The 72,089-nt window shown below is 33.1% G+C and overlaps 2 long non-coding RNA genes across 4 annotated transcripts; one reads left to right on the plus strand and one right to left on the minus strand.

Annotated features, from left to right (window-relative positions):
* Positions 1–8,206: 8,206 nt before the first annotated feature.
* Positions 8,207–27,345, plus strand: LOC128239476 (uncharacterized). Its single transcript, XR_008261892.1, has 3 exons — positions 8,207–8,222; positions 9,201–9,365; positions 27,191–27,345. It is a non-coding gene; the product is annotated as an uncharacterized LOC128239476 (long non-coding RNA).
* A 3,829-nt stretch (positions 27,346–31,174) lies between these two features.
* Positions 31,175–47,615, minus strand: LOC128239475 (uncharacterized). 3 transcript variants are annotated; one of them, XR_008261890.1, is made up of 7 exons: positions 47,085–47,615; positions 42,292–42,378; positions 41,386–41,529; positions 39,134–39,244; positions 35,163–35,240; positions 34,059–34,161; positions 31,175–33,260 (listed from the first exon to the last, which is right to left on the minus strand). It is a non-coding gene; the product is annotated as an uncharacterized LOC128239475 (long non-coding RNA). The 3 variants fall into 3 exon arrangements; XR_008261889.1 differs by having other exon boundaries at positions 46,851–47,615; XR_008261891.1 differs by lacking the exon at positions 47,085–47,615 and adding an exon at positions 42,580–42,617.
* Positions 47,616–72,089: the final 24,474 nt, after the last annotated feature.

The raw sequence follows: 72,089 nt of genomic DNA on the forward strand, positions 1-72,089 counted from the left end.
AAAACAAAAAGTATTTTTAACGTAAATCATACAGAAAAAAACGTTCCTTTAATTATAAATAGTGGTTGCTAATACAAAATGTTTTTTTTTTATATTTCAAAAGTCTAAATAATAATTCACACTTACAAAAACATTTTGTTTTGGAAAAATTGGAAAAAAACGGCTTTAATATAACGTTTTATTTATTGTAGTTTATTACAAGATTTATTTACAAGTTGCATTCGCCGTATGTTTGTTTCATGCCAATGTTTCCCTGCATTACAGCGCATTGATTGCTCATGAATAATAGGTTTTAAAGCCAAACACTGCCAGTTTATGCATCCGCGTCCGCTAAATCGGATAGGATGCGCATCCGGATGCGGTAACATTGGCCAAACCATAGCTAACTGGTTCAGTTATAACTTACGCGACCAGACATTTAATTTTAAATTCCTTTTTTAATTAGTATCAGTAATTGAGTTAATGTTGTTTAATTACAAATAAAAAGCACTGAATTTAAGGATTGGATTTTAAACCTTAAAAATAACTTAAAATATATTAAAATTGTTAAAAATTCATTTTCGGGGTAAGATTTTGACAGAAATCTGAATAAATGTGTGACAGGAATGGACACTTTTTGCCTACCAATGTATGACCTGGAATTTTCTATGTCAATTGAAATTCAAAAAAAAAATGACCTTGTTCACACATGTTTATAATATGAGTATTATAATTGAAATAAAGATATAACCGTTCAATTAACATGTTTTACATAGTTTATATATCTTTGAAGACATTTTACCATTTATATTATTTACATCAATTGCAAGTGGCGTCCCGTTTGGTATATATCTGGTACTTTATATTTAGACCACTATCTGTTGCACTTGATACCATTTTAATATAGTAAACGCAAATAAGGAGTTCGGAAGCGGTCGTTGACAAAAGTTTCAAACAGTACATTGGGCGGTACAATACGCTTTGGCAATACAAAGCAGTTGTTGATTATACAAAAGTGCGTAAGTTATTGTGTGCGTATAATGAAAATAATATTACACATTTTCGTGTCCTAGTGCAAACAATTAACATTGTTTTTACATGGTGGATTAGGCATAAATAAAAGCATTGTCTTTAGAATAGAATAATAAATCATGTCTCAATTATCAAACGAGTCTCAAAGGTCTCTTTAAAAACAGCAAAAATATATATTTCAATCAATTTATATCAACCAATTCAATACTTATAGGAAGTGCATTTCCTTGTTAGTCAATAGTCGCAATATACGCATTATAAATGAGAAGGAAAGATATACAGATATAAATGTTGATTTTTATAAATAATATGATGCACAGCGCAATAAATTTTGAGGGGCTAATCTACATTTTCCATATCTGGTGATTTGTACAATCTTCTGTAGCATTTCTACTTTCGTACTACCGTTAAGAGGAGAAATCATTAATTAATTCACTATTATTGAATGCGATGCTTAGAAAACCACATTTCTAATTATTTGTTATTATTGTTTTCTCAATCTATTTCTTCTTCTAATCGTTCTCGCTTTTGTGCCCAAGAACAGCAAGTTACCTTAGTAATAGTGATGAAATGACGTGAAATAGAAATAATGTTAAGAAGTACATAATTTATTTTAAAAAATCAGAATTGCTCATACCACAAAGTAAATTTTGTACCGATTTACAGTTTAATTTAAAGGCAAACGTTTAGAAGAATATACATTATAAGGAGAGGTACACGCTTAATAAAAAAAAAGTTTTATAACATGGTCGCGTTTTCACCATCGTAGCTTCGTGATTTCGCGTTTCATCATCGTACTATCGAGTATCGCGTTTCATAGGCGATGGCCCTAATGGCATTCCGTAGAAGCTGCGGGCTTCTTTCCGTTCAAATTATTTGGTAGTCCTTTGGGCGTCTCTTTGATCTTTCAATCTCCTCTTTTTCTTTTTGTTCTGTGAAATAGTTCAGTTGTGCCTCTTGGGCTCTTCAAAAATAGATCCGCAAAATATATTACATATCTTTATACCACATTGTTTAATCACTTTTATATCGCCTGAGCAAAATGTGCTCAGCGTTAGCTATTGTTGTTGGGTGAATGTTCTTCGTAGACGTAGGTCCGTCCGTCAACATTTCCAGGCAAACAACTTATCCTTCCTAACCACTTGGTCAGATTTGCCATGATCAACATCATCCGATGAACCAGAGCTGATGATATTCACATTTTTCACTACCTCTGCATTATCCAGGGTATTCGACCTATAGATGTTTCAACCCATCAATCATAAGTATTTCAAACAAGACATTATTTTCTATCAGTGAATGCATTTAACTCCTCCTTTGCAGGGACGCCATTTTCACTAGCGGATTCATGGTAGTTGTGGGGAGGATGTCCACCTGGCGCCCAGGTGAAGCTCCTTAAAATCGTCAAAGCTCACTTTCAATTTCAATAAAGAAGTTGTTTAAATTTTCTTGGAGGAGTACCACGGCCTTAGCCCATCTGTCAACATTTTTGGTAAATATTAATGCAGTTCTCAATGAGGGGCGAAATTCAGATACCTCTAAGTTACCCCCCCCCCACACACACACACCCTCTAATGTGAAATCCTAGATCACACTGATTTCAATACCTATCCGTTTTAAATTAATAAAAATATAATATATCATACTCATGGGCACAGTAGGAGAACAATATTTGATAAGCATGCAGCATATAGAGTGTACAGGTGTAGTTGTTAAAAACACGGAAATGTTAAGATTTGTGCCGACGGGAATATAACTTAAGTGTGCAAATATATGAAGCAATCTCTTGTCACAGTTGTTTTTTTAGCTATGCATTCTTTTTTCAGAAATAATGAATGTTAGTGATTCCACAATTCAGTGAGTAAACACACCTGATATTCCTTAATTGCCTTTTAATTGTTTCATTTCCTGACCTAATATTTATTTCAATTCTGACAAAAAGGGAATAGAATGAATGACTCAGATGTAATGGGGCTGAATGACTTACGTTTATAAGGGGTTTAAATGACAGAGTATTGAAATAATTTGTCACATCTGGGTTGGTGTTTCGAGGTTTGCATCGTCATCGGGTTAAAAGGACCCAACATTGTAATTAACTCCTCAAGATAAAATGGCGCATTTGAAATTGAATGATAGTTTCAATTGGTTCCAGTTGCAAATGTTTAGCATTTTAAACTATTATATATCATTGTAATGGCACAAATAAGCTTGAATGACCGTAATATGCATCTATGTCTATTTAAAGTAACAATAATTTAGTTCAGAATTCCAGTTCTACAGCAATTTTTGCAGACGATCTATCTAATACTGTTCATTTGTACACACGAAAATACTTATAACTGCTTAACTCAAGATATAAAGTTCATCATACACTACTTGGCTAACTCAAGCATATCTTAAGTCTCGTATCCGCCTGTTGTCCCAGATAAGGACAGATCATCTGAACACTATTGCACCACCCTATGTTGCAGAGCTTCTTCATTCATTTCTTTCAAAGGCAGTCCTTCTCCTCCATCTTTCCCTGCCTTTGTGGGTTGTCCCATTTGTTTTTAAATTTAATTCCAGTTCCTCCACATACACGTAACCCAGACAGCTGCTCGGCCATTCTGTCACATAGCATGCCTTTCTTTCCGGGCTTGTTTTGCCTGACCGCAGCTTCTCTTTGTTCTCTTCTTACTAAGTCAACAACAAATCAATCTCCCCAGGTGTAAAATTCACGCTTTTTACATTCTTTTTACTTTCATTTTTCAGATTTACATCTGTAGATGACATCTTTGATGAACATGAAGCAACCAGTAAAACCTCGACCCAATAGTATCAAGAAGTAGTTTCAGCGAGTTTGCTATATATTTGACGATTTTGTTATGTAGCGATGATCGCTTAATTAATACCAACAACTGAAAATTTAGTGATTCGTCAAGTAACGGTTAGTATGATATTAAGCGACAGTTGAAATAGCAATTCGTCAAATTTTAGTGAATGTACCAACAACTGGGCCAATGGTTGTTACGAAGGATGCCGGGTTTAATTTGAAAGAAATGTGCAGAAACATGGCATTTCAACTAAATGAGACGACAGTAGATCACAAACAATATTTCACCAATCATTTCATATTTTTGCATTTTCAGCTATTAAATACACGGTTACAATCTTGTTATCAGCAATTAATAGTTTTCATAAATGCATAATTTAGTAACTAGCTAAATGTTTATTACTCAAAATCTATATTTGTTATACATGTGTATGTATTGAGTTTGAATAAGAGTATCACTTTGAATTTAGATGAATCAGATCTAAAAACTATTAAAAGCTTGTCGTTTGTTTTAGGTGTTATGCTATTGATGTTTTCAATCATAAATGACATCCATGTCATAACGTGGACCACTAGACTGATTCTTCCCTGATACCCACTCCACCAGTTTGTGTATTGTAATGCATTTTTATTCAAATTCTGATAAGAATGATGTCTTGTGATATCCATTATTGATCCTTTTAAGCTCAGTTGACTGTGAGAAATATATTAATGTTATAATAAATGGATGTAATAGTTTACATAAACTCGGATTTTTCGAGGAGTTTTATCCCTAAAAGTAATAAATTACAATGGTTATATTTATTCAATTATAGCCCATGTATCGTACTTGTCATTTTACAATGTAAAATAAATCCAAAAATATCGCTCAGCGTGCAATTACCGAACTATTCCCTCCATGTGTCTGTCAAAAGGTTATCAATCTAGGTATTTAGCTTAGTAGACCCCCCCCCCTCAAATAATCCAACTGATTTTAACAAAGCAATCATCTGGACATACAGACGACTTCATCTCTAATATTTAAGGCCTTTGACATATGGCAAAATGACTACTTTGTGCCTGATGCTTTCTATTAGAACCACGCACAAAATGGGGATCTATTTTAAACTAGTGCTTCTATTTCTTCTTTGCCAAGCAAAGTATTTATCTGGTAAGTTTCTGTTTTGTTTTCATTTTTTAAGTTTAAATCTTACTAATTTGCACGAATATGACATGATTAATATAATGGAGTATCTAGTATTTATTGTTGTAACATTATGTATGTCGCAAGTAACAATATGAATAACGTAATATTTATTACCTGTACTGTAATAATTAATTTCTTTACATTGGGCACACATTTTATGTTGTTTTATGTCCATTAACATATTTAAATCTACAGGAAATATTTTGTTTCCAAAATCAATATTTCAAGATTTTAACCTTTTACTTGTTCATTACTTTATAACTTAATAGATAATATAATATTTTATTCTTACTGCTTTTAGGATTTATACTTGGAACCAACAATACTCAAGGTAATACTGTGGTCGATTTGTTCCGAATTGATTTCTAAGTCTTTAATATAGTTTAGATGACAATTGAATGCATACTTTAACTTAAGAACAAGTAATAAAAGTAAATAAATTAATATTTTTAAACATGCATATAAATACAGGTATTCTTCAATATAGACATATTGAAATATATTGACGTGATAACCAATTGGCAGTTACTAAACCGTCATCGTGGACTAAGATGGTTTCACTTTCACATCAGCTGCTATTTCCAAACCGCTGATGACAGCTTTGGTTAAACCTCGCTGTGTATTGCTGTATTCATCGGTTACAACAAATTTACTAACATAAACGTGTTTTACAGCTGTGTGTACCAATAAACAATTCTACTGATAAAACCTGTCGTGTCGCTGCTATGTTTACCGAAAATATCAAATTAACTAGCATTAACCTGTCGTTTAACAGCTGTGTTTACCGATACCATCATATTTACTGGCATAAACCTGTCTTTTTACAGCTGTATTTACCAATAATATCAAATTGACTGACATTAACTTGTCGTTTAAAGTGACACTCTTAGTCAAAATCAATACATACACATGTATAACAAATATGAATCTTGAGTGATAAACTACTTACTTACTAAATAAAATATCAATTACTGATAACAAGACTGTAACTGTGTATTTACAAGCTGAAAACGCAAAAATATTAAATAATTGGTGAATGCTAAAAGATTGACTCTGGTCTACTATCGTTTAATAAGGTAGAAATACCGTGTTTTCTGCACCTTATTAACAAATTTACTCGGTATCCTTCTTAAGTATCATTATTTTCGACATTTATTCATCATTTTTGGTATATTAAACAATTGTACTACTTGTGGTAAATTTTGTTTGGGAGTAAGAGTGCTTCTTTAAAAGCTGTGATCACCGATGCTACAAATGTGCCTACATAAACCTATCGTTTCACTGCTGTGTTTACCGGTAATAACGAATCAACTGACATAAACCTATCGTTTCACTGCTGTGTTTACCGGTAATACCGATTCTTCTGACATAAACATATCGTTTAACAAGCTGTGTTTACCGGTTGAAACGAATCTACTGACATAAACCTATTGTTTTGCTGCTGTTGTTTACCGGTAATAACAGATCTACTGACATATACCTATCTTTTTGCTGCTGTATTTACCGGTAATAACGAATCTACTGACATAAACCTATCGTTTTGCTGCTGTATTTACCGATAATAACAAATCTACTGACATAAACCTATCGTTTTGCTGCTGTATTTACCGATAATAACAAATCTACTGACATAAACCTATCGTTTTGCTGCTGTATTTACCGATATTAACAAATTTACGGACCCGTTACAAACGGATTATGCAAGGAAAGACATTAATTACACACTAAATTCGAAATGTTTTATACTAATAAACCGTTTCCTTATTTGTCTAACGTATTCTGAAGTATAAAACCAGGTATCATAATATGAAGATATTATTGTAAGCGAAGAATGCATGAGAAAATCCATCAACGCGGGTGTATGATTTTTACGTTTTCGGTTTAATGTTAAAAAGGAATAAAAATGTTTATTAAATGTTTATCAGGAAATTAACATAGTATTCATCATACGTTATGAAGGAAAACTCCTATGAGTAAAAATAGTAGTTTTTTAACGCAAATGTTTTACAGTATTACAAGAAGACTTATAGCCTGACAGACAGGCCCATACGATTTATCGGAGTTGTGCCGGTTTCTTGCCGTAATACCAACAGTCAAGACTTTGCTATGAAAATATCAACAGTTAAAGTGTGATACTTGATAAAAATATATTGTCTAACGTGAATTGGATTGAAACATGTCTGAGAATTTATAAAATGATGATGAGTATTATACTGAAGAAAAGTAAGTACTTTTAAACAACTCATCGATTGCACACGACATATTATCACAGGGACGTGCGAAGATGCTACTCCGAATTGTGACTTGTTTGACATATGCCAACAGAGTATAGAAAAAGCAAAAGAACTTTGCAAGAAGTACTGCAATCTTTGCGACGTCAGTAAGTGTTTGAGTTTTGTTTCTAGAAATTGGAGAATAACATCTCAGAATTACGTATTTTGATTACATATCACACAATTTATTCTTATTTCGAAGAATAACAATTTCAAAAAAATCGACTACAAGTTTAGAACATAAAATTTATATAAAGAAAAAAGCAGAAAACTGGAATAAACCGATGAATATTCGATGCCACTTTTTGTCCTTGTGGTAAGGCCAATGTTACGTAACGGATGGTAACGTCACATGAAAACGTGCTAATATAACCCTGCATATGGAGTAGAAGAACCTTAGATCACACTCAAACTTATTTCCAGTCGATGGTTTATGGTCAGCGTGGGGGTCCTGGGGTCAGTGTGACGTCACGTGTGATAACGGAACGGTGTCTCGTGTCAGGGCGTGTGACAACCCTGCCCCAGCACATGGCGGGGACGACTGCCCGGGCGACAAAGAGCAAACGACTACTTGTGTGATGAATCATTGTCCAGGTAGTAAGAGGTTACGAAACATGTTGCTATTTTATGACCAGTACCTTTAAATCATACTTGCCTATCTATATACACGTTTTGTTGCCATGAATTAATTTCAATTTAAGTCTAGATTAGACAAAGATATACTGATGTTGCAGTGATTAACATAAATTTACATCCGTATGATTTCAAGTCAACGGAGGATGGAGCGGATGGTCATTATGGGGCTCCTGTAGCTCTTCCTGTGGTCTGGGCATGCAACGACGAGATCGCACCTGTGACAACCCATGGCCATCCAAGGACGGCAATCCTTGCTTTGGAGACAGTGTTGACAACCGATTGTGTACGGACATTCAGTGTCCAGGTCAGGGATTATACCTGTGTAGAACTGAATAATTGGTAATATGCGCAACACATAACATAACTTATTTACAAGTTTGGTGTATGTCTCTGACAAATCAACGCTGTCGAACATCAGAATTGAACAAATGCTTTTATTTAAGCTTTTAGCTTTAAGTACTGTATGCCTTTGTCATTTCGCTAGACCTTAATTGTGACGAGGTTCATTCCCTGAACACCAGATTGGCACTTCCCGTGAAGTGCTGGAAAATTCAATCTAACACACCCATGCCAGATAAGTTACGTGCAATAGCGCGCCATTTCAAATTTGATTTAATGTATGGTTAATGAGTATAACAGTATGCCATTTAAATATAAACGCAATATAATATATGAGTATGCAACACTTTTAATTAAAAAATGAAAAATCGCGACGTCAACATTTGACGTCAACATTGACTTAACGCTACTACGCGTCATAAGTTCAGTAAACAACGTCGTACGCTTTTTTAAAAAAAATCAAAAATGCGATGTCTACGTCAAATTTTCCACACATTTATAATTTCAGGTATGCAAAATAAATTATTATATGCCTATAAACGAATATTCACTTTCATTGTTTCACGCATAGTAAAGAACTCGTCAGGTTCGAATCACCGTCGCATACACTTTTGAATATGTCCTTAAGTGAGTTTGTTTATATTAAAAAATGAAATGCAATATGGACTAATTTATTAGAAAGTCTAATTGACCGCTAAGATGAATTTTGCAATCAATTTTACAAACAAACACCAATATTTTCGCATGTTAAGTTATTGAGTCTAAAGCTAGACAAGATTCATCATAACCAAAAGGTAGCATAATTATGACCACTTCCTTGTTCGGTTGTGGACTGGAGTGTTTGATCAGTTGCAGGAATGTTTTGATCTAAATTTTATCTATGAATCACGAAAGAGCGTTAATTGCACAGTAAAACTATTTTTAAACTGTTTGATTATTTCAGTGGGCTGGACCACGTGGTCAGATTATAGTACTTGTAGCGTTACGTGTGGAACAGGACTAAGACAGAGGTCAAGGTCGTGTCAGAACCCGTTAGCCTCTCTTATGAACAACAGCTGCTCTGGAAACGCCGAAGAAACACAGATGTGTTCGTCGTCATCATGCACTGGTAAGGTATTTTGGAACTTATCATTACAGTAAATCAATACATAATCATACACTTTAATATTATAAGATTCTGATTATACATGAGTTTGTATTAATGCCATGCTTAACTATCATTGTGCCAATATTTGTTATGGTGTTAACCAGTTAAGTCTGTATCATTCTTAACCGTGTTCATTGCTAATAAAGAGTAAACGGAGCTACATCCCAATTACATATTAAATTGCAGCTGTATTTCCAGATATTAATCTACGCAAGATGCCTTTGATATAGAAAAACTGTTCAATTTTAAAATAAAAATATTTCGTTCATCAAAGCACTATATCAAAACATAAAGCAATCAAAATGAAAACAACACTTATGAAAGCATATATACTTATCAACAATATGTAGTGATAATGCTGATTTGAAATTAGATGGGTATAAATGAAATGTTATTTAAATATATGATAAATTCATGTTTTGGCAATCTATTGTAAACGCTATATACAGGTTGCTTAGGTGAATTCAAGAAATTACTGAATTATGTCAATAAGTTAAAAACAACTCTTAATTGTTAAAAATATCAAAATATTATATCAATGTTTGAAACAGTGAAATATATTTTATATCTCATTGATACATATCTTTAAACCACATAAAGCACATGATAGATGAATGGTTATACATATATATTATTTAGTTACGACAACCAAACTCAAATAGTTATTTTAAATAAATTATGTGTATTAAAAAAAACATGGAATAAACAAAAAAGAATAATGCACATTAATTATTGAATGCACTAAGTCAGTCCTAAATAACAAAACAACACTTTCAGAATTGTTCCCACGTATCTACCCTTTATCAAACATGTTTGCTCGGAGTCAAAAGAAAAAGTTGAGTGTATCGTATAAGCGCATGTGGATTTTCAAATCCTATCACAAAGTTACTTTCTGATATAAACCGGTAGTGAAGATTCCATTTAGATTGAATGGCAGGGAAATAGCTCAGACAAGATGCTAAAGTTCACTATGTAAGACACTGACACAAAATAGAAGATCATATGTAAATGTATGTGTAGCTACATGTACAATTGAAATGTGCAGTTGGGTTGGTTAAATATTTGGCGATACGGTTTGCGACAGGTTTCTTTTTTCTTTGCTGTGTGGATTTTTCGAATTACGATATTTGAACGATAATTGAACATCCTATATATGTTCTAGTAGTTGTTTTCGTCTGTAATTGGCTTTGCATGAAAGCAAATATTCAAACAGTCATTTTTGATGTTCAAGAAAACGTTTGAAAAACACGGTTACTTATTTTTAAATCAACTGAAATCGCGCAATCGGTATACAAACCTGGTAAATTAAAGCAGGCAATGGTCACAAGGGTCTAATTTCTAAAAAATAAATTAGATATAGGCAATTTAGCGAAACAATTCATTCAAACCCATTTTACCGAACGGAATCAAGTTGACTTCGAGTATCGTACCGGTAATATTTTAGCTTAAAGGCGTGATACTCTTTAGAAAAAAAACGACAACAAGTAGTAAAGGTCAGAACCAAAAAAATGTATGGAAATCTTCCTATTCTTTGGATAAGCCATTTCAATTAGTTAAAGTTTATCTAAAAAATCCGGCCAAGGTGAATTTTTAAAAGAAGAAATTTTAAAATTTAAACCATTGACACACTTATTGAGCTAGTAAACAATTCAGATTTACCGTTATTCACGTGAAAACAATATATACAAATGTGTGTTCGTTCTGCTGAGTTTGACATTAGTACCAGAGTAAAATAAAAAAAACAGAATTGCGAGGTGATGTTCTTGTCAACAACAGGGGCCATTTTCTTGTCAGAGCACTCTGCAACGCAACTTACTGTTTTATAAATTTAGTTGGTTGGACCTCGTGGTCGGGTTGGGCTTCATGTAGCGTTACCTGTGTAACAGGTCTAAAGAAGAGGTCAATGTCACATCAAAATCCGATTAAATTAATGACAGCTGTTTCGGCGAACTAACACAGTAGTTTCAAACATGCACAGACAAAGCATTTGTGTATAATAATTTCCGTTTCATTACATACATCTAGTAAAAACCATAAAACTTTGAATGTTACTTTTTTGAGATTATAATTCTTTGTTTAAGCATAGTTTTAAATAAAAATGGAGTTTAAAGGATATCGAATTTATTCAAATATATTTCAGATTCATAACATACATCTAGTAAACACCAATTTTAAATTTAATGCTAGTAACATTCGACTACAAATCATTTTTTTGGCATGAATGTAAATACAATTCGGATTTTGAGTGTTAGAATTTTGTTAAATACATCGTTTCCTTCTTATAGGCTCATCGGCATTTACGGCGACGGGATATGCGCCATCTCCAGTATCATCAGCTATCCGATTCCCACATGTGATCCTGAATGAAGGCAACGACTACAACAGCGCTACAGGCGTGTTCACATGTCGTGTACCGGGACTTTACCTTGCCACTGCCACAATTGGGAAATTATATGGACATAAAGTGAATTATGTATCGTGCTACATACAACTAAACGGGAGCAATAAGTTATTCCTATACCATGATCCGTACGGTAGTGACGAAGATGGTTATACATCATCCGCCACGGGAACATTTCGCCTGCATGTCAACGATCGGATCAACGCTGGTGGTTGTACACACAGAGAGTCTATTAATAATTCAACTATGACTTCTTTTTCCGCAGTACTTATTCGTCCTGACCAGTTGTAATAACATATGGTCAGTGACATGTGTGTATATTCAGTGGTTGAGGATAAAGATGTATTTATATACTGCTACCTATTTATTATCTAATATATAATACCCAAGTGGAGTATAGACAGAATATTGACCAAATTGTATTACGCCGTGTGTCACGTGCAAAACGTCGTTTTCGTGCAAATGAATTACACATAAGTGGTTGAGTAAAAAATGTCGTACTAAATAATAGATTTTGAGGATGATTTTGATAAAAATATTTAAGTTGTACAATTGGCGGTTTAGAACTTTCTATTGGTATATGTATGTATGTGAATTATCAAGTCAACGTTCTTCTTCTAATGTTAAATGAGGGATCATAGAAAGAACACTAAATCTATCCTGAGTGTTTGAAATTTTACAAATTTTGTCACATAAATCAGTCTTTTTGAATGTAATCTAATACAATTTCGACATGTGTTTTGCATGAGATTCGTACATGAAGCTTAAACATGAACAGTTGAATGAATGTGACTATGTGTTCTTCATTTGTATGACCAAAATGATAATTAAACAGAAAAGGAATGTACTGTCTTCTTAAAATAACCGCCTTTAACCGTCTCCGTGGCCTAGTGGTTAAGAATCCGCCTACGGAGCGGGAGGTCGTGGGTTCGATCCCTGGCCGCGTCATACCAAAAGACGTTAAAAGTTGGTACAAGTAGCTCCCTTGCCTGGCGCTTGGCATTTAAAGGGTAGTGCTTGGAAAAGTGGTATACTCAGTACTGGTTTAACACAAGAAAGTTGTACCCCGTGTATTGGTACACCGAGCACGTAAAAGAACCAAGGGGTCTCTTCGAAAAAGAGCTAGGGTATTGCACCCGGACTTCCTTGTATCCCACCACTGTCTCTTCAGTGTGCTGTCCCTTCAACAAAAACAAAGTAACCCGTTGGAAAAAAAGTGCTTGCACTTTCACGGGTTATCCTTGACCACAAGGTCTTAAGAAATACATACATACATACAAAATATTTCACTGTATATCGCTGCCATTTCAAATTGTAGACTTGCCGGTGATTAAGATGATAAAAAACGACTGTTTCATGTTAAACAGATAAGTTTAGTAAATATTTAAATGGTCTATCATTAAAGTATCAGATTTTTTTCGTAAATGTTTCATTTTCTAGCGATTTTGAACTGTGTTTAATTAGTGACAAATACTAGTTGTTTATGCATATAGTTGTGTACTAGTTTACGTAATTGTGATTAAAAAACGAACTTGTTCGCAATGAAGGGAAATATACAAATTTATACAAACGTTTCACATTTTCAGATAAGGATTCATAAGCATTTTGAGTAGGTGCGAGTAAATGCTTAAATCCTATTGGATAAAACAACCCATGTGACATTCATTTTTTTCTCCATGAAGCATTCGTGTATGCAAATCAGCTTATTAATATTCATAACCGGACTATTTTCTTTTTACAACCTATGACCTTACGTCATAGTAGAAACTTGTTTACATTAGTTAACGCATTTAATATGTGTATTTTCATTCTTAAAAACACTTTGGGATTAAAATAAAACAATAACTAAACAATAACCCTTTAAAAAACATTGATGTCGTTTTATTTTTTTATTATTAATGGTAATAATTTGATTGCGAAGAACTGGAAGCTGAAATTTCATCTGCAGAACAGGGTAAACATGACGGATAAACTGTCAGATTTCGACTTTTTTTAAGTTCTCATTGGTAGTTTTGAGTTGTTTGAGCCAGAATTGAGTGAGGAAACTACTGTTGCTGCTGCTGATATTTCTTCATAAATTGCAGAACTAATGAACATTTCTTTCGATGATTTGTCTGAAGTTACAAATAAAAATGAAAGTGAAAATGAAAGTGTATATCTAGGTCAACAGCTTTATGAAAGTAATGACATTACAACCATTCATGAATATAAACAACAAGGCATTAGGTTTAAAACCTTAAATGAAGGAGACCTGGAATCTATCAGAGAAAACAAGTACTCAAACAAAATCAAAATGAATACTAAATAGGGAGTCAAACTATTCTCATTTTTTGAAACCTTTATTGAAACACATAAATACTGGTAAAATATTGTCTTAGGCAAAGAATAATGGAAAATACATTTCAGAGTTTAAACAAGTCTCCTTTACGTAAACATCTTACCTGAAAAGACTGTTAATCCGTTTTGAAATGTGGGAAAAAATGAGGAGTCGGCCGCCATTACTGGAAACTAGATTTAGCTCCACGTGTCTCCAAGACGACGATGTATTCATACGCGTGGGAAGTTTACATAATACTTGGAATTATCAAGTGATGAATTGCGGTCCTTGGATAATAGCAAAATAAAAATGATTTTTTATTTTTTGTAGTTGTTCTAATAAGTATTGAACATTATTTGTCTCTGATTCATTTATGTATGAGGTGTCGGAAAAATTACACCTAATTTATACATGATCAATTCGTTGTCGTCTGAAAAAGTTTGCTATGGACCTCGGTCATTATTTGCAATACCAATTAAATACTCATGTAGTTAATATCTTTGAAAAAAGTCTTCATTTCAAAGGGAGCATTAAACTTGACTCTATACGTTTAACCCATTTAAGAATCATCATAATGCAAATGTCGGTAAGCATAAAGCTTTTAAAATGTCAAGTTTAATATATTGTACTGGCTCGTTATATTTAGAAAGCATAATTCATAAGTCATTTCGTTTATTATTAGGTGTGATTCGGAACCGTGAAAAATCTACAAAGAAAAATCTTATTAGAATAAAGTTCAAACAGCAATTACATGTAAACGATTAACTAGAAAATTGTTTGGGTGTCTAATTGCCTGAAAAGAACTTATCAGAGACGTTTGATGTGTTATGTACCCAAACGTTAACTGTTGCCAGGATTTTTTTTTCAATTAAGCCACTACAAATTGATCAGATATTCATCGGATTTACCGCACTTCTATTTTCTGAATTGAACAAAACTTTTATTTTGTTCTTTACGCCCGAACCTAGCAAATTGCCGCTATTATCTTTCGTAGTATAAATGATTTCATTTTGTGAGCAATTTTTATTTATGCATATTTGTGAAAAACATTTAAGCTTTGTTTTCGATAACTCGAGAATATCAACAATAACGATTTGAAAATATCAAAACCAAATTGATACAACGTATTTGTCAAACTAGGTATATTGTGAGTTTAAAAATGCTGAAATGATGGTACATTCTATCCTGAAACATAGTTGATTAAGACCATATAGTAAAGCAGTTAATGTCGTGGTAAATTACTGTTATTCATTTCGGACATGTTGAGTTTTCGGATATTATTTTGCGGTTCGACTATTCACGACTAACAGAAAATTATTTTTCACTTTATTTCTTTAGGCAAACCTAGTAAATGAGTAATAGGCACCCTGAATAGCAGAAAGTGTGATGGTGCTAAGACGTTTATAATATTTTCCGCTTCTTTGGACATCAACAAGACAAAAAATTTGATGTGTAAAATTTACAAATCATGGCACTAAACTGATTTTACTTGAGGATTTTGAGTAAAAATAGTACATGAGGATTTGACCATGATTCAAACTCTGGAACAATACTAAGATTGTCTGGCCCGTGAACCTGTCTGGTGATTGACAGTTGACCGATGGTTACGGGTGGTATGGAGCCTCTTTTTCACTTGATATATATGCATCGATAGGATTCAAATACTGATTTTCTACTTGGTTATAAAGGCGTGGTTGTAAGTAACCTCCGTCGTTCGACGTTTCCCTTTGTTTCGGTATTGCCGATACAATTAATAAACAGAGCTTTTTAAAATAACTTGAGGGTTATAAGATGTTTTCTTTAGTTCATTTGGTTAAAGTAGATAACGGAAATATGTATAGCAGCCTTAACACAGCAATGATACGTCGTTTCAGTTAGATCAAAAGTCCAATGGATTGATTTTGTCAATATTCCAGACGCTTATTCAGTTGTCATCTTATTGAATATTTTTTATAATAAGAAATGCGCTTTGTTTAAAATCATATTTATGACAATAAGTCAGGGAGTTAAAACGTGTTGTTATTCTATTGAATTAAGTTTTGTCATTCGAGATATTTTAGAGTATAATGATTATTTTGAATCAGAAATAAAAACGTTAGTCAATTTGTTATCGGAAGTTAATAGGTGATATCCCTAGAGAGGTGTTCAAATGAGGTCGTGGTGAGATTTTACTGTGAAAAGTAAGTCTGAAAGGGGATTCCGATTAAACAAGATCAAGTCAGTTTGTTGCGTGAGGAATGCTAGTGGGTATCTGATGGTCAACATGGTCTCATTCATTGCTATAATACAGGGATTCTGTAATGAAACTAGTTATTGAACGAATACTTGGAACTTTAGGGCGGGTAACAAGAAACCGGTTAACATCTACATGCATTGCGATAGTGGTTTACTAGGCTTTGGTAGCCCGGGTCTCACTGATGAGTCCTGTTGTTTTACTTTCGTATAATGTTTTTGGTGAAGAAATGATAAAGGTCATATGGAAAAGTGAGTTTATAAAGCAGACATTGAGAATTAAAGGGTAGTAGCTTGAAATAACTTCAGAAGGACCTTTACAATTTAACAAGTTATAAATTGGTAGTATACTTCTGTTGACAGGAGGAAATGTTAAAAAAAACTCACTTTCCTAGTGTAAAAGGTTGATAAAATTATTAAAAGCTTATTATTGTTTTCAAATGCAATCATTGGATTCTTCGTTTCAATTATCTGTGAACAAAAAAGTCGTGATGAAAATGTATATATATGTATAATTATATATGACACGAGCGGTCATTAATTTCGAACTATCTATTAATTTCAAACCGGTCTTACATATAATATATATATTAGGCATTTGTTCTATAGAAAACAGGTCGGAAAATATTTAAAACAATAGATGGTTGGAAGGAGTTGTAGTTTATAAGTGCAGTTTATTTCAAACTATCAAATCTAAAATAAATATTCGATATATATTTTGTGACACCGGTAGGAGTGTTTTATAAATCATAAGTTTGAAGTTACGAATTAAAACAAAGCTAGTAAGCTTGAATATGTTGCCTCGAGTTTTAACAGTTTCTTTAACCTGATTATGTACATTAAGTCATGATATTGCCCAAAACTTGACACACACCTTATTCAGCTACACATTCTTAACACCCGATATCTATGATTCAGCCATAATTTCATATTCCAATTCGAAAACTTTGCAGAGGATCACTTGTTAATGATATAAACTAAATAGTTAAGCTCAACGCATAACATCACTAGAAAGGAACTATTTAAAATTAATTGTTGTTTCTTTGCGACAGAGGTGATCCCTGGAACGGGCGTAACGTTGGTAGAGGACATAGTGCTACATGCCATATAAGGAAACTCACGGCCAAATCGTTAAGCAAAATTTTAAAGCCCTTTCTTTTCTTTAACATGATTACAGAAAACTATTCATGGAATTCAATCCCCTCATCAATGAACAATAAAGACCATCCTATGACCATTCCAATGAAGTTTGAAACACAAAGCATGTAAGGTGTACAAGAAGTGTTTGAACGTGGAAAATGAAAGTGGTGTTTTTTCATTGCTATATGACAGGTCAGTTGTTCGGTGGGGGTCAACAGTTCCGAATTGTCTTCAGGTTTGTTGCATATTCTTTGTTTCTGTGTAACAAATGTTTAAGAGAAAAACACGTTCCTACATTAGTTATAGAGAGTATGTTTCATTATTTTTCAATAAATATAATTGATGATTGGTAATAAAAAAACATATTTCATAACACAAAGTGTTTGTTTTTTTAATTAAAAACGAGTTTAAAATTGAGCTGTGCTTTATTTAATGCAATAAATCTCATATGGAAATATGTATCACTCGGTTCACTTGTAACCGCACTGTGACACTTTTATAATCAAATAAGCTTGTGAATACGATATGTCCGCATGTTGGCACCGGGCAATAGTTTATTAGTACTACCCCAAATTGCAACAAAAATGAAAAATGACCGACACGTCCTTCAATAAGTGTATTTTCTTCCATTTGTCTATAAATAATAAATTAGCATTTATTTACAAGTTATTTATTTAATATTGACGCAACGTGTATATTTACAAATCGCATTTACAATTTTGGTCATATGACTCGTATATAATAAAACATTTCACGCAATCTTTACACATGCAAAAAACCTGATCATGCCATCGAACCAAATTATATACGTCTTCTTTAAGTTCATTGGCTGTTTCATCGTATGGATCCACAAACGATTTTTAAAACGATACTCCTGAGGCAAAACACCAAAACAGTTTACAGTGATATATTTTATTTAAACCGTAGTCGTTTACCCGTCGTTTTGATATCAATATTAATGTTTTGCTACATTTCTATCTTTTCATCTAAGTTACCAAGTTCGAAAGGTATTCTGATGATGATAAATAGACGAAATTGTTTACAATCTCTAGCTATTTAATGGTCTGATGTAATTAGAAATAATAAATGTCCGTCTTTGAATATTAAGAGTTAAAGATAGAAGTGCTTTTATCTTGTTACTCTTTCATGAAGGGTAATTTTCCATTAACCAAGTGTTCAATCATTTAAAGGTATTCACTCTGAGATATCAACGCTGGTGATATTCTTTTTTTAACAAGTTCAACTTCATTTTGTTTAAGTTAATACTGAATTACGCCAGACAGTATTTGACAAATAATTATTCTAATATATTGTTTGTAAGTTTAAGCTTGAAACCTTTCTATTACGATTGCGACCCGTAACAAGTTGTAAGGTTTTTTAAGGTTGATTATTAACATCTAAACATCCGATCTGAAGTTTTGTTTTTCCATTAAAAACACAAACGTATTTTCATTTCTGAAACTGTCAAGCATTAGAGACATACCCTTTAATGTATTTTAAAATTTCATTAACCAGAGAATTACTTTTTATAATTGTTTTAGAACGGTAACGAAACTATTTTATGACATTAGTCATACTGATTACCAGGTGGCATTTACTCGCCCAACCACGAAACATTTTGCAACGTCATGATGGATATTGAAAAGTCTTAGCTTGTTTAAACCACTTTGCATTTGGTTCCAGTTACCCGAACAATGCGTATGGTCATTGCGTCTGTGTTTCTATTGATTTGTTTCCAAGCGAGGGATTCATTCGGTAATTCTTACCTAGTAACAGATTGTATTTTGCAATGCAATAATAAATAGGTTACGACAAAAATATATAAAAACATATTAAATTCATATGAGTTTGTACGTGGTAAGTTGAACTTATTTTGAAATTGTAAATTTATTAAAATAAATCAACGTTATGCATCATATTTGTATTAAGTGAACTTTGTTCTGTAAAGCGAAATATGTTACCTACAATGTTTCATTTAATATTTGGTTATTTCATCATGTATCTTTTAGATCATTTCGCAACAAGGCTAGGTTTACTTTCGACAGTTTTATAAAGCACAAACTCTACAAGAAACGTTTTTACCAACATTTTGTTGTTGTTTCATATAAAATATTCCTTGATAAAAATGTGAGAGTAACTATGTTCTATAAAATGATTGTAGGATTTATCCTTGGAACCAACGATACTCAAGGTAAGGTTTTTTGCTTTTGAAATGAATACAGTTATGAAAAGTTGATAAATTAAATTCAACGTGTTTTGTCTATCACCAAGACGTTGTGCGATAAACACTGACTGTCAGCTATTCTTTATAGAATGTGTACGTTTAAAACTGGTTTGTCCAATACTCTCTCTCTAATATATATATATATATATATATATATATATATATATATATATATATATATATATATATATATATATATATATATATATATATATATATATATATATATATATATACTGGGTACCTTTAGCACTAGTTAGTACACTATTCTTTATAGACTGTGTGCGTTTAAAACTGGTTTGTCCAATATTATGTTTAGACTGTGAACGTTTGACACTGATATGTCCAGTATTCTATATAGAATCGGTACTTTTAACACTGTTTATCAAATATGTTAAATAGGCTGAATACGTTTAACACTGATCTGTTCTGATATGTTCTAATTATAAGATAGAATGTAAATATAAAATAAATAAATATGTATCTATCTATTATTAACTAGTGTTGAACAAATTAATAGATGATGTTTACAACCAGTTTACACCTTACTGTCAAACATGCAATTCTAGTAAAACATGTTCTCCTTTGTGGAAACTTTATTTTGAGGTGAAATGACCTGCATCATCCTTAGGACACAAACTTCTCCAAAATTATCTTTGCATTTGCATAGGAACATGCGAGGATGCACAGCCTAATTGTGACTTGTTCGACATATGTCAAGATAATGTGGACAAAGCAAAAGAACTTTGTAGGAAACATTGCAATCTGTGCGACGTGGGTAAGTGTCATTCTTGTTCACAACAATCATGAGTTATCGATACAAAATTAAGATAACGAAATATTTCTATGTAACTGAGTTTAAAATAATTCAAGCAGATATAAGTGTAATCGCCGTTCTCAAAATATTTTGGAAATAATCCTTTAAACATTCCGATTAAATAAATCCATTTTTGTTGAACAAATGTGACGTTATGTGTTTATAGTCATACACATTTGCACCGTCTGTGATGTAAGACTCTTCTGGTTAACATGTAGACGAATAAAATACCATTCCACAATCTGTCATTTTCAGTCGACGGCGGCTGGTCACTCTGGGGTTCCTGGGGGCAATGTGATGTCACCTGTGGAAACGGAACAAGGTCACGTATCAGGACATGTGACAACCCTGCCCCTGCACATGGTGGTGACGACTGTCAAGGCGACAAAGATCAAACAGCTACGTGTGTGATGAAACAGTGTCCAGGTAGTACATTTTAGAAATGTGTTGCTATTTTACTACAAGAAACCTTAAATAAAATTTTCCTAAAAACACGTTTGCTTTACTGCATTTTTTTATTGAAATGTTAATAGAAACAAGAGTATCGCTAAAAGCGACGAAACAGCATTATCGCTTAAAGCTCGCCAGACGCCATATTGTATGAAAAGGCAGAAATTTTAATACTATGTGCAGGTAGATAATTTATGGTTGTAGCATTTAAATGCACTAATTGGTAAAAACAACGTAGCATGCAAAAATATGGGCAGGTTTGGGAGTTGAATTTACTTTTAAAATAATGATATAAAAATGCATTTGAAATTTTCAAATATACAAGTTTATAATAATTTCACTCGCATAGTCCATTGTATAGATCAAAACTTGACTTTCTTATTGTATTACACACAAGGAGTTATGGCGTCATTATTATTTTTTTAAATGTTTCACTAAGATTTGATAACCTCAACGTTATTTAACCAATCATTCACGACGTTACAACTATAAGTTATTCATTTAAACCAACGTATGATGTCGGTTATATTTTTTAAAGCTGCACTCTCACAGATTGAACGTTTTGACAGCTCTTTTTAAAAATATTTCTTAGAACGAGCCATTTTTTGCGAAAATCCATGGAAACCAGTTATAGACTGCTGACAAAAAATGAGATCGCAGATGCTTATATTTAAGTTCAAATATCGATGTTTTATGCATTTTTCTTAAACCGTTAGTAACGGTAAGCCATAAAACATATATTTTCAAACGGAATTATAAAATTCTACTATCTGATTTTTTGTCAGCAATCTTATATCATTTGTTTGTAGATATGTTCGCAAAAATTTGCTCTTTCCAAGACAAAAAATTAAAAAAGTTAAAAATTATATATCTGTGAGAGTGCAGCTTTAAGAACAAATACTTAATGCAAAGATACTGCAACTATTTAATTTGTAATGAATAATTATATGAGATGTAAATTTAAGTATTGATCGCTTTTTTCTGCGTTGTTGATGTATGAACGCAGTAGGAAAGCGAGTAAATTACAAAATAAACACAGCCTATAAAATATTTAAAGATACGGCTCAAACAAACACTCACTATAAAGCAATAACAGGCTTATTTTAGAAAAACAAATTATAGATGGAAGGTATGATTATTCTTCTTGAATACTGCACATTTTATAGTTATTCCATCAATTTTTCAAGATGAATACCTTTCCAAGATATGGACCGAACAATCTTCTGTTTAAAACAAATCAGGTTAAGAGGAGATAGCTAAACAATATCCAGGGCAAGATAATGGTTCTTGTTTACTGATTTTATTTCACTTTCCATCCATCAATATTTCAAGTTTTATTTCATTCCCCTTAATACTCAAGATATTGCCCGGACAAACTCCGATTTTCGGGGAAAATATCAGGTTAAAAAGTTTGAAGAATGAAAACTAAACGAAATTGCAGGGCCTGATTATGTTTTTTTGTACTTCCTTTCATTGTTATACATCTCTATACCATCTTTATTTCAATCCCATCAGCAGATTTGAAGTTTTTCCAGGATGTAACAGACGTTCGGAGGGACGAACTGACGAACAAATGGGCGTTTGAATTAATAAAATGGAGAATAAAAAGCTGAAAAGAGCACTGATGTTGTTATCAAATCACATACATATGATTTTAAGTTAACGGAGGTTGGAGCGGATGGTCATTATGGGGCTCCTGTAGCTCCACCTGTGGAATAGGAATGCAACGGCGAGGCCGCACCTGTGACAACCCTTGGCCATCCAAGGATGGCAACCACTGCTTCGGAGATAGTGGTGACAACCAGTTGTGTACCAATATCCAGTGTCAAGGTCAGGGCCTATACCTTTGTAGAATTGAATAACTGCAAACGTACGTAACAAATATATTATTTACATGTACGATTTATTTTGAACAAATGCTTAGAGTATTCACTATTTAATGTATTTACTGTTTCTATCATTGGGTGGATTTAATTTGGTGTCAGTCACGAAGAACATATCAACTAATAAGGGATTGTCAAGTTTGCTAGTTTAACCAAAATGTTAGGCAACACATATCTCGTCTATTACATTAAACAATATTGCAAAAGGAAGATATATACAAAAACAAATAATTACAATATTAATAATGCAAAAATGATATTCGTTTCGCATTTTGGGAGGATTTTTTAGTCTTAAAAAATGTGTATAATCGCAACATACACGTAATGAGTCCATCATTATGTAAAACTTGATGTAAAAACAAGAGGAATAAATTATAACATTATTGTATTGTAACACGAGCAGCATTTGATCAGTTGCTCGAATGATGTAATCTGATTTGCGTGTTTGTAATGTAATTTGTGAATCAGGAAAGTCATTGCAGAACTAAACAGCTTATTTTAAAATCATGTGTTAAATGGTTTATGACTGCAGTTGGCTGGACCACGTGGTCAAATTGGAGTGCATGTAGTGTTACGTGTGAAAGACAGAGGTCAAGGTCATGTCAAAACCCATTAGCCTCTCTCATGAACAACAGCTGCTCTGGAGACGCAGAAGAAACACAGACGTGTTCGTCGTCATCATGCACTGGTAAGACATTTTGGAAGTTGTCATTACAGTGTACCAATAGATAAATCATTCTATTTTACCTCACTTGACTTTGCCTTTATAATAAAAAAATATTATCTTTGATCATCATTAGTGCGTCCGTTATTTATTATGTGATAATTTTAATACTGCCATTGCGTGATACTTTCTCAAAAGCATGGGCGTATCAGGCGTTTCAAAATATAGTTGAAGATTTGGCTAGTAGAGGATAAGAGTTTCAAAGGCGCTACCGGTGTAACAAACATGTTTTTGGTATTACAAAATAGTGGTGATATCATATTATTGCACTCGAGTAGATTAATGTCAATTATGAGATCTGACATCAATTTACTTAAGATACAGCAGTAATTTCAAGTGTTTTCTTTACAAAATAGCTTTGATGTAGTACAGCTATTCTATATATATAAAATATTATATATATCAAAAGCGTAAACCATCATAAAGTAATTAAAAACAAAGCTTTTGACAGCATATATACAAATCACATAAAAAATCACTTTTGGTTATTAGACACTTATGAAACTAGTTGGGGAGGTAAAAAAACTAGATGCTATTCAAATAGATAATAATAACAATGTATCGTGAAAGCTGAACATATTATACATTATGCTTGGTTGAACTTCGAGAACCTGCTGTTCTTAAAAATGTTAAAAAAATACAAGTTATTATTAATATAATGGGGATGAATTATTCTTATAACTCGAGCCCCTGTCACGTACTTGGTACGACCTGTCTACAACTGAAAAATTTCAATTTCCTAAGACAGTAGTGGTTTCGTCGTTCGAAATTCAGGTGAGGGAGATGCTGTAGTACACCCTTGTCGTAGAGAATTAAACATAATTATATATACAATTATGCCTCGAATGTAATTATGATTTTGTTGGCCCATTTTGTCATGCTGTCTTGTCATTTGGGTCTTTTGAGGCTCTCGAAATCCTTAAGGTTATATCACATGCTGGTCATAGATGAAAAGCAGTTGTTCTTGTGATTAAGAATTATCACCTTTAAATAGCTGTTCAAAATTTATCAGTCAAAATAGTACGGAGACACAGAAGGGACGAGGTGTAGAATTTGTTTTTTTATGGAAATACTTGTTTTCATTCTGTTTTGTAGAAATACACTTTAAATACACTTTTAGTTCGATTTAATTAATTAATAGAATTGTTATCACGGACATTTGTTTTGTTTGAAGTTATAAAACAACATACAATTGAAGAAAACAAAAATCCACAAGCGAAATTGATCGGTAACATCATATTATATGTCCTCGACATGTCGAGTTATGTACATGAAAGGTCGTTTTGAGTTCGATTTTAAATACTGCGTTATATCTTAAGAAACATATTAATGTTTATGATATGAGAGTGTAACAGTTTTAAAGCCATGGATAACGAGTTAAAATGTAATTTCGTTATGGAACACATTCCGTCCATTTTTAATATAATTAAATACCTAAATTAATTTCAATCAAGACCGGTTCGGTCTAAGATGTAATTTAAAAGTAATCGTTGTAACAAAGACAACTTTAAAGTAGTTTTATTGATTTCCACAATAATTTTCAACCATAGATTGACATATTTTACTTGTTTGGAACTCCGAGAAGTGCGCGTGCATGTTATGCCATATTTTACTTGTTTGGAACTCCGGGAAGTGCGCGTGCATGTTATGCCATAGTTTACTTGTTTGGACCTCCGATAGGTGCGCGTGCATGTTATGCCATATTTCGATAGTTATTCAGCGTCTAGAATGCGATTATATTTGTAGATGTTTTACCATTTTACATATTTTACATTACCATAAATTTCGATCGATTTCTTTGTGGCTGATTCGTTCATATAAGGTCTTAATAATTTTCACCTTTTTTATCTTATATATAATAATATGCCTTCCTAAAATTTCTAGTTAGACATTGTTGAGTGTATAGTAAAGTCATAGGTGGTATTTCTAGTGGAACAATAAGAATCCAATGTATAAGCCAGTTTTGCTTTTTCGAAATAAAAAGGATTAATGGAAAATTTTATTGTAAGAACAATACGTTTCTTTTTTTTTAACAGTTTATTATTGTGATTGAACAGGAATTTTTGTTTTGCTACGAAAATGTTTGTTATTTGGACATAGCGAACACTTATGCAATTATAATTCGAATGTTACAGGAAAATGAATCAATGTTTGTGTTCATAAATAAACTAAATGTGGACAGATGTACCAGCAAACATATACAAGAATATCGGGGCAACTCATATTTGCCCCCTATAATTTTGACTAAGGAAGATCATTGCCAATGCGGAGGAAGGCACTAAATGTTTAAAAGTGTGATAAACAGAACAGACAATATATTATAGTATTACATATATGATAGTCAGACCAAGATCCAAGACCATAAGTAAATGACCAAAGAATGAGAATATGCCAAACGTCGATGATAAAAATTCTACATGGATTGCACTGACTCATTATATATGTAAACTGTTGTTTCTATTTATAAACTTTTCCATAATCATTAATCACCCATGCAAACGATAAATATAACGGATTCGAATATGACGAGGCGAGAAACGAGTTAAATCAAAACATGCCATTGTCCACGAGAGTCGAATACGACATTCCGTATAAAACGCAGTACAAATAATCCTTTTATACATTACTGGGTAAATCACTTGAAATACAGATGTTTTCGTGACGCAATATTTTGTTTTATTATTTTTACATTTAACATATTAACAGAACATTTCAAAATGATACAGCAGACTGGAAAACGACTCTATTGCACTTATATTATTATAAGTGGGATACGGACTACCATTTCTGCGATATGCATTGCGTGTGGATTTATGATATATATATTTATATAAATAAAAAATATATGGGGACACTAGGCAACAGAATAAGACAAAATTGTCATAAGCTCGATTTTTTAAAAAATTGCTTATTTGTAGATCGGATACCTTTAATGAAGTTTTGCTGGATAAAGTATATTTTTATTTTGCCTGTAATGATATATTTTAATCGTAGAAAATTGTTCAAATCACGCCAACTGTAAAAAATGACTTAAATCACGCCATGGTATGCATATCAACATAAGGAGCTATGATATATTCCAACCCTAATTTCTAACAAAAATAATAATTAAAGAAAACACGATTAAACTAAACAGTTTTTATTTAAAACTCAGTCTTACCGAACGGAATAAAAATAAATGTGATTATCGTACCGAAAGTTTTCCTAAAAAATCTTGATACTCCTCAAATAAAACAACAGGAACAAGTTATCAAAGAAAACAAAAAGACTGGTTGGATAACGCTTAATCTTTCTATTCATTGGATAAGCCATGTTAACGAATTCAAAATTATCTGATAAATCCGGCCATGGTGAAATCAAAAAAAAATAACACACTTTTATGACATGCTTATTGTGCAAAAAAATACAAAAAATCATACATTTACGTTATTAAAATCAGAAGAGAATATACAAATGTGTGTACCACTTGCTCGGTTTAATATTAGTACAAAATAGATAAAAAGAACTGTGTGGTAAAATGCTTGTCAACAACTCGGGTTAGTTTCTTGTAAGAGCACTCTGCAACTTTATGTGTCAACCTACTGTTTTATAAATTCAGTTGGTTGGACCTCTTGGTCGGGTTGGACTTCATGTAGCGTAACATGTGGAACAGGCCTACAGAAGAGGTCAAGGTCATGTCAGAATCCGATGACTTCCCTGATTAACGACAGCTGTTCTGGAGACCCAACACAGTTTCAAACATGCACGGACAAAGCATGTGAGTATTACTGATATATAACATAAAACCTCTGAACGACATATAACTTTAAATGTTACTTATTTGAAATTATAACTCTTCGTTATGGCATGGTTTTAAATAAGGTTAGAATTTTAGGATATCAAAGTTAAATATATTGATTCCTTCTTATAGGTTCATCGGCATTTACGGCGACGGGATATGCGCCAGCTCCAGTATCATCAGCTATCCGATTCCCAAATGTGATCCTGAATGAAGGCAACGACTACAACAGCGCTACAGGAGAGTTCACATGTCGTGTACCAGGATTGTACATAGTCACTGCCGCCATTGGGAAAAATTATGGAACTAATGTGGTCTATATACTATGCTACATACAAATAAACGGGAGCAATAAGTTATACCTCTACGACGATCCTTTAAGTAATAACGATCAAGATGGTTATGCATCATCCGCCACAGGAACATTTCGTCTGAAGGTCCACGATAGGATCAGCGTTGGTGCTTGTTCATACAGAGAGTCTATTTATAACTCAAGTGCAACTTCTTTTTCCGCTGTGCTTATTCGTCCTGACCAGTTGTAATAATATATAGTACATGACATGTGTATATGCTATAATATAATGCTTGAAATCGTAGATGTGCGTAACCTCCAATATATATATATATATATATATATATATATATATATATATATATATATATATATATATATATCTACTTAGGGCATTAAGGAGACCGTATGTATTTTACGGCATTAAGGAGACAATTTGTATATTTTTTGTTTTATACTTTATTTTGCCTTTTTGTTGATAATTTAGTATTGAAATGATCATTTATTATGTGTACAAGATTTAGGCTTCTTAAATTAATTAACAAAAAATATACGTAATTTGCGGTCTCCTTAATAATTTGTAAGTATGTTGCAGGTTTTAAGGGGACAGGTATATATGTCGAAGGGTTTATGGAGACCAGTGTATATATTATATTATTTTTTAGGCATTAAGGGGACCATCCATATTTTATGGCATTAGGGGGACAAATTATATATATCTTACTTTTGACAGTGAAGGCTCCCGTAACCTTAAGAGACAACTTTGTAATAGTATTTTTATATAATTGTGTGTAATAAATCCACAAACAATGACCGGTCGAAACGGGAGGACTGCAAATTTCATAGGATATTCATCGGAAATCTTTTACAGACCATCTCATTCATTAAATGAAATTCAGCTTCAGTCACTTGGTATGTGTACCGTTTGATAAACAAAAAATATAATGGCCAGGGGCGGATCCAGGAATTGTCGTTAGAAGGGGGCGTTACTAAGGGGCGTTTGCAGGAGGATTGAGGGTTACTCAATCAAGAAATTTTTAACAATTTGTAGTCGGAAATGATGCATTATGTGCGTATTTATTTTCTTCTCATATATTGACACAAAAAGTAAACTTGGACGATTTTAAAGACAATTGCGCCCCCTTCTCAATCCGCTAGTGAATGGTGACTTAATATTTGATATATTATGGTTAAATAGAACTTTCAGTTGAATTATATAGAAACTGTAAATGCTAAATACAAGTTCTGTGCTTGTAAAAACAATAAAAGTTTCGTGTGTCTGTTAACGCTTGAACAGTTAGCTCATGATAAAAGAACATTGTTCATTGGGTCCATTGTGACCCATGGAAGTTTTATTTATTAAATTCCAACTTCCCCTTAAATTTTACTTGCCTAAAACTTTAACCGAAGTCAATCAGGGGCCATAACTTGTATTATGGAGTTATGTAACCTCATTGGCTGATGGTCCTGAACAATTGTGTGAAGTGTTTTAAGTCAATTAGATGAAGGGTATAGAACGCCTTAACCAATAGGCTACGGAGACGGTTTTAATGCATGTACTCAATTGCAGATTCAGGGGGGGGGGTCGGTCCCAGCGCGCGCGCCGTCCCCCACCCCTTTGAATCGTCCGTTTATAATACGTTCTCAGTCAATATCGGGAAAAAATACAATATTAAGATAAAAATGCACTATTTCGGACTATAAATTAGGGGAGTCTAACCCCCACCCCGGTCCAACATTTTAAGCCATTCAATTTCTGTTCTGAGGGAGGGGCGGATGTGGAAAGATTAAGCCCATGAGTTTCACGTACCCCTTCTTAAGTCAATTCCTGGATCTGCCACTGATATCTGTAATCAGATTTGTTGTTTCATAATGTTATAGTTCCTTTAAACAGTTTAAACCTTTTATGGCATCAAAATAAACAGACGCATGTTCAGTAAAAACATTCTCTGTATACAACGTTCTCGTACTCCAGAGCGATGATGCTATGCATTATATTTATCACCATCTGACTGACTGAGTAACTGCCAAAACTTTTCCGTTTAAAAAGACTCTCTCATGTTTTGGCACCAAGCATATTTTTCCTCGTAATGCATCTGAAAACACTTACATGTATATTTATTTTACTCCTTGGTACTGAAATTGCAGAAATAATAGTAACCAGGTTGATTTTCTTTTATACTTCAATTGCATTTTACAGTAAAGTATTAAAAATTAATCTTGTTCAAGTTGGGAGCAAGCACATGGGGGTGCAGATAACACATAGAATAAAAAACGGAACGCTTATCCACTCGCCCACAGGGACTCATACTAAGGTGTTGAATATTTTAACCTTAATGGAAGTTATTGATTTATCACGTGATTATGTCAATCAACTGATTGTGCAACAGCCTTTTGTTGAATCGGGTTAGTAACGCATTTCAAAATTTTGGACTTCAAAGACTATATTTTAGCACATATCAACATTTATTGAAGGGTTTCAGCCATCAATATCTTGGCTTTAACACTTCGTTTGATTCGCCATACTTTATTTCGTAATAACAATCTATAAAATCCAAGTAAAAGATGCATTTTCAAAACATTCGCTTATATTCACTCAAAAACTCATGTTCGAAAGATATAAAAAAAAAGTATGTCATAATCATATCCTCTTTAGCGGCTGAGTTTCTTAATATATAAATCTCTTATAAATTTGCCAAATAAAATTCAACATGGGTAAACAATTATAACAAATAACGTATTTTATGTATTGCAACATATTTATAAAAAGATAAAGTCAATTGAATCAAATGAACATTTTCAATGTACTTTCTTTCTCGCGGAAAGTGGACATTTCATCTTACTCCAACAAGTGTGGGGTATGGTTGATTCTCTTCGTGACTGAAATCAACTTTTTAAACACTTGGTGCATTTCAAATCTAGTCCATATAAACAGCCCCTTCAGATTCTTTGACGATTGCATTTCCATGGGAGATCACTGCGTATGATAAACATACAAGTGTTGTTTAGCCACACTGTGGTTTCAATTATGTCAGGGGCGTAGCTACCCCTCTATTCATGTGAATTCATAAATGTGCTGGGGGGTTCAGGGGCGTGCCCCCTCAGAAAATTTTGAAAACCATGGTGCAATCTAGTGCATTCTGGACGTTCCGATGTGCATTATTTAGTACTGGAAAATAACCTATTTTAGATTCATGTAGTCAAGTTCGCATACTGCAACTTTGGTTGATTTTTTTGTCAGAATCATGTGGATTCAGTGGCGTATTCACGTATAGGCGGCTACACGCCTGTATGATGTGCATATGAATGTATAATTTGGTTTAAATGATGCATCCTTAATGTAACACCTCCTTGCTGCTACACCAATAGAAACTTCATGGGATGTTAATAGTAAAAGAACTAGCACTGACGTTCCCATTTTTGTCTGAGTCATTTAAATAATAGATAACAAATTACAAGATAAACAAATTTGTTTTGACTTCTTTAATAAATTATATAAAAACATTGTACAAAGATATCATGACACTTTTAAACAATAAGTATGGTTGTCAATTAAACAGTATGCTAGCTTTAAAGATTTAGGCAAACCATTGGAATTTTACAGCGGTCTTAAAAGGTGTATTTAAAGCTGCAATCTCGCCGATTGATCGTTTTGACTACCGGTACTCTTTTATTGATCGTCTATTAATGGAGTATTTTTTGCAGAAATGTCTAGACCCAATTTTAAGTGATATAAGACTGCTGAAAAAAGATCAGATTGCAGTTCATCATATTTATGTTTAAAAAAATGATGTTTTATGACTAAAAGCATTACGAACAATGACTAAAAGCATTACGAACAATTTAATGTAAATGAACTTTTCGGCAGTTTTACCAAACATTTTTGATTGGTTCTATCGTGAATTATCTAATATGACTGAATTAAAGGAATGATAACCAAATCAGCCGATTTTGAGACAATTTTGTGTCTAAACTGACAATCTGTAAGAGTGCAGCTTTAAGTGTTGATCTAAAGCTTCATATACACATTGTTATATTGTCAATAACTGTTTAAAAGGTCTCATGTACTAAATAAGATAATAATTTTCATAATATCTAAAATTGATTAAAATAAATAAAGTACCATTATACCTATTTCTTAATAGTGCCGTTTCTCATCTGACAATACCATTCAAAGCCATCATTTCAACTATGAATTTATTTTTAACTTTCAACTTTTCTATAGAATATGCAACAAAATATACCAAAAATACAAGCCATGAACAATATGATTGTTCAACTTGCATTATCTTTGACCTTTTGATATGACCATTTTCCAGTTTTGTCTATTTGTAAGTTGTGCCCTGAAGAATAAAGTATGACTGTATGAATCAAAAACAAGCAATAAAAACACTAAAAATATACCCCAATCCCTGTAATTTCTAATACAGTAGTAAAATCAAGCAATTAAACATTTAGAGCTGCACTCTCACAGATATACCGTTTCCACAACTTTTTTTGTCTTGGAATGAGCAAGTTTTTGCGTAATTATCTGCAAACCAATGATAAAAGATTGCTGACAAAAGATCAGATCGCAGATTTCATATTTCCGTTCGAAAATTAATGTTACTAACGGTTTAAGAAAAGTGCATGAAAAACATCAATGTTTTAACTTAAATAGAAAAATCTGGGATTTAATTTTTCGCAAAAATTGGATGGTTCCAATCCAAGACATAAAATGAAAAAGGTTGTCAAAACATCTAAAGTGTGAGAGTGCAGCTTTAACGTTTGAAAGTAACTCTGTTTGCCTCGTGCCCCTAAACAGGGTTTAATTATATTATATGCCCAGTGGGCTTGTCCCTGTATATTTGATTGTATGATTGCAGTAATGGATACTGGTCTAATTATCTTCTGACAATTTTTCACCAATTTTAAAGAATGAGAAAACACATATTAAGCTCATATAACGCTGTACAATTTAATCTCATTCATTAGGTTGAGAAAAATTCCCTAAAAATATTAATTGTGGAGACATATCTTATTTAAATACATACAGGAAATGGCGACATCATTTACCCTTTAGTATGAAAAAGGCAGTTTCCTGATATTTGAATAGCGGTTTTTTATTTAAGCATCTCAATTCATAGTATGTATCAAGTTTCAAAGGAAACCAAATCATTGTAACGATTGTTTTCAAAATAGATTCACACTCTTGATAAACTTCTTTTCCTAGTTTCAACTTTTGAGACTTTTTGATGAGCCTGCACCTTCCCCCCTCTTGTGCAGTGGCTTCAAGCAATAAAGCTACCAGCTCAAGTTGCACAGCTGGTGAACAAGACTGCTGATAGTCGGCAAACTGCACACTTTATGCCATGATAAATCACGTCCATCGACTTCCAGAATGAAGAAATGACGCAGCACAGAATTGATTTCAATTGGACCTCTCTGTACTTTCATCACCTTGTTGTAGTCAAAGACTATGTCTTAGTGTGCAGTGCGGGATCTTGAGAAGCTTTCTGCTCGTCTGATGAAGTAAGTTTGGCAGAGTGTGACACTCCTATCTACTCATATGGCTAGACACCTGTGATCTATGTCTTCTTGTGTGTGCCCAATCATCACCTGAAGAGAATTTAGAGGAAGTTAGTGCTTGCTAACAAGTCAATGTGACAAAACAAGGTCTTTCATTTATGCCACCAAGAACTAGTATTCCAAGTTTCATAACTCGTATGTTAACTCAAAGCAATTGAGCAGAAACTGTTTGGTAATTAATTTTAAGTCACTGCTTCCACTTATACTGCAAGTAATATTGAACGTGAACCGACTGACCCAAATGCAATTCTAAATAATTTTTATGTGCAGAAACCTTAATCCTATTGACACAAAAGTAATCCAATTGTATGTCTTCACAAAACATTCTACAACAATATTTGTTCTAACTTATTGTTTGGACACTTACTGAACACTTTTGGTCTGACTTTATAATGCAGCTGGTGAAAATATTAAAAGTCCCTTAATAATGGGCTTACAAAAACATGAAAAAAATGTATTTGTTTAAAAATTACAAAGGGCCATAACTCTTACAATATTTAAGTTTGTATTGAGCAGAATAAAAGGCTTTGCCTAAAATACAACCTTAAAACTATATTTACAAGTAAAACAAAAAAATCTACAAATATGTTTTTAGTATCTGGTTTTTGAGAGTGAATGATCAGAAGAAAACATCACACATTCACAATCATATTAAATAATTTAGTTTTTTTTAAATTATATTATATTTCAAAAACACTGCAAAAGACAAGACACTTACGTTTCAATTTCTTGATTTAATACAGTGATGATTATCAATTCTTATGAAGGGAGATGGGTCTTACACTCTAACCAGTGCAACTTGCATGTTCTTAGTTGCTCAGTTATTACCTTTCTTAAAATTCTCCTCTTGATCTGAGCCACGCCAAAATGATGGGAGAAGCATTTGTTTTTCAATCAGAATGTATAGCACCTCTGTGTTTCTGTTTGTCTCCTGAAATAGTAAAAGTTTATTAATAATAATAACAATAATAATAATCAGTGACTTTTATTGAAATTATTTTCACCGATTGTGCCTTGCACATTGGGGAACAAAGTTGACTTCTGAGGAGAAGATTTTTCAGTATAGACATATAGCAAAAAATAGCTCCGCACCCTGGAGCAATGTTTTTTTATGAATCAATATCCAGTGAAGAAAATTCATACAGGGTATTGCAACATATTTTGCTTCAAATGAAGACTTTTAACAAAAATAACTTAACTAGCTCTTCATCATATTAAATAAATATTAACACAGTCTATGCCGCACACGGAGCCCCGCATTTGATCTTTTACCAAAGTTTGATTGAGAGTTTAGTTTCACATCGACAAGTCTTTACTGGTCTATTAAAGCTGCACTCTCACAGATTGAACATTTTGAAAAAGGTTATATTTTTTATCTTGGAATGAAACAATGTATGCGAAAATGATGACAAAAAAATGTCTTTAAATTCCCGTCAAACATGTCCGAACCAAATTCAAACTATGGATAATCACTGTCATTCACGATGAAATTCAGCACTTCTTGCCCAGTATATATACCCTTACTTTAAGCAGAAGGCAAATTTAAACACACACATTTGTCCGAAATTTAATCAAACTTTAAATGGTAGTAGGATTGTCATTTGTTCACATAATTTTCAAGAATCAGGAAGTGGGGAATATTATAAAGCCATTTAACGATACAAACAAGACGATTTTCTATTGAATGTACAATAGTAGTACCGGGGTAATATGCAAATAGTTATTATCTCAAGAAAAGGACATCAAGACCAGTTCATTTACCAGTAGCATCAGACAGTCAATAATGGTTCTGAGTTTAAAGAGCATAATTTCCATTTTATTGTTAGTTTAATCATTATATATTTAACACCAGTTGTGAAGAAGGAGTTATCATTATATAAGATTATATTATCTGGCAGTGGTTGAAAATGTAAAGTGAGACCAGTTTTTTACCTGTTATTGAACAAACTGTTATGTTGGCAGGACTGTCCTCCTCAGCAATGAAAAGAACAGCAATGACTGGCTGGCACTCTGTAAAATGGCGATTAAAACATTTTGTCCTATTAAAACTGTCCCTTTCTAAACAATCCATCAGCAATATATATAAATGAGCTGCGCCATGTGGAAATGTATCTTGGGAAGTTTCCATTCCATGTAATGATGTCATAAAGATGAGCAGAAGACATTACTTACTATGCAGTAAAAGTTCTTACTTTAACAGTAAAGATATCTTTCTCTGAGAAAATTTATCAAAGTGAGCTCTTTTATGTCATGTTTCTAAGTCTTGTACACATCTATGTTACATATATAAATAATAAACAGGAATAAAATGAGGAGTTGTGTACACACTTATTCCTCCTTATGTACTGTGTAACTCAAGACAAGAGGGCCATGATGGCCCTGTATCGCTCACCTGTAGCTTTGCTAAATAAAGTGAACATTCTGACCTATTATCATAAAGATCCAATGAAAAGTATGGCCCCTAGAGGCCAGTCAATTAGTAGAAAAACCTTGTGAACACAATAGAGGTCACAATTTTAGGCTTAACTCAATTCAACTTGGTCAGAATGATCATCTCTAGAAAAATATAGGTCAAGTTCGATATTGGGTCATTCGCGGTCAATAACTGACCAAGTTTCATTAAGATAAGGCTAAAATTGTGACCTCTATTTTGTTCACAAGGTTTTTCTAATAATTGACCTAGTGACCTAGTTATTGACTGCGTATGACCCAATATCGAACTTGACCCAGATTTTATAGAGATAATCATTCTGACCAAGTTGCATTAAGATTAGCCTAAAATTGTGACCTCTATTGTGTTCACAAGGTTTTTGTACTAATTGACCTAGTGACCTAGTTATTGACCGCAGATGACCCAATATCGAACTTGACCTAGATTTTATAGAGATGATCATTCTGACCAAGTTGCATTGAGATTAGGCTAAAATTGTGACCTCTATTGTGTTCACAAGGTTTTTGTACTAATTGACCTAGTGACCTAGTTATTGACCGTGAATGACCCAATATCAAACTTGACCTACATTTTATAGCGATGATCATTCTGACCAAGTTGCATTGAGATTAGGCTAAAATTGTGACCTCTATTGTGTTCACAAGGTTTTTCTACTAATTGACCTAGTGACCTAGTTATTGACCGCGGATGACCCAATATCGAACATGACCTAAATTTTATAGAGATGATCATTCTGACCAAGTTGCATTGAGATTAGGCTAAAATTGTGACCTCTAATGTGTTCACAAGGTATTTCTACTAATTGACCTACTGACCTAGTTTTTGACCCCAGATGACCCAATATCGAACTTGACCTAGATTTCATAGAGATGATCAGTCTGACCAAGTTTCATAAAAATTAGGTCAAAATTGTGACCTCTGTTGTGTTCACAAGGTTTTTCTAATAATTGACCTAGTGACCTAGTTATTGACTGCGGATGACCCAATATCGAACTTGACCTAGATTTTATAGAGATGATTATTCTGACCAACTTGCATTGAGATTAGGCTAAAATTGTGACCTCTATTGTGTTCACAAGGTTTTTGTACTAATTGACCTAGTGACCTAGTTGTTGACCGCGGATGACCCAATATCGAACTTGACCTACATTTTATAGAGATGATCATTCTGACCAAGTTGCATTGAGATTAGGCTAAAATTGTGACCTCTATTGTGTTCACAAGGTTTTTCTACTAATTGACCTAGTGACCTAGTTTTTGACCTGGGTTGACCCAATATGGAACTTGACCTAGCTTATGTTAAGATGATCATTCTGACCAAGTTTCATTAAGATAAGGCTAAAATTGTGACCTCTATTTTGTTCACAAGGTTTTTCTAATAATTGACCTAGTGACCTAGTTATTGACTGCTTATGACCCAATATCGAACTTGACCCAGATTTTATAGAGATGATCATTCTGACCAAGTTGCATTAAGATTAGCCTAAAATTGTGACCTCTATTGTGTTCACAAGGTTTTTGTACTAATTGACCTAGTGACCTAGTTATTGACCGCGGATGACCCAATATCGAACATGACCCAGATTTTATAGAGATGATCATTCTGACCAAGTTGCATTAACATTAGGCTAAAATTGTGACCTCTATTGTGTTCACAAGGTTTTTGTACTAATTGACCTAGTGACCTAGTTATTGACCGTGAATGACCCAATATCAAACTTGTCCTACATTTTACAGCGATGATCATTCTGACCAATTTGCATTGAGATTAGGCTAAAATTGTGACCTCTATTGTGTTCACAAGGTTTTTCTACTAATTGACCTAGTGACCTAGTTATTAACCGCGGATGACCCAATATCGAACTTGACCTAGATTTTATAGAGATGATCATTCTGACCAAGTTGCATTGAGATTAGGCTAAAATTGTGACCTCTAATGTGTTTACAAGGTATTTCTACTAATTGACCTACTGACCTAGTTTTTGACCCCAGATGACCCAATATCGAACTTGACCTAGATTTCATAGAGATGATCAGTCTGACCAAGTTTCATAAAGATTAGGTCAAAATTGTGACCTCTGTTGTGTTCACAAGGTTTTTCTAATAATTGACCTAGTAACCTAGTTATTGACTGCGGATGACCCAATATCGAACTTGGCCTAGATTTTATAGAGATGATTATTCTGACCAAGTTGCATTGAGATGAGGCTAAAATTGTGACCTCTATTGTGTTCACAAGGTTTTTGTACTAATTGACCTAGTGACCTAGTTGTTGACCGCGGATGACCCAATATCGAACTTGACCTAGATTTTATAGAGATGATCATTCTGATCAAGTTGCATTGAGATTAGGCTAAAATTGTGACCTCTATTGTGTTCACAAGGTTTTTCTACTAATTGACCTAGTGACCTAATTATTGACCGCGGATGACCCAATATCGAACTTGACCTAGATTTTATAGAGATGACCATTCTGACCAAGTTGCATTGAGATTAGGCTAAAATTGTGACCTCTATTGTGTTCACAAGGTTTTTCTACTAATTGACCTAGTGACCTAGTTTTTGACCCCAGATGACCCAATATCGAACTTGACCTAGATTTTATAGAGATGATCAGTCTGACCAAGTTTCATAAAGATTAGGTCAAAATTGTGACCTCTATTGTGTTCACAAGCAATTGTGAACGGACGGACGGACGGACGGACGGACGGACGGACGGACGGACGGACGACGGACGAAGAGTGATCACAAAAGCTCACCTTGTCACTACGTGACAGGTGAGCTAAAAAACAATCCATAATTCTAGTAAATCTCTAGAATTCCCTTACTTTTCTCGCTGTACAAAAATGAATGAGGAGTTGCAAACAAGCAGGGCCATAAAACTTTTGCTATTTAAACTGTACCGCAACAGCAATTTAAAGACAGTGATACTCATTGATGGAATAGGCACTTAGACAGCTACATTTTCTGAGAAATGGAGATCAGACTAAATTCTCCAGAGATAATTTATAGATTTATTTGAAATAAAAAAACATGTTACAGTGTTTGTGTTAAACTTGTTACTTATCCCTGATTTAACACAATCATTACCTTCAAAATGGTGATAAAATAAAAACAAATATACCATATTAAACACTGTTTACTATCACATCTGTACCCCCCCTTCTTACATACTTAAGCGGCTGTTACCAAAGTAAAGAATGAAAGGTCCACAAGGCCAATTATAAACCATGAACCATGAGAATCCTGTTTACTAATTTGATTTTAAATCACCCAAAAGGCTTTCTACACATAATGGTTCCTTAATTTAAATCTAGTCTCCAAAGGTGTCACAGTTGTGATTTCATTGAAAGACTTGAGATACGTTATTTAAAAAAATGACGAAAGGAAAGCTTAAACGCAGAAGCCTGGCCGGGTATATGAGCCTGGAAATAAATACGCAAAAGCTCACCATGCTGCTAAGGAGTCTTATATAATTCCCGGCCCCAGTTCAGCTGGAGATGTTGATTCCACACGGCTGGAAAACCGGCCCGGTGCACCCAAGCTTCACCATTGGCAGTATCTGCAAGAGGAGGGTGTAAATCTGGGAAAACGCATTTATAATCAATTTGCGAAAGTTCTTATCCGTCATAAGTAGTGAACATGTATGTGGCTTATAGAACATCTGAAATTAAGTTTAATGAAGGAGACAAAGTTCGGTCTGGGATCTTAACCTGGATTTTGATGCTGAAATTGTAAGGGCCGAAATCAGAACATCCACTCCCACTCACACTCCAACCACATTCCCGTAAGGGACACTCAAATGATCACTTGAGTGGAATATGGGGAGTGACACTCAAGTGATCTGTTCGTATTCACACGCCTCGCTAACACTCCACTTCATCAAGTGAGCAATACAGTATATAATTATACACGTATGTTTACATGATCATATCGGATTATCTGTTTGACTATGGTGATGTTTACATTATACATTGTAAACATATGTTTATTTGAGATTTGAGTACCTTATTGTTAGTTATAGCAACAAACAAATGATAATAAGTGTTATTCTGAAACTGAAATTTACATTTAACAATTGGTTAATAAAAATAAACGTTTTGGGTTGTAAATAACTGTTGCAAAATACGTTTAAATGCATGTTTTTTGTTGTTGTCGTTGTTGTTGCTGTTTTAAATATGTAGCCGTTTTCCATTGTATCACGTAATTTAAATATGTATTCATATATAATCTTGCTTTTGTATTCTACATAAAGCCGTCTTGGGCGTTTGAAAATAATATATGGAAGTTGAAAAAATGGAAGTTGAAAAAATAGCAGATGGATAGAATTAGCGAATGAATCTACTTCTTATGGGGAAATAACACCTCGGAGTGAAAAACAACTCAAGAAATGTAGGGGAAAATGGATGAAAATGACGATAATAATAATAATAATAATAATAATAATAATAATAATAATAATAATGATGATGTTGATGATGATTTGGTGGTGTTGGTGGTGCTGCTGCTGGTGGTGGTGCTGCTGATGATGTCAGATGATAATGAAAATGATAATAATAATAATAATAATAATAATAGTAATAATAATCCAGCTGAATGTAGGCTGGAAAATACATATCAATTCCCTTACCACGCTATGAAATGGCCTAGCGGCGTCAAGTTAGCAGCCTGGCGGCCTAGCCGCCTCATGTGACTAGCGGCCTAAAATTGTTTCCTATTCCAAAGCATTTTATATGCGTTCTTTTCTAAAACAATGATAAATTAAATGTCCTTTTCATAAATCAACATCCTTTAGCCAATATCAGCATTTCCCCCTTTTCCTGGGCTTCTGGATTGAGTTTTGGGGATTTTTAGGCCGCCAGGCCACCAGGCCGCCAAGTTCACGCTGCAAGACCGCTCAAGCGTGATGTATTTTGCATAGGAAAACAATTATTTTAGCATTGATTTAGACGAAAACTCATATAAAAATGCTCTGAAGTAGAAAACAATTTAAGGCTGCTAATGTACGACTAAAAACATTGATTTATCATATTTCCCATTTAAACCATTGAACCTTGAAATAGATAACAAATTTAGGCCGCTAGTCCGCCAATCTCACGCCACTAGGCCGCTAACTTCATGCCGCTAGGATGCTAACTTCACGTACCTTTAGCTGCCTGTCTTTGCAGCCATTGAGGAATTGCAAACATCAACATTGCTGGGGGATCAAGATCATTGCGAAACAAAACAAATATATGATAGGCGCATCCTTTTGAATTTGTTTTGTTTATAGATGGCCACGTTATTGAATGAACATGTACTTCAATGGATTATCCCATTCTCTTAAATATTGTCTGGGAACGAGCATGTCCCTTATTTGTTCCAAATATTTGATATATTTCATCTTTTCTACTTGCCATGTACTTTTTTCACATACACTCATTCAATTCCTATTCACAACCAATCCTCAAGGGCAGTTCAAGTGGCCTAGCCGAGCACTCACAAATGTCCCACTCACGCAAAACACTTGAGTCTCACTCACACCTGTGAATACAGATATACCTTTCACTCGAAAATATCTCGACCGTTATGTGATTACAGAGGATTAACTCATTGAGTGTGAGTGAGAGTGATTGTTCTGAATTCGGCCCTATGTTTTGTTCAAATGAAGTATAAACTTACAGTGAGTACAGAGATATCTTGAAGTCCAGATTTATCGCTTACCTGATGTTCGTAGGGCTACAATTGAGAGCTTTTCTGTAAATTGCAGGAACTGTCCCCATGAGCCTATTGTCTGTTAGGGGAATGGTGGCTTAGGTGATTGGTGGTACCACTCTGCATTTCTTATCCACACAAAACACAGTGTATCTGAAAATGACAGAGAATGGCCATGCACTTATGAAAGCTATGCTAGAAATACGCCGTTATGAGTGTATCAGATGACATTTCCACACAGAAATTGTGAGGCCTCCAATACAGCAGTACTGACATCATTGACGAAAACATATATATCTGTCATGGAGCTATGCTGGTTCTGTGGCGTCAAAACCACTGCAACTGGGCAATTCACTAGAAACATCTTTTCAGAAAAAAGAAACAACCAATACTGGGTAGCCTTTGTCACCCAGTGAACACCCAGAGCATCTTGTTACTTTGAGCATCTATTTAGTTAGAAGTAGCCACATTAAGATATCAAATTAACAAAAAAGTGTATCTGTAAGCTTTGAAATACTGAACGAAGTGCAACTTTGAGGGGGGCTGCGAGCAAATATTGTCAAGGGCAGAAATCTCGCAGAAGTTTGAAAAAGATTATGCAAAGCTCTAGCTTGATGATTTTGGCCCAATTTCAAATTGTTACTCAGTAACACGGCGGCGTAAATTTAATCTAACATCAATATAGTTACACAGGAAAATAAGAAATAGCTTTAAACTCTCTAACATTCATGGCAAACTTTCTAACATTCATGGCAGAGTGTCTGAGTATCCAGTATGCCAACCAGGACGGAGAATATGTGAAACATGCACATACACACCTTTACAGCCCAACATTTGGTTATGGTTTCACAGTTATTCATTTACACAAACTCACAATCAATCAATCGATCAATCAATCAATCAATGCACACCCACCTGGAAAGGTACGACATCCTTTGGAAGAGATGAATCTTGCAGTCTGGTAGACGGTTGCTGACTTAACTTTATTGTCCCAAGCAGCAACTGCAATTAGATAAACATGTTGATGTTCGCACTAAAACAAAGCTTAGTATTGAGTAAAATTAAACATGCAGCCTGTTGGCTGGGGTAACATATCTAAATCCCCAAATGGATGATCTGATCCCAGCCAACAGATCAGCGAAACACGAATTGTATTGCGTGTCCAAAGGGGGTGGGTCCCAAGGATATCTTGACGCAACTTACCATAGCCGCCTTGCGTTTTTGTTCACAAAGCCGGCACACACAGTTCATTCTCAGTTTGCATGTTGTGTACTGAAAAGTTCCAGCTTTCCATGACACTCGCAATAAACCTATCCATGAATTAAAACAAATTAACAAATAACTACCAGGTTATTATGGAAATATAAATGTCATTTTTTACTTAAATTATTGATAAATACAACTTATATTGCAATCAAACTGGATAAAATATCAGAAAAATGTGTCCTGTTCAAAAAAGTGTGTTTTGAAGTTGCAGACAATAGTCCAAAGACCAAGAATTAAAGTGTTTAGACAGGGGCAGGCAAATCTTAAAAAAAATGTCAAAATTTTAAAATTTAAATAAAACTAAAATTGTACAAACCTTATATAAATCATGTGTACACTTGAAAATACATACAAGGATACAATGTACACATAATCAAACGCTACCTGACAGAATAAAATTTTTTCAAGAACTACTTGAAGGGGTACTGTGACCCGCAAGTATTTCGTTGTGGGCGGACACCTTTAAACCTCTTTCCCGCACATTAATTAAACACATCTTATGTTTTGTCAGTGCCGGTTTTGATGACCAGTATAAATCTAAAAGCAGTTTTTCTGCCAATATTTACCCAAATGATTTGGATGAATGCTTAACAAGAAAGTGCAGTGTACACAATCAAATAAAGTATTTAGTGTTCCAGAAATAATGAGCAATCTGAAATCTGACCCCTTACATTCCTTAAATATTCACAAAGAGTTAAGTTCAAATTTAAGCAACAAAAATCACATTCAAGCAGAATAATTTCAAGCAAAAATGAGCAAGAAAATAGAAACCAACTGAATTGTATTTTCAAATGTTCCATCCGTGTTTGTTTGTTATCTTTTTATGATTCAAATGGTAAAAAATGGTGCAAATGTGAGAAGCTCTGAAGAAGAAAACTGATATTTAAATAGAAATAGTGATGAAATCACTGACATTATGTTTACTTAGCATCTAAAGCAACAGACCAACCAGACCTACCAGTATTCTAATCTATATTTAAATGCTAAATTTTAAAAACCCTAAACATACAGATAAGATCTGTGGCGCAGTTGTTTACATTGTGTGATTAAAATGCATATATTTTTGTTGGTGATTAGTTTAAATCCAAGATTTGTTTTCAGAAGATCAGCAATAATGTTTTTTCTTTGTCTCAATGAAAAATGTAATGTTCAAGTTCATAAGCGCTGTTTTATCTGAGAATTTCCCTTGGTGTGAACCGTTTACTGTGTCCAAGTTATCCAAGCTGGATCTAAGACATTACTACAATATGGGCAATTTGCTCTGCCATTTTTATAGATAATTGTGTATTCCAAAGGTATTCTTTTGGTACATTGAACTCACAACAATATTTGAACTCCTGACGTCCAGCACCGCTGTCAGATTATCTAATCCAACCACTATGCCATTGCATGCTCTTTACTGAACGAAAGATAAATGAATACTCACAATTTTGAACAGTTTTTTTTGGTCACACTTTGATAGCAACCTTTTAACCCCACTTAAACCTGTCTTCCCTATTTGGCAAACAGAGAATTTTTAGAAAATTTGTTATCTGATGATCCTGTAAATTTTGTGTGGATAGACTAAATACTGTTCGAATTTAGCAATTCAAAACTAACATTTTGGGTTTATTCAGTGTAGACCCTAAAATATCAATTTTGATTTATAAGTATGTAGGTTTGTTCAAAAGCTCAGTACAGTTTTCTTTACTTGTTAAGTTATCCAATTTCTGTAAATAAATGTTACTAAACTTGACTATAAAATACTGTAGGGGGGCGTGGCGTAAAGTTAAGAAAAAATCCAAATAATGCAACAGTCAATTGCAGCATGGGCCCCCAAGGTCCTGCTTATAGCAGGGACTTTGACTTTCGGTCCAGCCAATCCCAGGTAAAATTCCCGCTCTGCACAGACAAACAGCTGGTAAAAGCCCTGTCAAATGAATTATGGTCATTTCGTAACCGCTCACTGTTGGTCATTTCGTAACCATTGTGTTAGTCAATTCGTAACCGTTAAGAAATCGAATGGTCATATCTTAACCGTTGACTCCTATAATTATGAGGAATTAATTTAATACCATTTGAATTTACAAAATAAGTTTACTGTAAGTATAAAACATAAAAATAACAACATAAACAAAGTTAAATCTAGTAGATGTATTCCTTCTTTATTCCTAATAGTGTAGTGCGATTTGCCAATAAACTCTGAAACTATGACAAATAGAAACATTCACACTAGCTATTTTTTTATGTTGCGAAGGAAATATTATAAGTAGGCTGAATATTAAATGTAATAATTTTTTAATTCATAGATGTTCTACCATTGAGAGGAATTGTGACCTTAAGCCAATATTTTTTAAATATATAGACCATATAACTTTAGAATTTCATTTTTTTAAATTGCATAGAAGTATTGTAAAATGTAGTGAGTTTGCCGAATGAGAGTATGCGCTTTTTATATGCTTATTGTATTAAAAATAATATGTTTAATTTTGTATCTTGTTATTGGAAATTAATACATTGGAAACTCACTAAACCGGACAAGGTCCGGACTGGGCAAAATTTCCGGTTTAGTGAGGATTCCGGTTTAGTGGGGATTCGATGTACAGAGTAAGTTTACTCAATATATTAACTGAGTTAACCTTTAAAGGCTTTTGTCCTCTAGGGACAGTTCAATTCTCCGACGTTTAGACGGAGGTTGAGACATGATTAAAGCACTTGCAAAAGTGATAAGCATAATTAAACATTTCTGCGTTTTTATAACCATCTTTTTTCCAAGTCTTGAAATAAAACAACTCTCGTAATTTAATGCTTGTTTAGTATGTTTGATAGTTTAATTAAAGCACCGCTCTAATTTGATTCAATCATAGAAGTCTTAAGATAAAACAACCCTTCAAAATGATCACTAAAAAAACGTTTCTAGTTCTTTATTTTCTGCAACAAACAAATAAATGTTTTAATCAATTTTCTTTTCACAAGTTTGATTATCGTTTGATTATCGCGCGACAGTCAATCCACAGCGCAATCATCATTATCGATTATCGTATTAACATAACATCACAGGTGTAATATTTAATGACGTACCGGCTGTCAAAACAAAATGACACGTGATTCGCGAATTCCTAATACACAGAATTATTTTGACACGTAATTTTACTCAAAAATACATCGCGATCAGTCTTAAATTATTGTTTACAAGTAAGCAAAATGTAAGAAAATAATTAACATATTTTGGTAGTATACCTTTTGTCATCTAGGGAACTTCTTTAGCCCTAAAAGGCTAGTAAATCCCTTTAAACTGCTTCGTCTGTAAGTTCTCCGCCTTCGGTATGACTTAATATACTTCAGAAGTATCAAATCGTTTGTTTTTCCAAAGTTTATCAAGACCTGCCTTGAAGGCATTCACAGATGTGGTGTTCACTAATTCATGTGGCAAATTATTCCAAGTTGAAACTATACGATTGCTGAAAGAATTTTGACGTAATGACAAATCATTTCTAATTTAGCATGATATATATATATCTAATAACTATTGAGTAACATAAATTATTGGCTTGTTACTAGTGAGAATTTGAGTAATGTCTTCCAATTGGTGTCTTGGTTGCTGTGCCATATACATCCAGGTTCGAACAATACACTTAACGAGGTGCTAAGTGTACTATTTATCACCTTGTTAAATGGTGGTTACCATATGAGCAATTGATTTCTTGATGGTTACGAATTGACTGACAAAATGGTTACGAAATAACCAAGATTCAGCAGTTACGAAATGGTAAGGTTACGAAATGACCAGATCCCCGTCAAATGCCCCTGGGGACATCCTAGGTTAGGCCCATTCCCTGTTTTCAGCGCAAAAACAATAACACGCATTCACTCAGCACTGCCGGTCCACCTGGAACGTAAAAACATGGCCCATTTCCCCTGCTATCCCTGGTATAAACAAGACCTGCCTGGGGGCCATGGTTACAATTGACTGGTGCATAACTGTGGCAGAATAAGGGAAATATTTTATTGTTGCATTTATTATCAAATATGAGAATTTAAGACACATGCAAAAAGCCACAATACGAATTGGTGATAGTGTTCGTTCTGTTCTGCTATTTAAAGGTGGTGAGAATGACTAATGACATGACATTGACGAACAAAATGTAAGGCATTTGTATCATTTCGTCTTTTATTTATTAAAATCTGAGATGTTAAGGGAGCAAATCCCTTTTTAGATTGGAACATACCAAATAATAATAAGCGACGATGTAGTGGTAAACCAAGTTTGTTAGAAATCAATCGAGTTTCTCCAAAATACAAGCAAAAATTACACCGGATGTTGATACTAGTGATTTAGTTTCGGATGAACAAAATCCGGATAAATCATTTGCTTTTCATCCAAAGGGTGGACGATTTATACTACTGTACAAAAGTCATAAAAATAAACGAAAAAACGTTGAATATGTATTTTAAACACTTACCAAGTTACCATTCTCTTTCCGTAAGAGATGAACGCCATACTGCATAATTGCACGGAGATGGTACCACGGAGATACCCGAAAATTTCCGTTATATTCCGGAAAGTTAAATTTCTGTATACTTGAAAATTTGGATGTTGATGGTACACGAAATATCGAATTTCCTTATTTCTGTATTTTATGGAATGAAACTTCGGGATATTATACAATAGGCTTTAAATAAAGTAAAACAAATAAAAAATGCTTAGTATATAGCTATTTTTGACCAAAATTATGATTTTTTCCCTGGTCGCCTTAATAGCTATTTTTATGGATACACAAATATACACACACAAAAGTTTAAGAATATTTTTTTTAATATTAAAAGATAATAAGATTTAAAACAATGAAATGATCTCGTAAATAAACATTCAAGCTTATCAACTTACTGTCAATGGACATTTTTATTGACATTTGATACATCAAATCTGGACTGAAAATATTAAGGAGACCAATTTTTGTCGCCTTAATCCAGCGGTCCCCATAATGCCTAGATTAATATATATATGGTCACCTTAATATCTGTAGTAGATATATATATATATATATATATATATATATATATATATATATATATATATATATATATATATATATATATATATATATATATATATATATATATATATATATATGCAAGTTCGTGCAATTACTTGTTATAATGCTAATTGAGGGGAAAAAGAAGGAACACTAAATATATCCAGCAACCAGTTTCAATTATTTTTACATAAACCAGTCTATTAATATCTCCGAACTTCCTACTTTAGTTTCAAAACATGAAAATTGGAATGTAAAGAACTATGTGATAAATCATTAAGTGTGCGGTAATTTCGATGACATTTCAAATATTGTTAATGTTGACACAACGAGAATTCAATTGATAAGAACGGATGTTCCGTTTCATATTGATCTAGTTAATATTTAATATCAGGACTGCGTTGTATATGTTTCATTCTCTAGAGAATATGAATTTTGATGAAATTATTATTTTGTGTAATGAGTGTTGACGAATATTTGTTGTATATTCATGTAGTCGTGTGTCAGACTACAAATTATCCTAATTAAAAAAACAAAATAAAAATCTTTTCTTTCAATACATTCGGGTACCTCGCAGTATGGCCATCAAGACGAAGCATACATAGCTTTGATCATAGGCTGATCACGTTTTGAATTTAAAAACTAGCACCTATGAGAGTATTGAACAGTTTATTGGAAATAATCGAATACATATACAATTTATACGTTTGTAAAACAATCAGATATAGCAACCCAAACGGTTTCTGAGGAAACAGTAATCGACATTCGTAACTGGTTTGTTGGATAAAGGTTTAAACTCAAAGCAAACGAAATACTGACTGTTGTATCATTTCATTAAACTTAAGTAAATTGTTCATTGGTTGATCTTTCATGCATAGCTTCATAGGAAGGCTGTTGATCGTTTGTCGACTGTAGATGGTACACCCCTTAAAGGAGCACGGGAACTCCCGTCAGCCTCAGCTGAAGCCACTCGTCTGTTCTATGGAAAAAGTGCTGGCGGATAGCACCACGCTCTCGGTGCTGCTCATCATAATATTGGCCGCCAATTACATATAATATCCACTTCCATAAAATTTGGTGAATTTGAACTGCGCGAAACTTTGAAATTAAACGCAAACATAATAATTTTACTGTACCTTAAAAAAATATTGAGAGAGATAACGCAGATTGTATATGTCGTGTAAGATTCGTATGGTAAATTGGAAATACTTCTATAAAACAGCTCCGCAATGAGGATTACAATCCTAACATAAAGATCATTTGTTTCGTTTGCCACGGAGTGCCTTATATATTCATATTAAAACTTATGTGAAAAACTTCAGAAACAAGCTCAGTAGCAAAAACCTCATTATTCTTGACTGTAGGGTCTTTTACATGCTTACCCTTGTTTTCCGTGTAATATACCCATTACGAATATTTTTATCGTACACATGTGTAAGATAACATATCAGACATTTCTATTGGCTAGACTAATCAAACGCGACCTAGATATCTATCTGCATTGTTTGTAAACAAAATGGTTTAAACGCCAACAAATACCTCAATAATGAAGCTGAAGGACTTCCGGGAGGCAAGTCGCTAGCGAATCATTGTGCCAGAAAGCATTTTGTTCGAAATTTTCTGATAACAATGTTCCGCCAACCAGATAATGCAGATTACTAGATTCAGAAATAGCCAGCCTGTCAACAAATACAGCCATATCAGTGACAAACAATACGAGAACATTTCAAACATCTCCATTTTCACAAACACAGGCAAAATGCAATCAATGCAATTTGCTTGCCAGTTTAATCAGCTGTAGGTTACCAAAAACACAAATACGAATTCAGCAGCATAGGCTTTTCATTACACATCCCATGACGGCTAGAATAGCATGTTCTCTGGAAACAATCTCGGTGGATTTTTTTTCAACATCAACATCTATGCAGTTCAGAGTAAGGCTTCGTCGTAATTATCTGAATGTTGTAAAAATCCATGTACACTAAGAAGACGCTGCAAATCATCGTAGAAAGCGACAGCGAATAATTTTTAAATCCGTGCACACAAGTCAACTTGACAGACCGATGTAGGTCACCTAAACCGCTTAAAATGCATGTAATTCAGTGTGACGTCATCAAATTGTGTACTTATTGGGTGTTTTGGTTAAAATTGTTCGTTATTAATGTTGTTGGATATTTTACTACACATTTTTATATTTGTGACATGTTCAGCGCTTGATCAGAATTAAAACTCGATAACTGCTAGCTGTTTTTGTCATTTTCATTTTGAACTATTTATATGGCGCATCGTTGACATTCATCTTTGAGTACTTTGACTGTCAAGCAATGGGTTCAGAAAGGAACAAAATTGGTAATAAAAACACCGTTTTAAGTATGTGATAAAAAATATCTGACACTGGTTGTCATTTCATACAAGATTTTTTATTAAACTCGTCCATGAAAGTTGTTAGTAAACTCGTTTAATAAAATCTTGTATTAAATGACAACTCGTGTCAGATCCTATATTTATCTGATCTTGAACATTTATTTTCTGTTACAGGCATTTGAAGAGGTCATTCACAATTTCAGAATAGAACCAGTTAAAGTTAAACTATTCCTTTTAAAGGGAGCATTACTCTAGACTCTATACGTGTTACCTTTTAAGGAATCGTCACAATGCAAATGTGGGTAAGCATAAAGCTTCCAAAAAATCAAGTTTAGCATATTGTACAGGTTCATTATTTTAAGCAAGAATAATAAATACATGTATCATTTCGTTCATTTTTCGGTGTGTTTCGGGGCAGTGAAATGTCTTTTATTAGAATTTATTTCAAACAGCACCTGCATGTAAACGCTGAAGTAGTAAATTGTTTGGGTGCCCAAATGTTTGAAGAAATCCGATCAGCGACGTTTGATGTGTTATGTACCCAAACGTAAACTGTAGTCAGGATTTGATTTTCAAATTATGTCATTGTTGTAAAAATATAAGGGCCATCTTATCAAAGCACGTTTCGCACGATCATGTATACCAAATATTATTTATAAGTAATAACTAGTATATTATATATATTTTGGAAATAAAAGCTATAGAACTATGTCAGTTTAGGCTAAATTCATTTAATTTTGAAAGTAAAGTTCCTAAATTAATTTTTTGACATTCTCATATATTGAAATGAAGTTCTTGATGTTAAGATATGTTGCCGTACGCTTGTTAGAAAGATGGCCACATCATTTTCAAAAAGTAATATAGTCTGAAGTATAAACGCTTATTTATATTGCCGTAGCTCTGCTGTGCTTGGATGCAATCTGATTGCAACAAAACTGGTACTTCTCCATTTCTGCAATGTGTTAAAGCACGCATATTTTTTTGCGAAAAGAACGCCATTTCGGAATGTCGTTAAAATTGTGAACCAGGCTTGAGCGCGCTAATGTTCAATATGGCATGATATTTGGCTGAAATTTCAAAACAGTGAAAAATATCAAATAGAAATTTTCATTGTTTTAAACAGTGTAATATCATTAATCTCTATAAAGCACCATTAAACATATAATACAAATTATGCTTTATCAAATGGACCTATATCGGAACTACTTTCTTACAGGATATTTTTTTAACATCGAACCCGTTATTTCTCTGCGTCAAACCCTTTTGTCAAACTTGATCACAGAAAAACAAATGAAAAATGTGCCAAAATAAGAAGGGCGGAAACCTGGACCTACCGCAATGAGAAAGAGTTCCCTGCCTTTATAATAAAATTTCGTGAAAAATTGTTAAATGTCAGTATCGATATACGTCGCCATGGGAGCATTTGATATCTGGTAACAGCCCAATGGCGTCATATAATTAGCGACCGGAAGTTCAGGTACAAGTAGACGATCAACAATGTTTTGGTTTCAGGTTGTTGCAAAAATGACAGAAAATAAAAAGAATCTATCTACCTCTAAGACCATTGCACATGTTACCCATGAGAAATTGTGGTAAGATTTGCTTCATTTATCGAAATCATTGAACTGAAGATGTGTGTACATGTATGAAAGAAAACATATTAATACATATAAATCATATAGCAAAATCGTTTTAAGTACTTTGGAGAGTCATTTCAAGGATGTGTCGGTTAAAACAGGTGGCCAAATAAGATTAGTCTGTATATGGAAAATACCATTTATGACTGTTCAAACCATGTCAGACATCTGCAGGTTAATCCGCTTCACAAAAATACAGAACAAATACAGGCACATTTAGTCGGTGGTTCAACCTGTTGAAAGGTGACATACAATGCATCGTTATTGGCTTTGCCTGTATGTAACGAGTTCCAATAGCTATTTATTTACCATGAAGATCAATAAGAAACTTTATTTTTATATGTCAGTCATTTCGATCTAAGTAATGTACTGTTTACACCCTGAAGACTGATTAATGATTCTTGCGATTAACTTCTCTAAAAATTTAAAAAGATAGGGCACTTGATGTATTAATCATTAAACTGTTAAACAATCGATTAACCTATCTTGAACAGATTATCAACAATTGGCGTCCATGACAATGCATAAGGACTTCAGTCATATATTCACATGATTTTTTTTCTTGATATATATATTTTATTACAACAGTAGTCATTGCTCACACTTTGTATTTCTTTAACAGTGATAACAGTGTACTGATATATCAGATACAGAAAGCACTATAGCTATCCGAAACTAAGCTGGTGTATTCTGCGGAGCCAGTTCATTTCCGGTCACAAATCCGTTTCAGTCCGTCTGAAGATTCTTTTATCGCGTCGTGTCTGTCCATCACATCATGAGACGACCCACGTTGTCACGATAAGACCAACTGGGTACTTCCAATGCTGATACAGATAATCAAGGGCGACTGGAGATATATACAAGGGATTGGGGAGAGAGGCAGGGGAGGAGGATAGTGGGATATAAAATGGGAATGAAGGAAAATGGTTCTTTATCATACGCGACCACATTCGACTGTTCGATGTTGACTCTGAGAGTTAAAAGGAATGACAGAAGAAAAGACAGAATTGCCAGGCATAAAAATGTCATATTTAAGGAATTAATCAATTTGTTTCTTCCTTTCTTTCGGTTTTTGCGTCAGTCTACTTGTTTAACTTATAAATATTTTTTAAATAAATGGATTATCATTACAACAACGCATTATTGAAGCATGCTTTGACATTCAAATGGCAGGTGCGAAAACATGTATTTGAATGAAATAAGGGTTAACAATGAAAATAAATACAATTCAAACATGAAAAATTGGGTACGCATAAAGGCTGAGCGTAAAACCTGTAGCTTAATATGGCGCCAAAATGGTAGCCCATATAACTTTACTAGATGCCTGGTAAACCATAGAACTTTTACTATTAATTGATGTCTGGTAACCCATATCACTTTTACAATTTGATAACTGGTAACCCATATAAATTTTACTATTTGATGACTGGGAAACCATATCACTTTTACAATTTGATAACTGGTAACCCATATAAATTTTACTATTTGATGACTGGGAAACCATATCACTTTTACAATTTGATAACTGGTAACCCATATCACTTTTACTATTTGATGACTGGGAAACCATATCACTTTTACAATTTGATAACTGGTAACCCATATAAATTTTACTATTTGATGACTGGGAAACCATATCACTTTTACAATTTGATAACTGGTAACCCATATAAATTTTACTATTTGATGACTGGGAAACCATATCACTTTTACAATTTGATAACTGGTAACCCATATAAATTTTACTATTTGATGACTGGGAAACCATATCACTTTTACAATTTGATAACTGGTAACCCATATAAATTTTACTATTTGATGACTGGGAAACCATATCACTTTTACAATTTGATAACTGGTAACCCATATAAATTTTACTATTTGATGACTGGGAAACCATATCACTTTTACAATTTGATAACTGGTAACCCATATAAATTTTACTATTTGATGACTGGGAAACCATATCACTTTTACAATTTGATAACTGGTAACCCATATAAATTTTACTATTTGATGACTGGGAAACCATATCACTTTTACAATTTGATAACTGGTAACCCATATAAATTTTACTATTTGATGACTGGGAAACCATATTACTTTTACAATTTGATAACTGGTAACCCATATAAATTTTACTATTTGATGTCTGGTATACCATATAACTCTTACTATTTGAAATCTGGTTAACCATATAACTTTTACTAGTTGACGTCTGGAAAACCACAGAACTTTTACTATTTGATGTCAGGTAACCCATATGGCATTTTTTTCTAAAATAAACTAAGTTATATGGTAATTTCCAAAAACATTTTTATTTAAACATGCAACCTTATGAATATCAAATAATTATTTTCGACCAAATTTATTGGCTCAAAAATGAGAGTTTTAGTTGTGATCAAGCTTGAGTAACTACAATTAATTTTAAAAGTAGTTCTTAAAGTTGACGTTTTCACTCCTTAGTTTGTAGCAAAAATATCAGTCTGATGTTATTTCATTAATAACAATATATTTTTCACCAATACATTTTACCTTCTATTTTGCATCAGCTTTTACTTATAGTATCAAAAAATATATTATCAAGAAACATTGTATCAATTGATTAATAATTTGCTTATTTGTGGCGTGTTTGGCTATTTCCGTAAAAGTCGATGAATTGTACATGAATTAGAAATGGTTTGAACATGAAGAAGCATAAAGCCAGCATAGTTGGCATTATCTATCAGATAAATATATTATTAAATAATAAGAAGGTATCTAAGACCGTTTACATCCCTGGCTGAGTAAATTTAAACATTTCAGGTAGATAGACAAAAACAAAAAGCCTCACAAATCCGAGAAAATGGTGTTAAATATATGAATCTGTTTTCGAGAAAACCCCTTTTATAGACACAAACAATATCAATAAGAAACAAATGTAACATTTAAAGAACAAGTGTGAAGAATAAATAAACCAATCAGACTAAATAAGAAATGAATTACATCAACTCGTTATTATTTCCCGTCTCTTACCTAACAATGGCATCTTTAAACGTTTGCGCCTCCATGGAAATACAGTATCGATTAGACGAACCGGGTAAAAAGAATCCATTTTCCGATGATTTTGCTTACGCTATGAAATGCTATTTACAACAATTTGGTAAAAACTTAAGGTTATCCACTAGTAATGGAAAATGTTTGGGAACGATCCGATATTACGCTGTTTTAAATGGTAATGAAGGAATGGAAATTTAACCAGCAATCCGAATTAAAAATAAGAAGACTCAACATCAAACAGCCGAAATTCTGATACTAGTTTCAATGTTTGAGAAAAATGTGAACTTCGACATGGATGTAAAAAAATGCCATTCCCCATCGGATAAACAACGAGTGAACGGAAAGAGGGACATCATCGTTTTACATCCCGAATAAAAAGGGAAGATACAGGACTGTTAAGATCAAACTTTACACCAGTGTGCACTTGGAGTGCACTCCTAGTGAACAAGGTGTGCCGTATGGATAAACTAATGTAGTCTATAGTTTATTAGATAAGCCAGTATTGATTTTTCGAGTCCACCCAGATTGGCCTTACTATATTCAGATATTTAATATCACTGATAAGATCATTTCCTCTACCACTTCATTGATTAACTTGTGATAAAATACTTTAGTATTTATTGACTTTATGATGTAAAGCCATTGTACTGGGCCTCTTATTAAAGACACGGGGTTTCTACCAGTCATTCACTGGTCATATTTGTCAATTTTTAATTTTAATGAAAAAAGAATTTAATTATTCTTAAATAAATACAAACAATTTGTTTGTAAGGCAGTATTCTAAAATAAATGTGTTATATAGTGTATATTTGTGTTACTATTGTCCGAACAATTATGTTGTGTTTTTTTTTTGGTAATTCAGACATTTAATGAAAGTCATTAAGTGATTACAAAATATTAATTCTGAATCCTACGTATATAAGCGAACAGCACTATTATATTCAAACTGTGATACAAAATCATTGTTTCGGATAAAAAAAGTAATTGTGATTAAAAAGAAAACAATTGCATGCAGTGTTGAAAAATAGACCTCACCATAATTAGAATGATATAAAAAAGCTCAGGGTATTTTTTTCGGAAACACCTTTTTCATACGCATTATATTATTATTTCATCAAAATGTTTATGAAAACCAATCGAAATGATATAGCAATTGTCTGTTATTATCCTGTATAGATGTTACGTATATTCGTGATTTATTTCATTACATTTCATAAATAAACATCTTAAAAGCCTAGTTTGAGCATTTGATATCGAATGACCCCCATCGATGCCTATTGATCTTAATCTGCTTTAGACTGTGACAGACAGAAAAACAAAGCATTCATCTTTGTTTATGATTGGTGTATATATATAATCTATAATATGATTATATATTTTTGAAATCTGTGAAATGATAAATAAGCTGAATTAAATGAAAGACATTATCTAAAAGTGTGAGCCATTATTTTTTATAGAACCATAAACCAAATAACAGAGTTTCACAAAAAAGAGCACAAAAGGGAATTATCCTACCAAATAACCCACAAACCAAGCATGAAATGAATTGAATTTCAGCAAAATGATAAAAACCATATGCATAATTTTGAAATGAGATTATCCATTGTAACACTGTTAGCCCCAATAGGTTAGAGCCAATAAACAATACACAGTAAGCATCAGGCACCCTGCTATGATCACATTAAAAAGGGCACAAAAGGCAAGCCTATTATAACCTTCTTTTTGATGTTAAAATACATGATGTGCATGGTCAATATTTAAAAAACAAAACAAAAAAAAACTAGCATATTATCTTCTAATTTCAATTTTACGTTTGTTAAAAAATCTGTATATAGTCTTTTTACATAATATTCATAATTAAAATGGTAAGAAACAAACTATTTTATATCTTTTTACATCTCAACTCTTAACAATTTGATTTACAAATGATGAAAAGTTTCCTTCAGAAATGGTACTTTATTTAATAATGCAGTTGCAAGACAAAGTATAATAAATATAAACAAGTTTCTATCTTTTATAAAAATATTTGTTTACATCTCCTCTCTATAAAAAAATTAGTAAAAAAATGTGTAGGTTTCCTTAAAGGCCTAGTTTAAGGAATGATTGTCATGTTAATTCACTGTTGTGCATCTCTTTTTGATTGCACTAGACTAAGTGTCATTGCAGGGTCCAATTTACTGTGTATTTGTTTATTCATCTAGAGTTGACACTTTTAGAGAAGAAAATAGCATAGTCCCATTAATACATAACCAAAACATTTTTCTTGCATAGCCAATGTATTAATTTGACTGATGTGAAGTTAATAATAAAAAATAAAGTAAAAGGTGTTTCATTTCATTTATGTTGTTCAGTATAAATCATATTAATGGGCTATTATATATAACATCTAACATTACATTTATTCTTACTCTAAAGCATTGCAATAATGATTTTAATATGTTTTATAATGTTAACAAAACGAAACGATAAGATGTTCTGTTGATATCTCTAATAAACCTCCAGTACTGCACAGCTAGCACTGACAGATCTGAGATTTGATAGACAGCAGGGAGCAATCAAGATCAAGATATCGATCAATACACAGAATTGTGTACTATGTGGAGGTGGTGCGGGCACTTAAAGAAGGCTTAATTTACGCCTTCAATGGATAGTGTTTTATTTTATAATGAAACTGCAAAACCAAATATACTTTACCTCTAATATATATGTTTATCTATATCATTATGAAGTTTCAAATTAAAAATGCATTAATTCTGGTTACAATGTAGAAAATATACTATAATTAATAATGGTTTACTAATTTTCTAGGGATTGCTGTATGGCAGCCGAACACATTTGCAACACAGGAGTTAACATAAAATTGAAAGTTTCAAAATAATCAGAAGAAGATCTTGGTGTATAAGTCAAGTCAAGTCAAGTTTCCTTTATTTTACTCATTCCAATACAAACATGGATAAATGAGGTACTATCAAATGATAAATATCACAAAGGCAAACGAGTGAAATGGGTACATTTAAAGGTTTGTTTTCTTATATTACAAACGTTTGACAATGATTATTATATATAGTAAATTACCAGTGTAATCAATCTGGTTATTGTCACATACATTAGCGGATAAATAAATAAATGGAGAGTCAATAAAATATCGTAGCAATTAGAAACAAAATGGCTCAAATTCTGTATATGTCAACAGGCATGTCGTACAACTATAATGATTTCAATAAAATTGCTTTAAAAGAATCAAAAATGGCACAATAATTTTACAGTTTGAGCTTGGAACAATAAGGCGTTAACTTTGATGTTTAACTATTTTAAATAACGAGCACTTTATAATTTTCACCTTCTGAAACTGATTATAACACTTTAAGAAAGGCTCATGAATTCCTGTGATCGTTACGCTAATTAAGTATTTGAAGATAAAACCCTTTAACCTAGAACCAAACTTATATCATTTTACGGGGATTTATACCTTTATCAATTAGAATCAAAATATTGCAATGCATATTTATAAAGACAACAAAGAAAACATTTATCCATCTAAATGTTTGACATTTTTTTATAAAACAAAATCAGGTATTTTATTTTATAATTCTATATTATTTACATGAAAGGTCCAAATCGATTATAAATATTCTCTATATATTAATTAACATTAAAACATCTGTTGAAATTACATCTGTTGAAAGACTGAAGAAGCCTTATCTGGTCAGCCCCTTGTGTCCATTTAGTCTTTCCCTTGTCTTACCCTAGTGCACTACGAAGAGCACTTCTGGTAAACTAAGAGTGCACAAGAAGTGCTTTTACTGTCAAATCTGGTCTTAACAGTACTGTATCATCCGACAACGCACATTTCTCAAAGGCACCGGGATAGACATACAGAACTGCACTTAGTGCAGACTGTATACGACCGTCAGACCTAAATCCCTAGACATTGTAAAAGATGTCAGGATTCGATCCTGAAAGATCTTTACAGTCAGAAGCAAGGCGGAGTGAAGCAGATCCAGTTTGGTGACTTTGGTTATTGGCTTGGACTTCCATATCCGAAAAGAAATTAAACATTGATGCTTAACTTTAAGTTGAGAAGTATAGTATATGATTTATATTGTACTATTGATTGTAAACACAATCATCAATAATTAAGATGTGCATTTAGTGAACATATGCAGTTTGTGTATGTTAAGAAACAGCTATTGGTCAAAAGTCACATTTTTAGTTCAAGCACTAAACTATATCGGCCATCACAGACGCTTAGGTGTGTTTCTAAATTATTTCGGTAGTATTTAATCATCAAAAATAATCAATATTAAACCAGTTTTCTGTCAAGCTGCTTATATTTAAAATCTTTTGTATATAGCACATTTGTTAGTTAAGCATCAAAGTTTTATTGCCATAATATGTTGTTTCCTCCCCCTTTTTGTTCTGTTTCCGTAAAAAAGTTAAAATACTGGTCAAAGAGAAATATTGCTCATTGAGAGATAAATCTTGCTCTTTTTAGAAAAAAGGAAAGCAGAGCAAGGCTTATAAACGCCTATACATTTTATGCGCATGATTGAGCATTTTATTTTTAATGTTTTAATCAACTAACACAGTTCATGATTTCATGTAGGAGCATTTGCATCAAATATATCGGCCTTTTAAGATACTTGTATGTTATTCTGCTTTTTTTCAGTTGTATCAATTATAAATAAGTAGCATTATCATGGTATTGATTCCAGCACGCTTCCTTTATACGTAGCCTAAAAGTAAATAGTATCTAACAATCACACTTATGAATGCGTTAATTCTTCAAATGTCAGGATTTGTTTTTGATTTTGACTTTCATCATCTATCATTGTATTGTTGTTTTTTACACTTTTAAAATATTGGTGTCGCTGATCAAAGAAAATGTACACCTATAATCACAAAATTTATGTGTTTTTATCGGCATACTTGTTTATAGGATATATTGTTTTTTACTATGAAGAAGATGGCTTTTTAATTATTTAAGTCTGCATTTGAAAACTTCATAACTTTGGCTTTTTCTCATTTTAAACCGAACATTAATTTTAAGTAATTGATAATTCTTTCAGCAGTATTCTACATTATGGTTATAAATTACTTACACTGTGGACAACCATATTTTCTGGCAAGACTGTGCTATGATAATATGCACGATATTTAGACTGGTGATTAAACTCAGTTTAGTACTAGTTTTCGATTACGTATAGGACAATATGCACCCTTTATGTAAGAGGTTTATTCAACAACGTAAAACGATTAAGATTTTTCATTGGCTTAAAATGAATAAGTTTAATATATGTCAATATATATAATTTTTATAAGAAACTCATCTACCGTCAAAATAATCTGAAAGGTGCGAAATATAATGGCCTTGTTTTTTTAGTAAAAAAAATCTACAGATGCAATGGGTGTAGCAGTATTAATTAGGTAAAATGAATAATTATGTAATTGCGTCGATCACTTCTCTGATAGAAAATCTATTGTGAAATGAGAATCACCTTTTTGGTGAAGGATAAACTAACACCACTTTCGAAATTCCATCTAATCAATTATCATTTTCAGTAAGAAATGAACATATTGATGTTTTTCTGCACAATATATGCTTTGCATTATAAATTTAAATAAATAAATACCCAAAACAATCCGATTTATTCAAACTGTACACAGCGCTTCATGAAGATCGTACCATGTTATCAACATGTATTACTATAGTGAATTGCGTACTGATTTATCTGCAAGATATTTTAATGGCGTTTTATTTACCTCCAACTTTGTTTCGGTCATGTATATTGTTCGTTTGTAACGATATACGTCATTTAATGTGAATAAATGACATTTTTCAATTTCCATCCTGGTTTGTCAATTACTCGAAACAAATGAACTCAACTCATACTTTTAAGAGAGTACTCATAAAATTTAATTTATTGCCTTAGAAATAAATTTATTTATGATACTTTCAGGGGAAATAACGCATTACGTAGTAAATTATTAGTACCGAGTTTACAATTTTGATAGTATTATTTAACCATCTCATCTTGCGGATAACACAACGCAATAATTTCACAGATAACTTATGCCAACCTGAATTACGCAGTATTTTCATAAGCTTTTTTATCCCACCCTACCTCACCCAATCTATAGGCCAGTGCGTTTTACTAAATATACCTAATAAGGTCCTTTCCATTTTCGCTTAAACGCCATGCCTATTTGTGTTGATATTCTTTTTCTATTATCTTTTTATTTTTTGCTATAATGTTATCTTACATTTGCTATACTGTTATCTAACCATTTGTCTTACATTATGCATTCTGTATTATTTGATATGTTTTATTGGAGGGCGTTTTATTTACCTCCAACTTTGTTTCGGTCATGTATATTGTTCGTTTGTAACGATATACGTCATTTAATGTGAATAAATGACATTTTTCAATTTCCATCCTGGTTTGTCAATTACTCGAAACAAATGAACTCAACTCATACTTTTAAGAGAGTACTCATAAAATAATGTTATGCTCCGCCCACTTAGTTAATTAACCGGCTGCTGACTATTACAAGAACTATTGCAGAAGAGCTAAATGGCAGCTATAAAAGGATATTTTAACTTTGTTTTGATTTTTTTCTCACCATAAATCATTCAATAGGTATGTATTAATGATTTTCAAAGTATGCTAATCTAGCCAGTGCTGAGGCTAAAATCACAGTAAAACGTCATTGTCACGTCAGTGGAGGTGACATATGAAGTATATTTACAGGACGATGTATTGACGTTTATCATAAAAGCAACCCGCTCATCTAGTTTCAATATGAGAGTTACATATTCTTATCGGTCGGTCCCATTAAAGTTTAAAGCGCGAATTTGACCTTTATGCAAATTTATATTAATAAATATTATAAAATGGTTTATGCTGTATGGGAGTCAATGCCAAATCTTAACGACAAACGTATTTTAGGCGACCAAATGAGATAGCAGAATGTTCAAAACAATCAGGCACAGGTGCCGTCAGCAACTCAAGGAGCTTTACCAATAGATAAAACACTTAAAAAAATCCAAAACGGGAATGCGATATCTGAATTAATCAGACGATGTGCTTTGTATGACAAAATAATCTACAATGTCAAAGGTAAGAAGTTCTTTGGCAGCCGATAACATATCAAAAGCACACATAATAACTCTTATTCCTGGTTAAGTTAACACTTTATGTTCTCTTTTATCTTTCAAGACACTTCATCAAACCTCTAAGATGAGCTAGTGGTCGTCATATAGCTACTTATACTTTGAACCTGTCTCCCTTTTAACATTTCAAAATACGTTTATCACAAATGTGTCGACTGTTGAGCACTGAAATCCATTTCAACCAATGATATTTGATACGATATAGTAGCCAACGTCATACAAACGGTTTAAAATAAGAAGAGCTTCATTACCAAGCTTCGTTCAACAAACTATTTGTGTCATGGCGTTTTATTATCTATCAGTGTTCGTATCATGCTTCGGTTTTATTCACGTTGCATCAGGTAAGATATTAAACTTGATCTGTTCACTACTATTAAACAAACATATTTTATATTTTCGACATAAGTTTCATCATTGCATTGTTTACAGTTGTACACCTTTAGTCATTACATTGTACTGTTTACAGTTGTACACCTTTAGTCACTGCATTGTACTGTTTACAGTTGTACACTTTTAGTCATTGCATTGTACTGTTTAGAGTTGCATACCTTTAGTCACTGCATTGTACTGTTTAATGGTGTACACCTTTAGTCATTGCATCGTATTGTTAACTGTTCTTTAATTTTCGTCATTGCATTATAATGTTAGCTGCTGTACTCTTTTCGTCATTGCATTATAATGTTAGCTGCTGTACTCTTTTCGTCATTGCATTATAATGTTAGCTGCTGTACTCTTTTCGTCATTGTATTATAATGTTAGCTGCTGTACTCTTTTCGTCATTGCATTATAATGTTAGCTGCTGTACTCTTTTCGTCATTGCATTATAATGTTAGCTGCTGTACACTTATCGTCATTGCAATGTACTGTTTACTGTTGTACAATTATCGTCATTGCAATGTACTGTTTACTGTTGTACAATTTTCGTCATTGCATTATACTGTTAACTGTTGTACAATAATCGTTATTGCAATGTACTGTTTACTGGTGTACACTTTTTGTCATTGCATTGTACTGTCTACTGTTGTACAATTTGCGTCATAACCATTTTATATGTTTTACACATTTCAGGATTCATCTTGAATTCTAACACGACAAGTGGTAAGAAACCTTAAACAACTATTTCTTACTCATTATGGAATTCTAATAGATTGAATAATTAGATTATGTGTGATACGCTTACATATTGCTTACTTTACAAATGCCTGATTTCGGACAGTTTTATTAAAAAAATTAAAAAATAAGTGAAAACAATTAATATGCAAATTGATAGTTTATAAGCATACACATCAATGCGTGTTTGGTATGTGTGTGTGGTGATTACACGAGTGTGTTATGCCGTTTAGGCCCTTGCCTTTGTGCCTCTAAATAGGGCTTATTTTTTATTTTTTTATTACTGGTCTAGTCAATGTAGTTTTCATTGAATAATTATATTGAAGACAGAAACATTTAGCACCACCAGTCTTCTTAATGAGACCTAGTGCCTTATTATTCGGACCTTTTGAAGGAATTGTCATAATGAAAAAGTAAAGGACAGAAGTACAAAGTTTACAAACAGTCAAGTTTCAGTCTTTTTAATGTTTTCATCAGACTTTGACTCAAGTATTACAAGATTAGGAATGCTTAGAGGTGTACACATGTTGGACACTATCCATTCAATAATGTCATGTGCTGTAAATGAGTTATGTTTAATTCTTGAATTTTTGCAAAGTTTCAAAGTTTGGCTTTCCAAACCCACATTGATATTGTAGAATGCTTATTGAATTACCGAACACCACAACAATATCCATAATAAGTGTCGTGCCTTCATGCAGGCATCAAGTTCTGGATAGTTTTTGCATATATATGAAGCTTTTCGTGTTTTCTAGTAAATAAATGGAAAATTTCTTTCAGTTGTTGGATTATGAAACAATGTTTAACATTATTGAGAGATATATGCTAACGTCAAAGGGGAACGGCTGATATTCGATTTGTCGTTTACCATTCCAAATGCATAGTAAGAGTAACCCTTTATTGTAAATTGGGTTGGTCTTTGAAAATAATTGCATAAAAATAGCAGTAACAAATGGCGTCCTATAAGCCTGATGGTCGAACATTTTCATTTTATGAAAAGTATACCATTCATTTTCATACGGGTTTCCGTGCTTTGTTAAGCTTTGTAAACATAACATGTGCACGTCTATTTGTGCAACATACTTAAAACCTGGTCTAGACCATGTTTTCATGTGCAGTCATGGATCACTTTATTAAACTCATTGTTCTTAACACTACACTAATATAACTCAGCAGGTTTTGCATTCACCTTACATTTACAAACGCGACTGATATGAAGCGAATGGTATTCTTTATGATAACTCACGTGAGGTTGATATTCAGAGGACGTGTTTATGCCAAATGTTTATGCTAAAATTCCACCAAATCTCACAAAGTATCTCTATTTTCTCATAGGAACATGTGAGGATGCCCAACCGAATTGTGACTTGTTCGACATATGTCAACGGGAAGTTGATAAAGCAAAGGAACTTTGTAGAAAGTATTGCAACCTGTGTGATGTTGGTAAATGTTGTTTTTTTTTCTCATATCATTTACTGTTGATGTTATCTTTAAAAAAGCTATTCAGCTAGAATTTTGAACAAGTATATGTTTTAGCGTTTTCAGTATTCTTAACAAAAAACAACAACAGAACACTAAAACAACAGGGAAAACCCGTTGTAATTACATTTACAATATATTATGCATACAAATTGTGAAAATTCCGATTAGCATGCAAATGTGTGTATTGCCTATGTGACGTCACGAATGTTAAAGTCACGATAGCACGCACTATCTAGAGCATAAGACGCAGCTACCCGACAAATGACGGTTAAACAAACACTAATGCACAAGAGCTTAAATTCAAGTCGATGGCGCCTGGTCTAGTTGGGGTTCATGGGGACAGTGTGACGTCACATGTGATAACGGAACGAAGTCTCGTGTCCGGACATGCGATAACCCGGCCCCGGCACATAGCGGAGATGACTGCCAAGGAGACAAAGATCAAACAGCTACGTGCGTGGTGAATCCTTGTCCAGGTAGAGGTCACACTATTTAAAAACATTCCAAACGGTCATGTCGACATTGTATTATCTGTAAAATCAAATTGATTTGTACGAAAGTGTCGTTCAATATTTATCAAAAGTACTGCTTAAGAGGAATTATCATCAATAACAATTACAACTTGCATCAATTAAGTTCACGGAGGTTGGAGCGGATGGTCCGTATGGGGAACATGTAGCTCGTCCTGTGGTCTGGGAATGCAACGGCGAGACCGCTCCTGTGACAACCCCTGGCCATCGAAGGACGGCAACCATTGCTTCGGAGACAGTGTTGACAATCGCATGTGTACCGACATTCAGTGCCCAGGTCAGGACATAATTATCTTTGAACTCATTGTGATTAATGTGCAATTAGTCAACCAGTCGCAAGCTGAATTTACCAAGTAATAGCCTGTGACAGTACTGTGTTTTAAAAACTAATAAAGCACATGGTTGCATTACCAAAGTGATCAACTGCAGTTTATAATAAGTTTCCCTTGCGGCTGGTATGTTTTTATTATTTTGAATGAGTCATACTTTAATTGCAGATAAACGGACTGTGTTTGGTGAGTTATTATGACCACCAGTTGTCGGCGTCGCTTGGCGTTGTCTGCATTCTGCCTCAATCTGATTGTTCTAAACAGCCGCTTGACAAATGTTTACGAAATTGGGTCTCAAACCTCATTCTCTATCAACTTATTATTTACATTTTGTCCAGGGGATCAGGTTCAGTTAACACAATTGCCCCCAAATGTGACACTAAAATCTTAAAGTCTTATATCCCGAACCCGTAGCCTTAACGAATCTAGCAGAAGATAATGGTCGAAGAAAGATTTCCAAGCATGTTTAAACTGTGCCTACGGGAAGAAGATAAAGAACCGGCTCTTATGTTTGTTTTTTGGTGTGTTTTTTGTACGGACTTTGATATCATATAACACGGAAACCGGAGGACATATTCCCTAAATGTCTGCTTAAGATGGAATATAGCTAAGTATTGTTTTGAATCATTTTGATGTGTTCTTTGTTTGTGTGATTGCCCTGAACCAGGATGATTACATAAAAAACGCTTTTGCTTTTATTTAAACTTCCAATGGTGTCCTATTTTTTCAAGACAAAATATGTAACTCCCGAGGTATGTGTTGTGCCTCGTTATAGTGCTAAACTACATATACTCTTAAATAACTTTGTTCGATCACGGAATAATTTCTAAGAATGCAGGACAGAAAGTTACAACAGTGAGTGTAAAAACACACAATCGTATTTAAGACAATTTTAGGAATGTACACTTTTAATATATTGCCTTTGATGGATTCAGAGAAGTGATCCCCGAAATATTGAAGACAGAGTGTCAAAATGGAACAAATAATAGCCTTGATTGAAACAGTTCATGAATTAGATATATGGCTGCAATTTGTTAGGGCAGGTTTTCCCCTCATTGTAGTATGCTATCTTTTTTAACCAAGCATGCTACCATTTAATATTTGCCATGAATCACATATCACCATCGGGTTCTGCATAGTGGTTGACTTGCCATATGCATTTTGTATGTTGAAGTGAATGATTTGAGAAAATCATGACCCTTTGCTTAAAAGTATCACAAATAGGATAGCTGTCAATGTGATGATGTAAAGTACCTAGAGTAGTTGCCATTTTTGACGCCGATAGATTTATTTGTTTGCAGGAATGTTTGTATCTGGTCGTTGTGCACTTTCAGTTAAAATGTTAACTTCATTCTTCCTTGTGTTTTGGATGACGTTGGCAACGATAATACGTATATTTTAATATTACGCCACAGAAGAGGGAAACCAGCAACGAATTTAAAACATCAAATACTATATTTTCTACAGTTTCACCAATGAAATTTCAAATAAGTAATGCTAAAATCGAAATAGATTAGATGAAGAACATTGTCCAAAGCCCAAAAATTCACTAAATATCTAGACTAATACTGATTAATCCACATGAAATAGTGAAAACACTATATGCGCATTATTTATATCAGACAACAATTTTAGAATACTTCCAACAAAAGGTTGAAATGTAATCCTCACATAATTATAGGAAAAATTCTAGCACTGTTGAAATGGTCTTCCCCTCCAAGGTCACAGAAGTTGACTTTAAAGACAAAATAAATATATTTCAGAAAATACTTTAAAGAACTCATCAAGAGCTTATTCTTAAATTCCATAGACATCTTGTTTATTCTAGTATTTCTGTACATGGAATAGATAGAAATATCATAGTGGAAAAGCATAGATTACTTTAACTATTTGGTGCGCTAACAAAGAGCCAAGACAATAAATCAATGAAGAACTAGACTGGATTTTTGACTACCCCTTATTATTTTGGTAAAATTTGAAAAGGTAGCGAAGGAATATGAAAAATAATACCGATATGGTATTATAAAAAAGAAGATTTGGACTTGAGTTATTTTAAAATCCGTAATTGTAAGTCAGATTCAGTTGTAATAATCGTGAACTGTATCTATTATGTCACTCATCTTACATATAGGTTATCAATTAGCAGCATACTTTGAAATGATATACAAATTTAATGGAGTCAACTGGCATCATCATTAAATTTTGTTGGTTCCAAATCGTTCAATGATATGACAAGTTATTCGTATATCGAATACCTTAAAATTTATGACTTTAATTTTGATTGCTTTGTGAATGACATGTAAAAACCAACTTCATCCCCCATATGAATTTGTAATTTTCGTCAAAATATCTTCTTCTAGTATAATAATGTGTTAAATTAGCAACGACCAGCATAGTTTGAAATAACGTTTGTACAATTTCGTTGGATTCGACCTCGTGGTTCTATTTGAGTTAATGAAGAGGTACCTAAATAACAGTACAAGGAAGTGAACCCGGAGGTATCTCTCCTTAACAGCGCGCGGTCTGACATAACTGTTTTAACATTTTAGTGGGCTGGACCTCGTGGTCCGATTGGAGTTCATGTAGCGTTACCTGTGGAATAGGGCTACGCAAGAAAACCAGATCATGTCAGAATCCAGCAGCTTCTCTCCTTAACAATAACTGTTCTGGAAACACCGAAGAAACCAAAATCTGCTCGCTTGTGACATGTGCGGGTACGGGTTTAATAAGAATATTTATTGAAGGTTATCAGTATTTGTGGAGGTTAGATAAAATGCATACCGTTGGTAAGAGAAGAATATATTGTTGCATATTGTTCAGTCTTATAAATGTTCTGTGTATGCATAATCGTATAATTGTCACTCCAGGCGTTGTAGGTCTCAAGTTTACATTTTATTCGGACCACGTTAAATGGAATATATATCAATTGGCTGGAAAGTTTTAAGAAGTGAAAATGTCTTAATGTAAATCGTTCTGGTTAACGCCGAAAAAATAATAATATATAATGATATATAATCGAACCCGAGACGGAAACTGTTAAGAAATAATGATACCCTACCAATATCTTATAGGTTCATCGGCATTTACGGCGACGGGATATGCGCCTTACGGATCTTCTTCCATCCGATTCCCAACCGTGATTCTGAATGAAGGCAACGACTACAACAGCGCTACAGGCGTGTTCACATGCCGTGTACCGGGATTGTACCTGGTGACTGCCACTATTGGGAAAGGCAATTCTTATCATGTAGATTATATAGAATGCTACATAAAGCTCAACGGAAACAGTAAGTTAACCCTCTACCATGACCCTCAAGATGACATCGATGGCTTCACATCTTCCGCCACAGGAACATTTCGCCTGCAGCTCAATGATCGGATCAATGTTGATCACTGTGTCAACAGAGAGCATATTCATAATTCCCCAGTAACTTCTTTTTCTGCAGTGCTTGTTCGTGCTGGCCAACTGTAATGGCATATTGTACGTGATGAGTTCATATAAAAGCTATATTCTAATACTTACTATGTCTCCGATTATTTACATCATAGTTGTTATCCAAACGTTAGTCTGTAAATGAAAGTTTATCCTGTATTATAACAAGTTGAAGTACAAGTAATGTTAAATGGGGGGGGGGGGGGGGTAGAAAGGTACACTTAATACATCAATGTGTGTTTTAAAGGCTGTAACATTTTTCCGACACATCTTTTTTTTATTTGTTATGGGTTTTTATATTGGTAATTTCTATGAATTATATTCATCTTTTATTTTTCGTAAATGAAATTGCCATTACTTTTGGCTGGAGGCCATTGACTTTAAATAAACACTATGATATGTGATGTTATATAATGTTACGTTATGTTATGTTTTGGTTTGTTATGTTATGTTTGGCTATGTTACATGTATGTCATGTTTGTCGAACACGTCAATGTTGCTTTAATAAATGTGTTTCTTAATGATTATATGTTTGATGAATAAAAATAGTCAATACCGGTAAAATGCATGAATGGAGCATCTGATTCGAACATCGTTCAACAAGTGTTTTTCATGAGTATTATCTTCTGATTTAACAAACACATTACAAATGACAGTATACTACGCAACTATCTTCTGCTATGAACATACAGTACTTTTATTTTCCGGTTCTTTGGAAACACTGTATATTCCTTTTATGATTCGCCACATAGCATGCAGAACAGAAAAACAAAATGTTGAATTACAATTGTATATATCATTAAGGATATAGATTTAAACCAGAATTAAACTTGTATAAATCATTACATCTTTTTGGTTCTTTGCGATGTAAGAACATTTTAAAATCATTTAAAAATGATGTGATCTAAAATCTTTATTTTACATTAACTTTTCATCAAACGTAAAAGCCATGCAATACTAAACAGTGTTAATTTTGATTAAATTATATTCTTTTGCATATAAACAAGTTTACATTAAACACATTCAAATGCAAATATTTTAGCATTTCTATGTATTAATAAAAAAGGGTTGGCCAACAAGTTATTATGACTTTATAATTCGGCCTTCACTGTTTGTCCGAGAATATCTTCAAAAAGAAATGGCATAATTGTCAATAAATAATCACTATGATATAAACGGCTACATTTAAACAGTTTTGGAGTAAACTTATCATATTAAAATAAGCTTAGTCTGTTTTATAGTGTTATTGTTAGGCAATACTAGTATATGTGTACTTTGGCTTTGTGATAATTGCTATTTTTTTAAACAAAAGATACATTGCTGTAATCAGAGAGGAGGTTTCAGTCTCTAAATATCCATTTTAGTTATTTAAAACAATATCTACTATAATGTAACGGCCAGAATATTTTTATAGGAAGTTCAGAAGCAAAAACAACATTATAGTTGTAGTTCATTTAATATTTCTTCACTAAACTGCTTAACTTCTCAACACAGGAAAGGAAATTTTGGTGATCATAGAATGTTTGAACTTCAAATCTCGGTAACTAAAAAGGTTTTTAAAACAGGGGAATGGTGACGTTGAAATAGCTGTCAAACTCAATCAAACCAAGACACATACTCCAGAGTTGTGTTACAACGATACATTGCAAGCCACACATACGTATCAGGGAACAGGTGCATGCTGGAGGCACCTAAGTGTTGTACGTCATGCTATCGACCGCACCCCACTGATTCAAGTCCCTCCCGAACTTGCAAAACAATTACGGTAGGCAGAGGACATTTTTATAATGTGAAAATGATATAACAATATATGAATTGATTAGGTCATGTCTGGTATTCACCTAATTAAAAGTGTTCTACAATAATTACCGAGTTGATCGCCGTTATAACCTAACCAATGATATTTACCATATAATAATTATACATTTTTAAACATATACATTGATTTTGGTGAAAGATAGGCGTTGCCTTTAATACATCAGTCTACCGAACAGCTATGGTATTATGTTAATAGTTAATATAACAGTTTAACAGGCACGACAATAGATTCATAATAAAAAGCGAATATATCATGATACAGACTACTACTGACTACATGTAATAACATTGCACCTGTTTCAAGTGCATAATTCTTCTTGAAAGAATCATGTGCATCGGCAAACTTAATTTCAAACTTGCAACATGGTATTATCACCTTCGTTTACTGATATTATGATGAATAATGCACATGCAGCATCTCATGGGATTAACTCAATCCGGAAACAGAGGTGATTAAATTTTACTTTTCACAAAAATGGTTGCTTTTGCATCAACAATTAATACATGAACATGCTAATATCATTGATATAATCTTCTACAATATACCGTAACAAGTTTAAAGTGAATACCAGCTGCCAATATATTACAATTGCTAGCCCAAAAATTAAATTATCACTTCTACTAAACTGTAATGGCATCGTCCATTTAGCTGTTTTCTAAAAATGCCAACTTTGGAATGTGCAGTCTGTTTCAATTTTGTCCATGAAAAACATTCTCATTGAGACTTTTTTAATATAGTTATCATGTTGTTATTTTTTTATTCGATTGAAATTTTTAGTTCTGTTTGTTATTCAAAGAAGTTGCCTTAACTTGAATAGTGCATGGGTATTAATATTTTCATTTATAAGTTATATTATGGGGACTTTTGGTATCAATTCAGACAAATAATATGTTCACTTTTTAACCCTCTCAGCATTATATTCTACCACACTTAATTAATTTACAGTTCATGCAATATGTGAAATCAAACTTGTCCTCAAATGTTAGTTATTATTAACCTAAATGCTAAAGGTATTATTAACGTTCAATATAATAATATTTGTATATCATCAAGGAAAGTAAAAAACTATGATTGCAGTTTTTTGGAGGATTATAGTGAAAGGGAAACTCGAACCGTTCACTTAAGCATATACCATTTAAAAAGTATATTAAAGTATACTGTTATCGAAATTATCTCTCCAATGATGAATGTTATATTTAAGTGTCAGTTGAACTAGTAAGACCATTCCGTCATTTCATTTCCACCTTCAAGGACCACAAAATCAACAGACATAGAATACATTTATTCTCTTAACTTTCATTGATAACATATATATATGAATACATTCAAAGTCAATGTTAACCTATCAACTATCATTTTATACAATGATTACTACCTAATAAACTTTATATTAATCAAATCTTCAAAGTTCTTGTTTCAGAATATGCAAATATATTAAAATAACAACCACCAGACTACACACAATCTGGTAATAATAAATTTCATTTACTATTTACTATTTTTATTTTTAGACAA

The sequence above is a fragment of the Mya arenaria genome, chromosome 6 (genome assembly GCF_026914265.1).
Source record: "Mya arenaria isolate MELC-2E11 chromosome 6, ASM2691426v1".
Taxonomy (NCBI): domain Eukaryota; kingdom Metazoa; phylum Mollusca; class Bivalvia; order Myida; family Myidae; genus Mya; species Mya arenaria.